The sequence below is a fragment of the Phaseolus vulgaris genome, chromosome 5 (genome assembly GCF_000499845.2).
Source record: "Phaseolus vulgaris cultivar G19833 chromosome 5, P. vulgaris v2.0, whole genome shotgun sequence".
In the NCBI taxonomy this organism is placed as follows: Eukaryota; Viridiplantae; Streptophyta; class Magnoliopsida; order Fabales; family Fabaceae; genus Phaseolus; species Phaseolus vulgaris.
Genome location: NC_023755.2, coordinates 1,548,853 through 1,619,356, shown reverse-complemented (window position 1 = coordinate 1,619,356; position 70,504 = coordinate 1,548,853). Strand labels below are relative to the sequence as shown.

Below are 70,504 nucleotides of genomic sequence, written 5' to 3'. Positions count from 1 at the left end.
TCTCCACTGAATTTGGGACAACACGCGACAAATTTCAGGTCAAACGGGTTAGTATTCACCCACAAAAAAAATCAAACAGTTTCACACACAAACGAACCTTCCTTTCGGCCCTGGCAATGATGAATCAAAAAGTTATTTCCAATCTTCTGGGACGAGTCTGGGGCTCAAATCCTAGCCAAAACTCAGTAGACACAATGACAAACGTCTGGTAAAAATTTCAAACTAAAATACCCAAGGAGTAAGGCGTAGTAACTCCCAGACTAAGAGTGAACAAAACTGGTTTTCCGAAAACAACACGTCTTGGCTTTTCTCACCCGTATCTTCTTTTTGTGATTTGTTTATGGATGTGCCTCCTTACCTGGGTGCAAACAACATATGAAAGTACTTGTCTGAATTTTTTCAGCGCAAAACGGACCCAGAATAAAATTTCAGAAAGTAGGGCGAAACTTCACAAGTTTTGGTAGAGGATAGCCTTGGTTTGCACAAAATTTCTGAAAAATTCTCCCGAAATAGTTTTTTCCTGAAATTCCACGTAAGAATCTCCACTGAATTTGGGACAACACGCGACAAATTTCAGGTCAAACGGGTTAGTATTCACCCACAAAAAAAATCAAACAGTTTCACACAGAAACGAACCTTCCTTTCGGCCCTGACAATGATGAATCAAAAAGTTATTTCCAATCTTGTGGGACGAGTCTGGGGCTCAAATCTTAGCCAAAACTCAGTAGACACAGTGACGAACGTCTGGTAAAAATTTCAAACTAAAATACCCAAGGAGTAAGGCGTAGTAACTCCCAGACCAAGAGTGAACAAAACTGGTTTTCCGAAAACAAAACGTCCTAGCTTTTCTCACCCGTATCTTCTTTTTGTGATTTGTTTATGGACGTGCCTCCTTACCTGGGTGCAAACAACATATAAAAGTACTTGTCTGAATTTTTTCAGCGCAATACGGACCCAAAAATAAAATTTCAGAAACTAGGGTGAAATTTCACAAGTTTTGGTAGAGGATAGCCTTGGTTTACTCAAAATTTCTGAAAAATTCTCCCGAAATAGTTTTTTCCTGAAATTCCACGTAAGAATCTCCAATGAATTTGGGACAAAACACGAAAATTTTTAGTTCAAACGGATGACTATTCACCCACGAAAAAAAATCAAACAGTTTCACACACGAACGAACCTTCCTTTCGGCCCTGGCAGTGATGAATCAAAAATTTATTACCAATCTTTTGGAAGAGTCTGGGGCTCAAATCTCAGCCAAAACTCAGTAGACACAGTGACGAACTTCTGGTAAAAATTTCAGACCTAAATACCCAAGGAGTAAGGCGTAGTAAGTCCCAGACCGAGAGTGAACAAAAATGGTTTTCCAAAAACAAAACGTCCTGGCTTTTCTCCCCCGTATCTTCTTTTTTTTTATTTGTTTATGGACGTGCCTCCTTACCTGGGTGCAAACAATATATGAAAGTACTTGTCTGAATTTTTTCAGCGCAAACGGACCCAGAATAAAATTTCTGGAAAGTAGGGCGAAACTTCACAAGTTTTGATAAAGGATAGCCTTGGTTTGTACAAAATTTCTGAAAAATATCCCGAAATAGTTTTTTCCTGAAATTCCACATAAGAATATCCACTGAATTTGGGACAAAACACGACAAATATCAGCTCAAACGGATGAGTATTCACCCACGAAAAAAATCAAACAGTTTCACACACAAACGAACCTTCCTTTCGGTCCTGGCAGTGATGAATAAAAAATTTATTGGCAATCTTGTGGGACGAGTCTGGGCCTCAAATCTCAGCCAAAACTTAGTAGACACACTGACGAACGTCTGGTAAAAATTTCATACCAAAATACCCAAGGAGTAAGGCGTAGTAAGTCCCAGACCGAGAGTGAACAAAATTGATTTTCCGAAAACAAATTGTCCTGGCTTCTCTCCCTCGTATCTTCTTTTTGTGATTTGTTTATGGACGTGCCTCCTTACCTCGGTGCAAACAACATATGAAAGTACTTGTCTGAATTTTTCCAGCGCAATACGGACCCAAAATAAAATTTCAGAAAGTAGGGCGAAATTTCACAAGTTTCGGTAAAGGATAGCCTTGGTTTGCACAAAATTACTGAAAAATTCTCCCGAAATAGTTTTTTTCTGAAATTCCACGTAAGAATCTCCACTGAATTTGGGAAAAAACGCGACAAATTTCAGGTGAAACGAATGAGTATTCACCCACGAAAAAAATCAAAGAGTTTCACACACAAACGAACCTTCCTTTCGGCCTTGGCAGTGATGAATCAAAAATTTATTGCCATTCTTGTGAGACGAGTCTGGGGCTCAAATCTCAGCCAAAACTCAGTAGATACAGTGACGAACGTCTGGTAAAAATTTCAGACCAAAATACCCAAGGAGTAAGGCGTAGTGATTCCCAGACCGAGTGTGAACAAAACTGGTTTTCCGAAAACAAAACGTCCTGGCTCTTCTTCCCCGTATCTTCTTTTTTTGATTTGCGTATGGATGTTTCTCCTTTGCTTGGTGAAAAAAAATATGAAAGTACTTGTGCAAATTTTTTCAACGCAATACGAACCCATAAAAGAGTTGTAGAAAGTGGGGCGAAATTTCACGAGTTTCGGTAGATAGCCTTTGTTTTCAATAAAATTTCTGAAAAATTCTCCAAAATTAGTTTTTTCATTAAATTTCACGTAAGAATATCGCCTGAATTTGGGACAAAACGCCACAAATTTCGGGTCAAACGGATGAGTATTCACCTAGGAAAAATATCAAACAGTTTCACACAAACGAACCTTCTTTTCGGCATTGGCATGGTGAATAAATAATTTATTGCAAATCCTGTGAGACGAATTTGGGGCTCAAATCTCAGCCAAAACTCAATAGACACAGTGCCGAATGTGTGGTAAAAATTTGAGACCGAAATACCCAAGGAGTAAGGCATAGTAAGTCCCAGACCGAGAATTTAAAAAACTGGTTTTCTGGAAACAACACGTCCTGGCTTTTCTTCGTCGTATCTTCTTTTTGTGATTTGTTTACAGACGTGCCTCCTTACCTGGGTGAAAAAAACATATGAAAGTACTTGTGCGAATTTTTTTCAACGCAATACGGACCCAGAATAAAATTGTAGAAAGTAGGCCGACATTTCACGAGTTTCGGTAGAGGATAGCCTTTGTTTTCAATAAAATTTCTAGAAAATTCTTCCAAAATAGTTTTTTTCTGAAATTCCACGTAAGAATCTCGACTGAATTTGGGACAAAACTCGACAAATTTCAGGTCAAACAAATGTGTATTCACCTAGGAAAAAATTCATACAGTTTAACACACAAACCAACCTTCATTTCAGCCCTAGCAGTGATGAATAAAAAATTTATTGCAAATCCTATGGGACGAATTTGGGGCTCAAATCTCAGCCAAAACTCAATAGACACAGTGACGAATGTGTGGTCAAAATTTGAGACAGAAATACCCAAGGAGTAAGGCGTAGTATGTCCCAGACCGAGAGTTAAAAAAACTGGTTTTCCGAAAGCAACACGTCCTGACTTTTCTTCGCCGTATCTTCTTTTTGTGTTTGTTTACGGATATTCCTTCTTACCTGGGTGAAAACAATATATGAAAGTACTTGTGCGAATTTTTTCAACGCAATACGGACCCAGAATAAAGTTGCAGAAAGTATGGCGAAATTTCACGAGTTTCGGTAGAGGATAGCCTTTGTTTTCAATAAAATTTTTGTTTTCAATAAAATTTCTGAAAAATTCTCTCGAAATAGTTTTTTCCTGAAATTTCACGTAAGAATCTCGACTGAATTTGGGACAAAACGCGACAAATTTCGCGTCAAACGGATGAGTATTCACCTAGGAAAAATATCAAACAATTCAACACACAAACGAACCTTCCTCTCGACCCTGACAGTGATGAATAAAAATTTTATTGTAAATCATGAGGGATGAATTTGGGGCTGAATTCTAAGCCAAAACTCAATAGACACAGTGACGAATGTCTGGTAAATATTTGAGACCAAAATACCTAAAGAGTAAGGCATAGTAAGTCCGAGACTGAGAAAGAAAAAAATTGGTTTTCCAAAAACAAATCGTCCTTGCTTTTCTTCGCCGTATCTTCTTTTTGTTATTTGTTTACGGACATGCCTCCTTACTTGGGTAAAAACAACATATGAAAGTACTTGTGCGAATTTTTTCAACGCAATACGGACAAAGAATAAAATTGCAGAAAGGAGGGCAGAATTTCACGAGTTTCGATTAGCCTTTGTTTTCAATAAAATTTCTGAAAAATTCTCCCGAAATATTTTCTTCCTGAAATTCCACGTAAGAATCTGGACTGAATTTGGGACAAAACTTGAAAAATTTCGGGTCAAACGGATGTGTATTCACCTAGGAAAAAATCAAACAGTTTCACACACAAACGAACCTTCCTTTCGGCCCTGATTGTGATGAATAAAAAATTTATAGCAAATCCTGTGGGAAGAATTTTGGGATCAAATATAAGCCAAAACTCAATAGACACGTTGATAAATGTCTCTTAAACACTTGAGACCGAAATAACCAAGGAGTAAGCCCTAGTAAGTCCCACACCAAGAGTGAACAAAACTGGTTTTGCGAAAACGTCCTAGTTTTTCTTCCTCGTATCTTCTTTATGTTATTTCTTTATGGAAGTTCCCCCTTACCTGGCTGCAAACAACATATGAAAGTACTTGTGCAAATTTTTTCAACGCAATACGGAATCAGAACAAAATTGCAGAAAGTAGGGCGAAATTTCACGAGTTTCGGTAGAAGATAGCATTGGTTTTCAATTAAATTTTTTAAAATTCTCTGAAATAGTTTTTTCCTTATATTTCCCGAAAGAATCTTGATGAATTTGGGACAAAAATCGAAAAATTTCAGGTTAAACGGATGAGTATTCACGTAGGAAAAAAATCAAACAGTTGCACACACAAACGAACCTTCCTTTCAGCCCTAGCAGTAATGAATAAAAAATTTATTGCAAATTCTATGGGACGAATTTTGGGCTCAAATGCAGGCCAAAACTTAATAGACACAGTGACGAATGTCTGGTAAAGATTTGAGACGGAAATACCCAAGGAGTCAGGCATAGTAAGTCCCAGACCGAGATTGAACAAAACTAGTTTTCCGAAAACAAAACATCCTGGCTTTTCTTCCCCGTATCTTCTTTTTGTGTTTTGTTTACGGACGTGCCTCCTTACCTAGTTGCAAAAAACATATGAATGTACTTGTGCAAATTTTTTCAACACAATACGGACCTAGAATAAAATTGCAGAAGGTATGGCGAAATTTCACGAGTTTTGGTAAAGGATAACCTTGGTTTTCAATAAAATTTCTGAAAAATTCTCCCAAAATATTTTTTTCGTGAAATTCCACTTAAGAATCTCAAATGAATTTGGGACAAAACGCGGAAAAAAATTCAGGTCAAACCGATGAGTATTCACGTAGGGAAAAAATAAAACAGTTTCACACACAAACGAACTTTCCTTTCGGCCCTGGTTGTGATGAATAAAAACTTTATAGAAAATCCTGTGGGAAGAATTTTGGGCTCAAGTATAAGCCAAAACTCAATAGACACAGTGACGAATGTCTCGTAAAAATTTGAGATTGAAATACCAAAGGAGTCAGGCGTAGTAAGTCCCAGACCGAGAGTGAACAAAACTGGTTTTCCGAAAACAAAACTTCCTGACTTTTCTTCCTCGTCTCTTCTTTTTGTGATTTGTTTATGGACGTGCCTCCTTACCTGGGTGGAAACAACATATAAATGTACTTGTACGAATTTTTTTAACACAATACGGACCCAGAATAAAATTGCATAAAGTAAAGCGAAATTTCACAAGTTTCGGTAGAGGATAACCTTGGTTTTCAATAAAATTTCTGAAAAATTCTCTCGAAATAGTTTTTTCCTGAAATTCCACATAAGAATCTCAACTAAATTTGGGACAAAACGCGACAAAATTCAAGTCAAACAGATGAGTATTCACGTAGAGAAAAAATCAAACAGTTTCACACACAAACGAACCTTCCTTTCGGCCCTGGTTGTGATGAATAAAAAATTTATAGCAAATCCTATGGGAAGAATTTTGGCACAAGTATAAGCCAAAACTCAATAGACACGGTGACGAATGTCTCGTAAAAACTTGAGACCGAAATACCCAAGGAGTAAGGCCTAGTAAGTCCTAAACCGAGAGTCAATAAAACTAGTTTTGCGAAAACAAAATGTCCTGGCATTTCTTCCCCGTATCTTCTTTTTGTTATTTCTTTATGGACGTTCCTCCTTACCTGGCTGCAAACAACATATGAAAGTATTTGTGCGGATTTTTTCAATGCAATACGGACCTATAATAAAATTGCATAAATTAGGACGAAATTTCACGAGTTTCAATAGAGGTCTAAAACACTTAACTTTTGAGCACAAACAATGCAATACGGACCCAAAATAAAATTGTAGAGAGTATGGCGAAATTTCACGAGTTTCGGTAGAGGATAACCTTTGTTTTTAATAAAATTTCTGAAAAATTCTACAAAAAAATAGTTTTTTCTTGAAATTTCACGTAAGAATCTCGACTGAATTTGGGACAAAACCCGACAAATTTCAGGTCAAACGAATGAGTATTTACTTAAGAAAAAAATCAAACAGTTTAACACACAAACGAACCTTCCTATCGGCTATGACATTGATGAAAAAAAAATTATTGCAAATTCTGTGGGACGAATTTGGGGCTTAAATCTAGGTCAAAACTCAATAGACACAGTGAGGAATGTCTGGTACAAATTTGAGACCGAAATACCCATGGAGTAAGGCGTAGTAAGTCCTAGACCGATAGTGAATAAAACTGGTTTTTCGAAAACAAAACCTCCTGGTTTTTTTTTCCCGTATCTTCTTTTTGTGATTTGTTTATGGACGCGCCTCCTTACCTGGCTGCAAACAACATATGAAAGTACTTGTGCAGATTTTTTCAAATGCAATACGGACTCAGAATAAAATTACAAAAAAATATAACGAAATTTCACGAATTTTTATAAAAGTCTAAAACACTTAACTTTTGAACACAAACAAAGTGATACTCAAGCATGTCCTAGGGGAACGTGGCAAAAAAAGTGAAATGTTAATCGTCAAAGTACCCTAACATCTTGAAAGAGTAAAAATCTATCATTAATATGTATTGAGAATCACACCATTTTCATACAAGTCATCAAGATTAGAAAAGTTGAATAAACTTGATACCATAAGAGGTTGCAAAGTATCAACCTATAGTTGTGATACAATCTTAAACTTAATCTTAACTTGTTATTTCATTATTTCACCTTTATTTCTCACTCATTCATTCCATGTATCTACTCTATTTAACTATTTTTTATGAAGTTTTTCTACATTTTTCGTGATCTATTTTAATTTAACTGTAATTAAGTCACTTTAACAATAAAAATTTGTTATTATGGAATAGTTTTTATTTTTTACATGTGTCAATTTTAATGATTTTTCTAATTAAGAGACGTACTTTATTTTTTTATAAAATATACTTAAATACAATTCTTTTTACAAAAATACTCTTTAGTTCAATTTTCACTTTTTGTTCTTTTCTATTTTAAAACAGTAACATCTTATCGTTTTTGTTTATTTATTTTAATTCTTTTGTATATGCTTTATTTCTTTTATTCTTATTTAATTCAACATAAATTTAACCTATCGATTTAAAGTATCAATTAATATTAATTGACCATGTTCACTTAATATAAAAATAAATGTAATTCAATATAAAAGAAAGAAAGGTACATTTGACTGAAAAAATTATCAAATAGACTATTACAAAACTTAAATTAGAATAATTTGTTTCAAGAGTAGAACTTCAATTTGTAACTACATACTCTTTCATAACTTTAAATTTTAATTTTAATGACAATATAATTAAAAGAAACAAGTCAGTAATTTAATATAACACTTTCTTTTTATTTTTTTATTTTTTTTCTTGAGTCCTTTTCAATTTATTATAATAATCTACACAATCATGCAATTTTTAAGATAAAAATGATTGAAATATTTATCTTATCGCATGAATTATTCATTATTTGTTTATTTTTTTCATAAATTTTCTATGACCTATGGTAAATATCATGCAAAATTATTCTATAATAATAAATTAACATTATAGATTTATCGACTCTCTTATTTATTTCAAGCTGCTGTGCATCTCTTATTAATGAATCTGTATGAGTCTTTTTTTAAAAGGATTAGTAATTAAAATTTTGTATGTTTATGAGTAATTTTAACTATTTTAAGTACGAGTTATTCCAGTATTTTTTAATGAAACATGTTTTAAAATTAAAGGATTGTGCATATCAAAATATTGAACTCAAAAGTAAGTTAATCCTAAACTTTTTATATTAATTAATTCATTAATTTTGAGTTAATTTTTAGATAAAAAAAATTATGGGTGCTTATAAAAATTAGCTTTACTTTATTCACTTATAGCGGTTTTCAATGAAAAGTTAAAAAATGTTTTGATGTAAAATAATTTAACACTATATGTAACAAAGTTAAACTTTTTTTCTCATTAATTTTCTTGAGATCTTTAAAATATTTTTTCTTACTTTGTTCTTATTAAAAAAAAGTATAATTAATTACATTCAAATGAATAAATTACTGCTTTTTTATAATTTTTTTATTTTATTGCAAATTCTTTCAATATAACAATTGGTGAATAACTTATTAGAACGGAATCAGTGTTTACTTAATATAACATATCATAAATTCACAAAATAAAAATAATGATAATAATAAGATGTTTAACGAAAATTAAATTCAACAGTTAAGTATTAAAAATATTTTCACTTTTTATATTTATGGCTAAGGAGTAACTATGTTACTAAATGAATTGTAAAATACATAAATTGTCAAATTCATTATTTTAACTAATTCACATAATTTAGAAGTAACAAAATTTTCAGTAATTTATATTATTGTTCTAAAATTGTTATTATATATTTAAAGTTAAAATAATTAAAAGAGGCTTTGATAAATATTTAGATTCTATTGAAAAAATTTACATGATTCATTTCAAATGTTTAATTAAGAGTATTTAAAAAGTACATTATTCAAATACAATTTTTGAATTCGTTTATAAATATGGTGGGGGAGAAGTAGTTTTCAGAAGTTGATTAATATGAATTTAAAAATGAAGTTAAATTAAGTTTGATTTTGATTTAAAATATGATAATTAATGCAAAGTTTGAATAGTCCATAAGAAAAGCAGAATAGTAGGCAATGCACATGGTTTCCATCTTGATGGTATCAGATGCCACATGGTGCGATGGCAATGAAGCACCAAAATCTTAAAATGAAACCTCGTACTGACACATGTACCAATGAGGATGCTGCTTTTGATGGAGCAATTTGAGCCACAAATGTTTGGGACCAGAACATTCTCAACCACAAACTCATGACCTGTATCATGTTTCTTCTCCTTTGCCTTCTTATTTACACTCTCTGTTGCTTCCTCAATCTCATTTCTAGTACAACAAACCCTTCAAGTTGCAACCTTTTTCTCTCCCTCTCTCTCTCTCTTAGAATGGTTTTCATAGTTTCTCATTAGAATCTCCCAGTGGCACCCTCTGATCATTATCCAGCTACTGTCAACCCAACCTCAAATTGTCTTCATTTTGGTGTCACCATATTCTCTAATTTGTTTTCATCAATTGCAAATTGAGTTTTCTCAATAGGGTATGCTCTTTTCACTCTTTTGGTAGTGTTGGTATTTTGGATCATGATTACTATCTGCCCTCTTCTGTAGTTTTTGAGAATCTGTGGTTTACTGTGTATGAAAGTGGTGTATTGTTGAGTCGGTTTCTTGTTATGATGAGGTTTCATGTTCTTTTCCTTTTTGATTTAATGGATTTAATGTTTTTTCTTCCTTCTCACTCTCCTAATTGGTTTTGAACAGTATAGAATATATGAGGTTATTTTGTGGTGTTTGAAGGAGAAATTGGGAAAGGGGAAATGAAAGTGAAACAGGGAAAAGAAAGAAAATATTGATCTGCTGCATACTTTTCTTTTTGCCTTATTTATGTTTTGTTTGAAAAGATTCTTATGTTGTGTTCCTCTCAGAGGATCTTGACATTGGATGTTGTTGCTTTCTTCCCCTTTGTGACATTTTGACATGCATGTATGATGTAGAATGATGACAGTGGCATGTTGGAATACCACTTTGTATGTTAGCCAAACATGTAGAACAACAAATTATGCATGTATGTGATTTTATACAAGTTAATTTTCATTTTCTTTAAATCTATGTGCAGACACTAGATCATGGATTGGTACTATGAGAAGGGTGTTAATGGTTATGTTATACCCAGAGATCAGGATTTATTGGACAGACATCCTTCACCAGACTATTGGTCAAACTGGGAAATAAGTACAAATGAAGGTTGTAATACACCTAAACAATTTTTTATCATGGATTTCTTTGAAGAAAGATTCAATAATCAAATTGAGCTTGAACCGTCCCTGCATGATAAAGATCAGTTTAGCAGTTCAAGTTTATGTGGAAGATTGCATGAGCAATCTTTTCAACAGACAGCACTTTCATCTGACCAGTCTAATTACCAGCTTCAAGATCTACCCAGATTCGAACTGATGAATCACTCTTTCTTGTACAAACTTAACCTCTGGATTGAGATTCTGAAATAAATTAATTTGCAGATGTACACACACTCAATTGCAGGAAGTTCAGTGCAAATTGAATTGCTCTGTGGTGTTTTAGAACTATGGACTTTTTTTCCATTTTTTGTATGCATGGATCAAAAAGGAGAATAATACTAGCAATGGTTCACACTCTATCATGAACTTGTAGTAACATTGCAAAATTCCAACTTTTCTTTGATGACATGAAAAACTTATATTTTTTTATCTTGCATTACGAATGTAGCACAGCAGAGCCATTCAATTCTCACTACTTTACCCATAAAAACGAGTTAATACAATTGAATAGAATGTCTTCTGATGTTGCATCACCACTTGTGTGTTTCAGGGATTCTGTACCTGAAGATGTGTCATGTTTTGATGTTGAAAACCTAGACAAATCCATCAACGGTTTGTCTGAAAACCAATGCAGCAGTACACCTGGTGACCATTCTTTCATAGACATTACTATATTGTAAACAAATATTTTGAGCATTATTTATGATTTGGGAGCACAGAATATCTCAAAATGCATGCTTTTTTACCATCAGGCACACTGCAGAAAGATACCACAGATTCTATGTATGTTTCAAGCAACTCAGGTCCAAAGGATTGTCCAGATAGAGAGGTGAGAATTGCTTTCTGTCTAACAGTCATCAGCATGTTGTGTACACACATGCTTTGAACCAAAATCTTTTAGGTTCCAAATTCTTTAATTGTCACATATAAGTTCACATAATCACAAAGGGATCTAGGTTATTTGCATACTATTTACTGCAGTAGGTGCAAGGCAAGTTTTTTTTGTGCCTGATCATTGTAGTATTATTTTTTTGAAGCTTTTCTTAAATTTTGTTTGAACTCTCATGTGTTTTTCATGCTTGCATAAACCATTTCTCCCACTAATTTATCTTTTATTTAATCTTCACCGCATGGAAAAAACATTAAGGATATCTTTTATTTATTTTTTTGCTGCAAATAAATCATCTGCTTTCAAAGCTCATAGTGTAATGTAATCTGTTTGTTTTTCTTTAAGGCACCATCTGCTAAGGTTTTAGATCCATTTGAACAATGCAGTATGGATGATGACATGCATGAGCAGTCATCACTTGAAGAATTTGTACTAAATGATCTTGAGATGGCAATTGGACAGGTAAAAAAGTGACTAAACTCAAATTGTTGCATCTGATTCAGTGCTATAAATCATTTTTCCTAATTCTTTTTGTTGCACATTTTTCACATTATAAGTTCACAGAGAGGACCCGTCTTTGCTTCAGAGATTCCCTGTATCGTCTTGCCAGAAATACAGAACAACATCATGAAATGATGCTGGACCAGAATGAAAATCTTAATATCCAAAAATCATTGTCACATACAGATCACAATGAAATAACAAGGAGGTAGGTACATGATTAATGTTTGTTGTCTGCTATGTTATGTTGTCCTTTATCTAACACATATATGTCTAAGTATATATACTTTAGAATTTTATGTAATTCACTTCTAGAACTTAGAAGAAATAGATTATCTTCTGGACAAACATTTGATGTTCATTTGGCTTGATTAGGCCAAAAACTTGGTTATATTTCCTCCATAAACAAAGTTGTATTGCTTTAATTCGAGTTTTCAGCATGAACCATCATATTTCTTTTTCATTCAGATTATTTCCAGTAAAAGCAAGCAGTAATTTACTAAAGATAATATAAGCTTCTTTTCCATTTGTGGCTTCTTAGTTGACAATGTGTTCAAAGCTTTGTTTGCAGTGTCAAAACTAGTGTTAGACACAATTCTTTATAACAATATCATGTTCATATAACATGCTTCTGTGCTTGTTCACTTTGATTCAATCATCAGTATGTTAATTCTAGGTGTCAGGACAAGAAATCAATGGAATTGGCTACCAACAACATTGACAGAATAATTGCAAGTCTCATGTTTAAGAGTATGGAGTTCAATATACATGATCCTCCACTTACTCCATCAACAAACAGTTCAGAATCCTTAAACAGGGAAGAAAAATCTTGCTACTCCTATGCTCAAGAATTGCCAACAGATACACAGATTCCAAGGTTTGAACCAAGTAATCAACTAAGGGACATGAGTTCATATACCACTTCTGAAGACCCTGCAAAAGAATCTTTCATGCTTGGATTTGGTTAAGATGTGTGACAGTGATCCTTGCAGTAGACACTAGTTAAACCAATGAGACAGACAAAAAATCAATTTCTTGTAATTATTCAATACTCAGGTTTTGAAGTGTTCTTACATCTGAATTATTTGTAGTATGTTATTTCATTCAAAAAGTTTCTTCCATACAATAAACTCCATTTCAATTCAAATGTAAATGAGTGAAATGATAATTTGTTGAATCAAGATTAGTTGAAAATATTTTTGCAGTAAATTGATGTTGTTTCTTTTTACTAACTAGTTAATAACTAAGTTTTGAATTAAAACAGATTTTACATAATTCAACCAGATTAAAGCCATTATAACAACATACACTCTCAATGTAAAACTAAAGAAATTTTCAATTCTGTGAGATTAACAATTGTTTCCTTCTGCAAATCTAAGATTAAACTGTCAGCAATGGAAGTAAATGGATTAATTAAATATGAAAATCAAGAAGGAAGAAACAACTTGCAACCATAAAACCAAGAGAAAGGCAGACAAAAAAAAGGAAAAAACCTCTTCTTGATTTCAAAAGAGATTAAAAAAAAGTTAATTTGGTAAAAGGAATGTGTAGTTAATTATTTCTAACCAACTTTGTAAATATTTGTATTCTTCTTCTAGTTTTATTTTTTCATTCAAATTAGGATTAACAAAGAAGATGAATAAAAAAACTATTTTTAAGATTAAAATTGTATTTTATGAATGATTTGTCGTGATTTATTTTGATTACATTTTGTCATACATAGTTTGTTGTAAGATGAACAATTATATCATGTTTGATTGCGTTGTACAGTAAAGAAAATCCATATATTAATAAGAAAATGTGTTTATTTTGCTTAGATCATATAAAAACAATAGATTAAACATATTTATATATTTGTAATAGTTGTTTCTAAAAGAACAATTAAATTATCACATGTTGAAACTAGTTATGTACTTGGAAAAAAAACAAGAAACATTAGCAGCTTATGCTTCCAATTTTCCCCTTTTTGAGTTGGAGAGTAGATGTTTTCCTCTCTCAACTTACATAAGTTATAAAACAATAAAATGTTATTTTCATGGTTTCACACGTAAACGAATATATATAAAATAAAAACACTTAGTAATTATAGAATATTGTGCAACATGGTAGAATAAAATATATTGATGTTAGATATTATTTCCTCTAGATTTATATGATAGTTATATAAATGTGTTTGATGTCGAACATCTTATAAGTTTAGACTCATCTATTTAGTGTCTTTTATTTAGTGTCTTTAATGATTCAGATGACTCGGAATTCATCATGTGAATCGGTAATCCTTAGTATCCTGTTAAATCTCTTATTTTTATCTTATTCTGATTTGTTTTTCTTTTTTGTTTATATATTTTATTTTTATCTTATTTTGTTTTGTCTTTATTTTATATTTTTTATGTTTTTAGTTTTTTTTTTCTCAATCTTTATTTTTTTTTGTTTTTTGTTTTTATTTTTATTGTTGTTGTTGTTTTTATTTTCTATATTTATTTATTTTTGTATTTTTTTTATTCTCATTTTTAAGCATTAAGTGTAATATTTGTATTAGTATTTTTTTTAGGATTTTGCATTTAGGGTAGACACTTATTATCTGTATCCACTACTAATTAATACTAATTGATTTTGTTTTTTTTTTAATTATGTCCTGTATTTTTTACTTGAAATGAACATAATTACATCATCAATAATAATAAAAATAAATACAAATTTTTGTTTATAGATTCAACTTTTATGTTATTGTAGGATTTAATTTTTTATTTTCTTCATTCTTAAAAAAAATTAAACTAAACATTTTTAATTTATTACTTTTTTATTTTTATTTTGTAAAAACTTATTTCTTTATTTATTAATTATATTTTTAACTATTTTAAATATAAAAAATATTTATTTTTTTAATGCATTTAAAATTAAAATTATCATTTTTTTTTAATTTTTTATTTTTTTATTTTTGAAATTGTGTTAAATAGAAAAATAAAAACAAAATGGTGTTAGATAGGAAAATAAAAAGATGAAAGAATAAAAGTGTAAATAGTGTTAAGAAATGATAAAATTTTGACAGTTTTCTGCTAAGAAATGTGATTGAATTTTGGGTTTTTAGAAGAGTTGAGTTTCATATAAGACGTGCCCATTGAACACAACAAAGCAACACAACCTATTTGATGAAAAGGACAATAATATTAGAATCAATCAAACCTAAGTCAAAAGCTTTGTTAACATAACTCATTGGTTGTGTCACTCTTTTAACAAACTCAGAGGATGTTTGTGTTGGGTGCTTCCTCCGCCGCAGCCACCACCGCAGCCACCATCCCCTCTCGCATTCTCTGTGGAACTCTTCACTCTCCTTATTCCCTCACAACCCCCCACAACTTCTCTTCCCATCTCTTATCCACAACTTTGGTATTCCTCTTCTTCTTTTTTCACTGTCTTCAGTTTATTCTTTGATGTTATCTTACTGCTTTTTTTATTTTATTGTTTATCTGCTAATATCTGACTCTGTTGTTGTTCAATGATATTGGTTTTCAATTGGGCATGTTCAGGTGCGGTCATCTTCACTGCACTTCAGGGGTGTTCCCATCAAAGCCATGGCTGAGATTGAGACTCTGGCAGCTTCTAAAACTGCTTCTTCTTCCTCTGCTCCTGGTGCTTTCCCACCACCTCTTTTCTTTGTGTTTTCAATTTTTTTATTCAGGGGTTTTGTTTGTGTACGTTTTCAACCCTCTTTGCCTTTTCACCACTCAAAGGGTAACAAAAAGAATCTTTTTTTTTATCTAATGGGGTGATTTACACAATACCATATCTTTGGCTTCAAGTGGAGTGGATTGAATTCGTGTCTTTGTTATTCTAATCTCAAAGGGTGGTTATATTTCTCTCTTAATGTTGTTTTGGTTTTTTATTGCTTGAGCTTGTGTGATTAATCCGCACTGATTTTTGCCGAGATTTTGGGCTTACTAATGTTTCTGGTCCTTTTTCTATCACACATAAGCTATTCATTATTTCCAGGAGTAGTATGCAGAATCATTGATTCTGTGTGGATGTTTTGCTGATGATTATTTGGTAACTTTATGTTGCGTGCATCCTAAATGTTATTCCAAACATGCAAAGACTCCCCTTGTTCATATCCACTGTTATGAGTTGGTTGGTAATGCATTAGCAACTATTTGTTTTGCAACTTTTGTTTGTGTCTTCAAATTAGCATTTACAGAGCTATCTTCAAATGTCTGAGCCTTTTGACTTCTAAGGATCACTTGTAAGTTTGAGTGCAAGACATAATTGCATAAATAATAACTGCTTTTGAGACAATTGTGAATAAATAAATTCAGTGTTTTACTATATTAAATACATCCGCAGCAGTTGTATCTTGTATGTTTGGCGTACAGTAAGTCCTCCTAATTTAAGATACAAACCAGTCCCAATCTATTAAGGTTTGGTGATTTGCGCCACAAAAATGTTTTGAATAACTTTCCTTACCTCTGTTCCATTCAAACCAGTTAATTTTAATTATGAGTGAATTTGTATTTATTCTGTGATTTCAGTTTAGACAATACATCTTTACTGTTAATTTTTTAAGTGTCAAAATATACCCATATTTTACCCTTTGGTGATGTTTTGTATATTTAAAATGTAAGAATAACTGTTTCTGGCATACGGTGTTTTGCTGTGAAACAGGGAGCAAGCAAGCCTTGATATCATTGTCAGATAAGAAAGATCTTGCATTTGTTGGCAATGGGCTCCAGGAATTAGGGTAAATAAATTATTTCAATCAATGAGCTCATTTTCTAACATGTTAGAATACTTGTGTTTCTTATACTCCTTTATTTTTTTATTCTATTTATCCATACTTGCCTTTTTTATATGGTTTATGGAATCTCAAGAAGCTTCAGTTGCTATAGTGAACTATTGACAGTTCCTCTATTAAATTGTAGATACACTATTGTTTCAACTGGAGGAACAGCTTCTTCTTTGGAGAGCGCTGGAGTAGCTGTTACTAAAGTAGAACAGCTTACTCAGTTCCCTGAAATGGTGTGTGCGCTTTGCTGCTTGAGTTCTCCTCTCTAAACTCATGAACAATTCTAGTGCTGGAACTTCTGATCATACGTCTATGAATTATCATGTGATCAAGCCCTGTTTGGATAAACATTTTTATGAGAACTTCTAGAAAAAGAAAATAAGGATGTAAAATGAATTAAGTTTCTCCATATTTAATTAAAAAACTTTTGCACTTTAACTATTATAGAAGTTCTCTAATCTAGTGGCCCTCTCCGAAAACTGACGTGTATGAGTTGATTTTAACTTGTAAACAGAAACTTAATCAATTTTACCTTATTTTCATCTACTATGTGTATATTGAAGAAAAAGCTTATTTAAGCAGGGTCTTAATCGTGTTTTCTAATTGCTTTGTCATGCTGCTTTTAATGTTTTTTATTGGATTACAAGACTTTAGTTTTCTGCTGATATTTTCCTGCAGAACTTTAGCTGTTATGATGTTTCTTTTAAGTAACTTTAATGGTTTCCAATATGTTAATCTTATAAACGTTGACACCCTCATAACAGAGTGAATATATCATAAATTTAGGCCCATAGCCAACCATTCCCCTAGTTACAGCTTTTACCGTTGTGTCTGGGTTTGGTCTCAATATGGACTTACTATCAGAAGGCTCACTAACTCCTTTGAAGTTTGCTTAAACATGTGCAAGCTTATGACAAGAATGCATTGGGTTTTTTCACAGCTTGATGGCCGCGTCAAAACTTTGCACCCTAACGTACATGGGGGTATCCTGGCTAGAAGGGACCTAAAACATCACATTGAAGCTCTTAATACACATGGAATTGGTAAGATATGTTATCGACAGCTATAAGTTCATGGTGCTAGTTTTCTGTTCAATTTAGGTTGTGCTCGTTTAGCCTTTGTGATTTAAAATTTTCCCTTTTAGGTACTTTTGATGTTGTGGTGGTGAACTTGTACCCATTTTACGATAAAGTCACATCAGCTGGTGGCATTGAATTTGAGGATGGAATTGAAAATATTGACATTGGTGGTCCAGCCATGATTAGAGCTGCTGCAAAGGTGGTTTGTTTGACTGAATATGCCAAACCTCTAATAAATTTGATCTCTTGGCTCCATTCATAAAGCTATATCTTGTCATGAAAACTTAAAAGGTTTCTAGAATGGCTCAGAAAATATCCTGTATACCACTGAACTACTTCTGTGGAAAGTACAAGAACTCCTGTTCATCGCATACTGACTTTGACCTGAATTTTTTATTTTTTCTATTGAAATATTTTGAATATATGGTGATAAATTCTTTTTTGAGCAGAATCACAAGGATGTTTTAGTAGTGGTTGATACAGAAGATTACCCTGCTCTTCTGGAATTTCTTAAAGGAAACCAGGATGATCAAAAGTTCAGACTAAAACTTGCATGGAAAGCTTTTCAACATGTTGCTTCCTATGATTCTGCGGTATCTGAGTGGTTGTGGAAGCAGAGTGTGGGAGGTACTTCAAGTTTGTGAGGAATTAATTATTGATTCACACTCAACTGTTGTTACTTCATTTACTTGTGAGATGGAAACGTTGATTACAAGAAAATGATAATAATTCATAAATATAATCCCATAATGTTAAAGCTTATTCTACACCTAGCAGATGAATTGGTGTACTAATATTCATGTATCTCATATATTTTCTAATTTTGAAGTTTTTGAAATCATGAACAAATTTGAAATCATATATTTAATTCTGAAAATAGTTTACAGTATCAAGAACAGAACTGTCTGTATATTGTTATGCGAGGTACATCATGCTATATATAATATGTATTTAATTTAAATATTTCAAGTGCTATTGTTAGTTTTTATGTGCTCAATACATTTACTTATTCTCTACTTGATGACAGATAAATTCCCTCCTAGCTTAACAGTGCCTCTTTCACTCAAAAGCTCTCTCCGTTATGGTGAAAATCCCCATCAAAAAGCTGCATTCTATGTCGACAAAAAACTTTCTGAGGTTAATGCTGGTGGAATTGCTACAGCCATCCAACACCATGGAAAGGTGGGAGTCAACCCACTAATATCTTTCATCTGATCATCTAAATTTACTGCCAAATGTATCTCATATTTCAAGAGTTTTTTATTGAAATTTTGTACAGTTTCTATAAATCATTATGCAATTCCCCTAACATTACAACCTTAAAATTATCATGCAGGAGATGTCATATAATAACTACTTGGATGCTGATGCAGCTTGGAACTGTGTATGTGAGTTTAAGAACCCCACCTGTGTAGTAGTGAAGCATACCAATCCATGTGGGGTAGCATCTCGTGATGATATTCTTGAAGCCTACAGACTGGCTGTTAAAGCCGATCCCGTGAGTGCATTTGGTGGAATTGTAGCCTTCAACACGGAAATTGATGAGGTAAATATTCTATTTGAATTTAATCTGAGTCGGATAATGCTTGATTTTTACTGTTGTTTTTGGTTTCTTATCTATATCAAATATATTTTTTCTTCTTTTCAAGTGATGCAAGGTGACCCAGTTCGTGGTTTTGCATTTTAAGCCAAGGAGGAACAATGATATATACTTAGTGTTTCTAATATTTTCATATATTTTAGGCACTTGCTAGAGAAATCCGAGAATTCAGAAGCCCCACAGACGGTCAGACAAGGATGTTTTATGAAATAGTAGTTGCACCTAGCTATTCAGAGAAGGGACTTGAGATTCTGCGTGGGAAGTCCAAGACTCTAAGGATTCTTGAAGCAAAAAAGAATGAAGCGGGAAAGCTTTCACTCAGACAGGTTGGTGGAGGTTGGTTAGCTCAGGATTCAGATGACTTAACCCCTCAAGACATCAAGTTCAACGTCGTCTCGGGGAAGGCTCCACAAGCTGATGAACTGCGTGATGCGGAGTTTGCATGGTTGTGTGTGAAGCATGTCAAAAGCAATGCTATTGTGATAGCCAAGGTTGTAATCTCTCATACCATACCATGAAACTTTTCTCTACCTTGTTTAAGTTCAAGAAACTGATCCTTTTGTTATAATCTTTTGCAGAACAATTGTATGTTAGGTATGGGAAGTGGGCAACCAAACCGTGTGGAGAGCTTGAGAATAGCAATGAGAAAAGCTGGAGATGAAGTTAAAGGAGCAGCCTTGGCCAGTGATGCCTTCTTTCCATTTGGTAAGTGTTATTGTCATATAAAATGTTTGCAATACCGGAGTTCACTGTGTTTTGTTTGTGTTATGAACAACACATTTAGTGGTGTATTAGGAATTCTTTCTGATGCATACATTCTTTGGAGACAAATAAAACCAAGACAATATTAGGCACTGAAACTAAAGTCTATACCAAATTGAATAGCTATGTTGTGATAGTTGCTTTTTCATTTTGATCATTTTGTTAACATGGATACATCTCTCAATCTCTGAACAGCTTGGAAAGATGCTGTGGAAGAAGCATGTGAAAGTGGAATTGGTGTTATTGCAGAACCAGGTGGGAGCATGAGGGACCAGGATGCCATAGATTGTTGTAACAAATATGGTGTTTCACTACTCTTTACCAATGTGAGGCACTTTAGGCACTGAACTGAATTATTTTAGCTTGCGGTTTCACTACAACTTTCTGTTTCTGTTATCCAACCGGTGTTGTTCAAACTTGTGCTTCCAGCAGGTAGCACTGAAACCTGGTTTTGAAATCAAGTGAATGTATGAGTAAGAATTTATATAGAAAAAATAAAGTGATATTCTCCTACATTCTAATATCTAGTACATTAGAATAATCTGATATGATAATCTTCTGCAATGAACAGAATCAAATTATACATTATTCTGAAACCTGGTTTTGAAATCAAGTGAATGTACGAGTAAGAATTTATATAGACAAAATAAATTGATATTCTCCTACATTCTAATATCTAGTACATCAGAATAATCTGATATGATAATCTTCTGCAATGAAGAGAATCAAATTATATATTATTAGTGCAAATTATTCAATTGATTCTGTTTAGTTGGAAGAAACATTGGAAAAGACAATATAATAAAATAAATTTTAGCTTATGTGTTTTCCTCGTGCGAAGCACGTGATTGGGATAATTACAATTCCTTGAGTTTAGTAAAGATATTTTTTCCTTTCACTTACGTTGTGCTTGGATTGAGGAGGGAATTTGTAGGAATGGAGAGGGGATTTGTATTTGTGGGGAGAGAATGTTGTTTAGATTGAAGGATGTTAGAGTGAATTTGTTAAGATGATTTATGAAGTTTGTGAGTGATGTGATGACCGAAAAACAATTTAATTTGTATAAAATGTAAACTTTTAAACTTCCTCATGTTATATTAAATAATAAATTAATATTTTTTTAAATTTGGGTTAATTAAATTGTTGTAAATAATTATTTTCAGAAAAAATAATAGTCAGAATTTGAAGTTCCACTAATCATTTGCGGAAAATGGGTGGTACTCACATGCTTCACTGACATAATATTCATTTGTCTAAAACAGGTTATATATGTAAAAATTGGATATTGTTAAATTTTGAAATAAATATGAAATTGGATATTGTTACATAAAAATAAATAATTATTGAAATATTCAAAAATTTAAATAAAAAAATCTTAATTTTTTATGTCATATTTAAATAAAAAATATGAAATATATAATATTCTTAAAATATTCAAAATATTAAATAAATACAAATTCTAAATGTCCTATTTAAATACAAATATGAATTATATAAAAATCTTAAAATATTCAAAATATTAAATAAATAAATAAATACTAATCCTAAATATTTAAAGTTTTATTTAAATAAAAATTTGAAATATATAAAATTCTTAAAATATTCAAAATCTTAAATAAATACGAATTATGAATATTTAATGTTTTATTTAAATAAAAATATGAAATATATAAAATTTATAAATTATTTAAAATCTTAAATAAATAAAATTCTTAATATTTAATGTCCTATTTAAATAAAAAATATGAAATATATAAAAATTTTAAAATATTCAAAATTTTAAATAAATACAAATCCTAAGTATTTAATGTTCTATTTAAATAAAAAATATATAAAATTTCTAAAATATTCAGAATTTTAAATAAATACAAATACAAATTCAAAATATTTAAAGTTCTATTTAAATAAAAAATTTAAAATATATAAAATTTCTAAATATTCAGATTTTTAAATTAATGCAAATACAAATCCTAAATATTTAAAGTCCTATTTAAATAAAAAAAAATAAATATATAAAATTCCTAAAATATTCAAAATCTTAAATAAATATAAATTGTGAATATTTAAAGTCCTAATTAAATAAAAATCAATTTGGCATTCTATACAACAAGCATGAAAATCGATTATCATGTTTTCAGGATAAATAGATAAACAAGAATCGATTATCTCATAAGTACAAAGTTTGCAAAAATTGATTTTCATGACTAAAGCTAAACAAGAATCGATTATCCCTTCAATACAAAGTCTCCAAAATCGACGATTTTCCTGAACATTTTTTGTATGACAAAATATTGGATGATAATCGATTTTACCTTGATTTTACCTTTTTCAAAATGCTTTCTCTGCATTGATTCCTCGCACAATGTCCAGTTTGAGAAAATTGTGATGCAGCAAAGTATCAACGTAAAATGATATATTCCTACATGTAATCTTCTCAAATTCGCATATTTGTGTGAAGATGTCAATTTACTACTCACGTGCTTCTCCATCCGCACAAGCAACTCAAAAATAATAGAAACAAACAACGAATCCTTACTCCAACCTCATTCCAACCTCATTCCCAGAAGACATTAATTAAAATCTTAATACATATGTACTCACCTATTTAATATGATAAATTGGTTATGATCTTATACAATTGGAAATCAAGTCACTTTATTTATTATATAATATAAGGTGAAATAACACACTCATATATGGTGAAATAACACACTCACATGTCATTAATATATTGAGGAGTTCTTTAACAACTTATCTCTGAAAAATTGTATCCTGTATATAACGTTATATTCATAATACATAGATTCACTTAAATTTAATAAGTATTTTTCATAATTATCTGTATTATATAAGTATTTTTCATAATTCTCTGAATTATATATAACTAAATGGCGAGGGTATATTTTGTATGTGGATTAATATGAAGAGTTAACCAAATATATTTTAAAACATGTCATCATCTTCTTCATCTTTATCATATAATTTTGTAATCATCACCGATATTATCGTTAGCATCATTAGATATATATTCATAATCAAAATCATTTTCATCTTTATTGTGTACTACTTCCTCATTTAACATAAATTTAGTATTTGAAAGGCCATCTTGGTATGCAACCTCCAGTATATATTGTATATAGATTATCAGCCATGCTTCTTGCTTATGTTTCAATGATAACCAAACAATCTATTTTATTCTTTATTTTTTAAGGATAATGCATATAATATACACTAGTGCAAAAATCATTAAGCACTTACAAGAGAGAAACATTATACATTTTTATCCTATCAGTTTTTTTAAAAACATGGTTAATCACTCACAAAAAATCAAATCTCATAACAGAACTAACAATGGAAAATTAATCCATCCTATGATTACATAATATATTATTTGACATTGTTAGCAAAAACTTATTCATACTGGTTTAATTTATTTTCTGCATATTAAACGATAATGGGAGAAGTGACCAGTGCTACAGAAATTAAAGAGATCATAATGGCAAATGCATGGTTACTCCTTAAAGACTGAAAGCAACAACATCATAAACATTAAGCACGTCCAATAAGTAGAAAGACAAGTCTAAAATCAAAAATTTGCGCATAATCTGTTATCCTCACATCTCTCTAACACATCTGTTATCCTCACATCACAGCAGACTAGACTTTATAGGCAGTTTAAAGATCAAGGTGCAACCACAATGCGTCCCGCAACTTGATCAAGATCCCGCCGGCCACTGGGAGTGATTCTCCTGCCACTGAGATAAAAGGGTGGATCAATGTTATCACATGAATAAAGATTATCACATTCTGATGCAGAAGGACAAACAATTGCCAAAGACAAGCTATGCAGCACAACTCAATAATTGCCAAAGACAAGCTATAGCTATAATCCTTAACATTGTAGAATAGATAAAATAAACTGTAGGAGACTACCCAATTAGAGAGCTTACCCCTTGGTATCTAGTTCAATGATGTTCATGGTTTGCAACTGCTGAAGAATGTCACGGGCAATGGAACCACTGCTCTTGCAGAAATGAGGTGGACGGCTACCGTTCCTCTTGCTCCCGCCATAAATCCTCTGAAATGCACCAACACCAAGTCCTCCTCTCAAGTAGATCTTTCTTGCCATGGAAGCTGAAATTGTTCAAGATTTGAATTAAACACAGCACATCTCACCACCATATCATTGAAATTTTCAACAAATTGAACAGAAATTGCATTACAAAAGCACAGTCAAAAAGAAACTCACCAGCCCTAACATAGTACCAGTCAGGATCATAGGGAGCCAACTCCTTAAATTTTGCTGTTTTAACAATATCAGTCCACTCAGGCAGCTCCATCTGCTTAGAACCAAAAGTAAAAATTAAATAGACATATCAATAACAAGATATTTTTAAAAGACATCACCCATATAGTGAAAATAACCAATTAAAACTGACAAAAAGTTCCCCACTGTTCAGAGAATTAGTCACAATTACACAACCCAGAACATAAAGAACCTGTTTAAAACATACAAAATCGCAACCAAATGAAAGATCTTCCTAAAGCTAGGTCAACACACTACTAAAAGAAAGAGACTAATCCCAAATTACAAACAAATGCTTCCTTCTGAATCACCTATACAATAGGTCATCTATTTCCTATGCAGATGCTAATAAACTTCCTTTATCATGCTCATTTATGATCAAACTCAACACAGAAAGCTCACTCGCATCAAAGAAGATCAAGTTGCAAACTTGAACACAACCCAATTGAAAACACTCAACTTTATACAGAAACACAGATGAACATAACCACTGAACAAAAACATCATAAAAACAATAGAGAAAATGAACAACATTCCTTGAAGCCAAAATAGAAACAAGAGAAGGAATGACCTTGCCAGATCGCTTAAGGTGAGAAGAGTAGGCCTTGACGAACTCATGGGGAGAAACGTCCTTGACAGTCCTTGCAGTGGCCATGGCGGCTTCTGGTTCGGCTTCTGGCTGTGGTTGATGCACACACACAGAGAAGAAAGGTTATGCCGCGTTCTCTATCTATCGGAGATTCTCACAACACCAAAAAATAGGGTTTGTGACTCAGATATTAGGGTTTTGGTAGAAACCTATGATGCGGCCCAATACATACTTGGGCTTGGACTCTTCTCCAGAAGTTTAAAGTCCATAGTATATTACCTTATTGGTTATTTCTTTCTGCATCCATATAGTTCAATGTACAAACATATGGGATTAAAATACAAAACTACCCTCCTTGTTGTTCTCCTGCGTGCACTTTATCAAAAATTTTATTTTTCTTGCACCCATCAATTTCTAAAAATCATTATTTTATTCTTTGTTTTTAATGATTTCTGAATTATTTTCGTTAAAGTTTTCTAAATATAATTTTTAGAATTCATATATTTCATAAACGTTGTCTGAAATCAGATGATGCATTTGATCAATTCACCTACTTGATGGGGTGCATAAAGAACTTTATGAAGTACAAGAAGAAATACCCTCAAGAAAATAAGTGTTTAGGTTCATATTGAAGTTTTTTTTATGAAAAAATCTATTCATATTGTGCAACTTTAAAAAAAAAAATATGTAAAAAATATAATTTTTAAATTATAATTTGAAAGTCAAAAAAATTTCCTATTACTTAATTTAAAAATATTTTTTTATGAAAAAAATAAAATATAAATTTTGAAAGTCATTTTTTTAATAAATTACAAGGACAAATAGGAATTTTCATAGTTACGGAAAATTATAAAGATGCAACAGAAAATAATTAATAATAATCTGACAGGAACAGATTTAAGTACACTTGTAAAGGTAAAAGAATGATAGTTTAACTTTTGTGGGATGAGAACAGATTGTGTTAATTAAGAAGTAAACTGCATAAAATATAATTTAGATATTGTGAATAGAACTAAAGAAAGTTTTTTCTTTGCTTTATTATTTTTATCATAATTATTTTATATTATTATTATAATTAAAAAATCAAATTTGAGAATTTTGAAAGAGAAAAAAATATTTTAATAACAAGTAATATTTTACATTCAAATATTGATGTGAAATATAAGAAAAATATTTAATTAATGAAATGAAAACTTTTTTATAAACAATATTATTTCAAATCTTGAATTGAAGTTTTCAAGTATATTAACGTTCATAACAATCAAATAACATTTTTAAAATTATTGAAAAAGAGGAAAATATATTTATAATGATTTATAAATAATTTATTTATTTTTTAAATAGTTGGTTGATAAAATTGAAATGTAACTAATAACGATGGTATTCTAAAATTTCTTCCTATAATTTTTTTGTGTGTAGAGATTTCTTAATCAGAGTGAATATTATATATATTTATATATATTAGTTACTCTCTACAGAATTTTTCTTGTGGTAAATTAGTTCTGTGATATTTTGAATGAAAAATAAATGATTATGTTTATTATTATATTTGGTTTTTAAAAATAATTAAGTATATTATATGTTTGATTCTATTGTATTTTAAAGAAAATAAAGTTTTTTTTAATGTCTATTAGATATAAGTTTTATATTTACTTTATTTAATTGTTTTGTTGGTTTTGTTTTATTATTTTTATTGTTTTAATGAAACTAAAGTGTTGATGGTGTAATATTGTTGTTAATATAAATTAATACTGTTAGTCTAATTTAATTTTACTTTTTTGTTTATTATTTTAAAAAAATTATTTATAAATAATATTGTAATATATAAAATTTGGACAAATTTTTTGAATAAAATTAATATAAAACTATTTGGTGTGAAGCAGTTTTAGTTTACTGATTTTGATGATCTGTCTCATAATTGGATTAATCCAAATTAAACCAAGAGTAGAGATCAATCATCAATATGTCTGCATTTGATCACTTTTATAACTATGCATCTTATTAAGAACTCTCTCTATCATGTCTGAAATGAAATTATGAATTGGAAAAGTATACACATTGTGTCGTCTTCTGATTAATTTACACAAGTAAACATAATTGACTTGAGTATGCGAATAGAATCAATAGATTATTTTGCATCATTCATATAACATGAAATCATATATATTATAAAGATCAAATGTTTGGTACAAGAAAAAAATCCTTATTTTCAAGAGGATCTTAGGATCTCGGTTAAGCTATTTCGCCAATGACGGAGTCTCTTTATCTTTATTAGCTTTCTTGATTTTGTAGTTAGTTTTTTTAACTTTGTAGTTTATCACTATTAAACCCCTTTTTATTCAAGGATGTTGAGAGAAGTGAGAGTGGGGGTGAGAGCCAAAGTGAGAGATGAGGAGAGAGCCAAAGCCTTTTTATCTTTGTTAGTTGTGTTAGATTTATAGATTGCCTCCATTAAAATTCTTTTACTAATCACCCTTCTGCTACTCGTTTGCAACATCCTTGAAGTTAAAGCAAAAGTCTTTTTTTTTTATCTTTGATAGCTTTGTATATTGCCTCCATTAAAACCCTTTTATTAATCACCATTTTTTACGAATCTTCTGGAATATCCTTGAAACCCTTTTATTAATCACCCTTTTACGAATCCTCCGCAACCTCCTTGAAGGAGAAGCGGGAGCCAAGAAAGTCTCTTTATCTTTGTTAGCTTTGTAGATTGCCTCCATTAAAACTCTTTTATTAATCACCCTTTTCTGAATCCTCTGTAACATCCTTGAAGCGGAAGAGGGTGCCGAAGGGGAAGTCTCTTTATCTATGTTAGCTTTGTAGATTGCCTCCATTAAAACCCTTTTATTGATCACCCTTTTACAAATCCTCTGCAACATCCTTGAAGCAAAAGCAGGAGCCGAAGGGGAAGTTTTCAGAAAATCAGTTTGACTCAACTTAAAATCAGTTTTCACACAAATAGTAGAAATCAACTGGTTGTTTTTGCGAAACAATCGGTTTTTTATAGCAGTAGTTATAATTCAACCAAAAACAGATTTAAAGAGATGAGGGATAGAGAAATTCACACAATAAATTTATACTGGTTCACTCTTAACCAAGAGCTACATTCAGTCCCTAGAAAACCTCTGAGATTTCCACTATGCAATCAAAACACCTTGATTGCAACACAAACCAAAGTGGTGATTTTGAACCCTTCAAGAACACACACCACCTTTGACAAACATGACACAGAATTCAGAACACCCTCTGAATATGCACACCAACAATTATTACAGAATTACAATTGTCAAGAGAAAGTGAATGATCACACCTGATACAATTACAGATTGAAAAGAAGAAAATACAGTGCAATCTTATTCCACTCTTAGAAAGAATCCAAAGCCTTAAGCAATCTTGAAAAAAACTTGATTTGAAAGCAATTTTATGAATCTCTAACAACTAGGAGCGTAAAACAAATTATATATACTTCAATCAGTTGTTAAAAACATTTAATGCAAGAGTCAAATCAATTTTAAATCAATTAAAACAGATTGAACTAACTTAACATAATTCGGTTAAGAAAATTCAAAAAACAATCGGTTGATTTTTTGAAACAACCGATTGAAATGGTTTGACAACAAAGTCAACCAAAGTCAAACAGTTTCAAATCCTTCTCAAAAACCTCTAAGTGTAAAACAACTGGTTAACAATTCAACAAATTGATTTTCCACTTCTCTTTGAAAACACATTTTTCTCAAAAAGGATTAAAAACAAATAGCTTTGAATCAAATCTATGAGTGCATTACAAATTCAAACTACTCAAAACTCACACACACAAGCAACAACAAAGTCTTCAACCAATCTCCATGGATTTGGAGACATCAAAGACTATCTTCAACACACCTTATTCGCATGGGTTCAGTCTTCAATGTGTTTTGCAGGTCTACCAGAGTTTGGTTTGGAAGTTGTAAGACCAAAAGCAACTTCATACACGTCTAATAGAGTATACACGAGTTCTTGTCAGTGTTAGAAGTTTTGACCAGTGAAAACTTCAATTTTCTAAACATCCAGAAACAATTTCGCAAAATAATATGCGCTACAACAACACTGTTTGAATTCTCTGGTGTAACGTTGATGTTGATATCCATGTTGTTAGTCATAAGTCCTTAAGATTATAGTAAAGGTTGGCCAGAAACACAAAAAAGATTGAATTCCAAAGACATGAATGATCACTGCCCTTAATGATCTGTCAACAAGTCAATTTGAACTGACATTTTATTCATTATTCATAACACATGACATTATGGTAGTGTCATTATGGTAATGTCATTACCATCAATTTAACATAAGAGAATATATTGACTTATTTCTTAAAAAAAATAATCAAATTAAAGAACATTCAAAATAATAGTGAGACAAACCCTAACCCTAAAAAGTCTAACCAAAAAACTATTAAACCAAAAGATTAAATGTCTTACTCCCTTTTTTATCTGTAATGGTGTGTTAAGGCTTTTAAGCCTCCCTAATTGAGAATAATCAATAGTAAAAGGTCATTTTGTTGCCTTCTTTGTATTATTTAACTGATAAATACTTGAATACCAAATTTGGATTGATTCTAACTTACTCAACCAACGAGCTAATTGAATACTGAACCATTGAATTTAACTCGAGTATCCATAATAATCATAATAATGCACTTCAAGTTTAAGTATCTCTGAAGTGGGTAGGTAGAGTTAACAAAGAATATTTCATTCTACTAAATATGGTGATGATCTAAATTATCTGATAAAGAAAAGTGATGGAGAAAATATGAATTGGAGAAATCATGGAGGATGATGACTCTTGAAGAAATATGATTCCAAGTTCTGAATTGGTAAGGGAAGGACCACTCTAAAAGGAATCTTCCAGATATGATGGAGTCTTCCATATATAATATGTTCATAACTTTGTACAATGAGATATACCAAGTGAGATAAAGATTGCAGTGTAGATTTTGGTGATGATGAGGCACATCATAGACCATCTATTTTTTCATCAGAAAGATTCCTTGAATCCAGTATAATCTTCAACCAATGATCATGGCTACCCCCATTACCATTCATTCTGTGGCCAGGATCCAGTGACCATGACTGATGCAACTTCACAGCTAAGTGTGTATAGTCTAAATACATTCTCTGCATTCACTTCAAAATCTTTGGAACTTCCATGCTGCAACAAATTTATCTATCTCTACATTCTTCAACACTTGGTGGTATCTTCCATTATAATGACACAACAAGATATTTGGTTCCTAAGGCTATATATGCTGTGTGGACACAAACAAGGTCTTTGTGCCTTTACTATTCAGCACACTTCTTTATATTTCTTCTCTGTGGGTAGATGTAAATGCTTCATTTTTCAATTTTTATATAAATTCCACCAAGATTTCTATCAGTATGTTTGGAAGAGTTTTTTCATGAACTAAAATTATCTTATGAGTACAAATTTAGAGAAATTATGTGAAAGAGTTTGTACAAATTAATTTGTATATGAACCAATCTTTACTTAAAAAAGTTGTTTTCTTCCTATTTGAAAGAGGTTTATCCAAGTATACTTTTGATATTGACCAATTTTGAATTTTATCAACATATCTATTTAATCCTTTTTAACATTTAAAACCATGATGAACCCTTTGAGCAAAGATGCTGCATTTTAAAGCTGGAGATAAAATCCTTTTGTACCAAAATGCATGGAGTGTATAAAGTAAAAAAAAGATCACTTTTTTCCAAAAAAATCACTTTTTTTTTCAAAAAAAACTTGTCTAATAAATTAAGATTAACGTATATGTATATAGACTTTTTGAAGAAATTAAATTCATCTGGCTTTCTAAAATGTTGATTTTATTTATATAAACTGATTTTAATTTATAAAGATTCTTTTCCCATTCCCCTTTCAATTATTTATGAAAAAGGCTATTCAATTGTACCATCGCCCAGCAAAGTTTTGTGGTTGAAGTTACAGGGACTTATATTGAATAAGTAATACTACAAAGTAGTGTAAGTGTCTTATTTCTTTGAACTATAGTGCTTAGATTCAAACATGCATTATTGGCTCTTGAAATTTCAGAAGTGATTTCTACCATATAAATTTGGTATGCCATAGAGTTTCTGCACCTAAACAATGAGACTGATCCAACATGGCATCAACTTGAATGTACACATTATTTAAAATGGAAAATTTTCACTCTCACTACCAAATTAACTTTTTCATCACATCTATTTTGTGAACATGTTTGATACAGCCCTACAATTTTAGTACTTTGGAATTGCAAAATATCATGAAGCATTGGTTTGGGCTGGTTCATAAGAATATACTATACTGAAGCCTAATTGCTAGATATTAGAAAAAACAATAGTTCCATAAGGGGTGGTGGCAATCAAAATCTGAAACAAGTTGCCAGCATCACTGCACTGATACAGAAATATGCTGTTGTATGCTTTATCCGTATTCCAAAATGGATTCAGATATTTAGCCATTCCCTACAATTTAATCATAATTTTACATTTATATTTGATACACATAACTAGTGAGAAACATGTTCATACTTGCAGCTCTGCCCCCATTGCATGAATGGCACACAACAGATAATGATCTTAAATGTTCTAAAGTCATAGTTTAGACTTTTGGTTAGCATAATAAGGTATTGGTCAACCAGATCAATAACTAAGCTTTCAGAGTATTGATGTTCTTAACAAAGGATCTTTTCATATATAAGGATCTGAGATTGAAGTTCTGATCACATGTTTAAAAGACAGTGTTATCATATTTTAGTCTAGATACATTAAAAGCAAAATTATATTTTGTACATGACAGCATCAGTAGTTGGACTGTCAAAATGAAAATTGAAAATAGAGCATTAGAAAAAAGAAAATGAAAGACATGAAATTGTAGATCAGCAATATATTGTTGCTCAGATGAAGTAAAAGTAATTTGCCATAAGGCTATTTGCAAAAACTAGCAAAATCTAGTTTGTAACTCTAAAATAAACATTAAATGCTTGAGGCTTGTTTGCAACTTAACTAAGATATGAAAGATCTTGCAAGATGAGGCTAACACTATATTCTGTTTTCTGCATCTCTAATGCCAAAATTTAAAGCCTCTCTTTAGGTTCTTTTCTCTGACTCACTAACACTCAGAAGAAGGGTCATTTGTAATAACTAAGTGGTCCAAAAAGACCTGAAAAAGTTTATTGTGTCCTGCATCGAAGTATACCAATAAATAAGCCTTTTGAAGAACAAAAGTTATGGCCTAATCATTCATTACTGTTTTTGGAAAAAAGTGTTAGTGAAAGTCTCTTTCACTTGCTCATGAACAAACAGACATATATGACTAAAATTTACTTTAATTGTTGTGGAATTTGTGGAGCTATCTAGGCTCAGCCCTCAACCCACGTGTGTACTGTTGCCAAAGGCTCGAACTCCTCATTTGTAGTTATTTGGTCTATTCTCTTAAACTAATCAGGACACTAGAATAATTAATAATTGTCATCATTAATTCACATATGAAACTGGTTTTTTTTCATTAAAACAACCTCAATTTAGGTAGGTTACATACAAAAGATCTAAAAAATATCTTTAAGTCTAACTCAATCTTATAAAACCAGTGAAATTTGCACTCACTTATGTACTATGAAATACTTTAATATCTAGTCGATGTGAGAACTCTAACGATACTAAAAACACTGTGTAAATTGATATTCCAATGTGTTTCCCACATTAATAATGGCTATTCTTCAAGGTTATGTCTCTCACAAACTGATAAGACATTGTTTAATCTAAACAGCAACTAATGTTGTTACTGTCACTGATGGATGAGAGGACACATTGGCCTCAGTATACAAGACACTTCTGGGCCCTCCAAGTAAAGATCATCAAACACAAAATAAGAGAAGAAAATACAAATACAAAACAAATTTAGAGTTTACCTTTCTTGCAAGTTAAACTCAACTTATGCATTCATTTAGAGTTATAAAAGAAGTTGAATTCATTTTATCTGTCAAATTTTTTCTTCAGCAAGTGTTTGTGAAAAAAGTTAGCCAAAAAAACTTGATGAGAAACCTAGTAGTGAGGGGGTGAGGGGGGCTCCACAGCTGAAAAAAGTGTATTAGGTAATCTATATAACCTATTCTTCTGATTTAGAACAAACAATAATCATTGTACGGGTGCAACTGGCCAGCTAGAGTGTTGGAATGTTGTTCAGGACAAACTACATTCACAATTAAGATCACCTGAATTGATGGAAAACCAAAGAGGGGATTTTTCTTTGCAAGTGTACTATTCTGAACAAGATATTGTGGTGTGTGATGCATTCGTGAAAGCTCTGGTACCTGCTGCAGATTGGACCCACTTAAAACCATGCAAGAAAGAGAATAAAATAAAGGTAGCCATTAGCTGACCTAGTTGAGGGGTCTCTCACATACGTTTTTAGTATCTGAACCACAACTGAAAATTCACTGTTTCATACTAAGAAGTTAGTTGGTCGTGTCCATTTGCTCAACCACGTGATATCTCTAAGGTGCTAAACACATTCAGATCATCAACTTGAGAAGTGTCTCAACTCAACTGTTTCTACTATTGATGTGTGGAGTTTCACCACCCTGAGACATAACAAAGTACAATTTTAACTTGATGTGATTTGTGTGTGTGTATGTGTGTATCAAGAAAAAAGTAAATGGAGGAAGCCAAAGAGAGGTTAAAGCAAACTCACTCATTTTTACTGTTTGAAGATACTGATTCTCCCATAATGCTGCTCAACTTCTTGGTCTGCTCTATTCTGTGGTTCCTGAGGAGACAAATCATTCAAATTCTACTTCATTTTGGCAAGATTTGCATTCCAACTGGCTTCTACCCTACTTTAAACTCTCCACCTCTGGTTATAAAAGGAGCACACATTGTTTCCTCTCTTCAATATCAGTTCAACTTCCAATTCCTTGGTGTCTTATTCTATTGACTCAATCTTTTATACTTTTTCTTAACACCCTTTGAGTTAGACCATTTCTATTGCCTTGTACAAATGGCATCAAGCTCAATGTCTTCCACTGGCTCATGGAGTGCCAAGGACAACAAAGCCTTTGAAAGGGCTCTAGCTGTTTATGACAAGGACACTCCTGACCGTTGGTACAATGTTGCTAAGGCTGTTGGTGGAGGGAAGACTCCAGAGGAAGTGAAGAGGCACTATGAACTCCTCCTCAGGGATGTTAGGCACATTGAATCAGGACAAGTGCCTTTCCCAAATTACAAGCAAAGTGGAGGGTCTGAAGAGGAGAAAAGGTACTGCATTCTTTGTCTTCTATCAGTAGGTAAAATCAATTTATACTGAATAACTTTTACAAAACTTCTTTTTTCATTTTTCCCACCTACAACTGTTTACACCAAAGATTATAACAAAAATACCTTTCTCTTGCAATGCTTTTGAGTAAAACACCTTAATCATAAACACATCAACTAAGTGTAAATAAAAAACATAGAGAATAGTTAGAGATTCACATCAACTCAACTAGAGTACCACTAGAGTACAAGTGAGTGCAAACCTCATCTTATTAGTTAGTTTTATAAGATTGAATTAGACTTAAAACATCATTTTAATAGTCAGTTTTATAAGATTGAATTAGACTTAAAATCTATTTATAATTAAAAGTTATTCATATGTTTGACCCCTAAAGCATACTGGTGTAAATAAGCTCTGCATGAGTTTTTCCAAATGATCACTAAGTATGTGCATGTACTATGCAAAACATCCATAAACTTCTAGAAAGAATGATATTTGGATCTCACAGCACAAGTTGTTACAGCAGTAGTTAATCATATGAACTAATTTATCAAGTAACAACCCTGAAAATACCTTTCTATTCGGTTATCTTATCATGAACTTGGTTTCTTGATGGTGTCTTGTTCTTAACTTGCAGGCTGAGAAACATGAAGCTCCAGTGAGCAGTTGGCATGAAGAACAAAGAATATTCTGATTTTCAGCATCTAGCAATTTTTCTAGAATGCTAGTGTTACGCAATAAGTAATGCCAGTGACGTAGTAGAATTGGACATAAGAATCGTGTCGTGTCCCATGATTCCATGTTGTATTGTCGTTGAAGCTGGCTTCAAGAATCAACCACTCTGTTTTACTTCCCATCATTAATAAAACTTCAATTTCACCAATATCTTTGTCATTTACTCAAGTGTGTGACACATGAATTCTTGCACAAAACGTTGGATTGGATCTAATAACATTCATATACTTCTATGGATTTTCTTATCATAATTCTCTCTTATAATTTGATATGAAATTAACTGTAAAGTGAAATTTATACTTACTTATATTTTTAAAAAAATAAGATTAATGTGTTTATTTGTTATTCATGTATGTATAATCATATTCTAATAAAATTAGATGAAAAAAAAATCCATAAAATTTACCTATTTAATCTAAAGGATAAATAGTAACGGATGTTTAAAATAATATTTAACGAAATAATAATTTTTTAAAGTTTTTTGAAAAATATACTATTTTTTATGATAATAAAAATATACTTAAAGTTTTAGATATCATAACAATTGTTAAAATGAAATATAACTATTAGAAAAAGAATTATAAATACACATTTTTTTATAATACTATATTCACACAATACACAATGATAATTACTATTTATTGTAGGTGGTTTTCATAAATAATAAAATCAATAAATAAATTGTATGAATGAGGATAAAATTAGTAACAAAATATGTATACTAAACAATAGTTGTGTAAGAAATTTTTTTTTCTTAATAGTTACAATAAATATAACTTCGGAACAATAATATACTGACAAATTTATTATTTTAAACCAATTTAATATATATGTATATTATTTCAAAATAATCTTATAAATAAAGATTGGGATAAAAAAAAATTATAATAAAAGATGTTAATTAATTAAAATATTTAAAAAATAAAAATTAATACATTGTTAAAAAATTGTAAAAATGATATTGTAAAACAAGAAGAATGGTAGGTTTTTGAAGATAATAATACCTTATTATATATTTATGTTGAAATTAAAATTGAATCGATAATGGATTGTCTTTTCAGAAATTGATGAAGAAATATTTATTGTTTTTGTTTGTCTTGAAAACGCATTATCAATCCCTATCTTCTGTTGTCTCTTGTGGCGGCTATGCGACATCGTTCCGTACCATTTATTATCACTGCCCTTACGCTTTTAAGCTAAGTACTTTTTCTTTTCTCCACACATTAATGGAAACAATAAGTATACCTACAAAAAATGTTAACCTACTTTCTATAACATTCTTTAAATAATTGCTTTCATAACTTTTTCTTTTACTATTACAATAATTTTTTAATTTCATTCCACTGTTTTATGATATTAATTTAGTTTTTTTTTTAAATATTGATGATAAAACATTGCCAAAATTATTTTAAAGCTGATATATTAAAAAAGACATGGTTATCTGAAAGATATTAATTTTATTATCTAGTATATTAGTTTATTCTAGCTGATATATTAAAAAAGACATGGTTATCTTAAAGATATTAATTTTATTATCTAGTATATTAGTTTATTCTTGCATAGTTTAGAAGTCGATATTAAAAATAATTTATAAACTTTTTTTTTCTCAATTTTTCGAGTCATCTTTTAAAAACAAAATTGTGACCTAATACCAACCTCTAAAACGGACAATACTTTGAATGCAGTGATTGATCGTAATAATGTTGTTTTTTGGCTTGAGGTCGAAACATTAACACTGTATGTGGAAACGAAAATGTTTCTTAGCCCTTCAACTAGGGAAAATCATTCTCCTTAGATCTCGATTGGAATTGTTCCGGTACCGTCAATATAATCTCACATCGCTTAAGAGTTGAGGTCAATAACAGTTTAAATACACTTTTCTCTCTTAACTACCTAGACAACTTTTAGTTGTAGTGGTAAAAGTTATGCGTTTTTTTATACGGGTCTATTTTAATATTAAAAAATCTCAAAATAAAAACTTATAATTTCTATAAAAAGAATAATTAATGATAAACATTAAAATAAAAGTGTTGCTAACACAATTCAAACAACTGGTAGCTACAGAACAAAATAGGTAAGGACAGAATGAATGGACCATGAGAAACAAAGCAGAAGGGGATATTTTTTCTACCTATTCCCTGCAAAAGTTATTATTCTGCAACTCATTTTCTTTTAATGTTTTCAAAAAATTTAAGCTAAACTAATGCAAATGCATAGTTTTTTTTTTCATTTGCTTTTCTTCTAAATCAGTAATAATATTTTAAATGTGTTAGAAAGAGGTATTTCAGAACTTCACATGAATAATGTTTATTATGTAATAAATCAAAACATAAATACTAAAGAGTTATTAAGGAACATTTTATAAATAGGTATTGTTAATTCAGAATATATATATATATATATAGTAAAATATTAATGATATTAAGAACAATTAGAAAATATGTGATCTGTAACAAATAGTGAAGAATATTTTGAAAATGATGTAAGTTGAATTTTATAAATCAAATGAGTAAAAGGTCCAAGTCCATTGAAATTTCAGAAGGTGGGTTTCATGAACAAACCATGTTCAGACACGTGCCCTGTTGGTGTTCTTGATGAAATCGTAGTCAACATTTAATGACAAGTGGTCATGAATTTGAACACAAAAAATAGATCCAATTGGGGTAAAAAAATAATCTCTTGGATCTTCTGTCTAAACTTCAGTGAAATTGCTACTGCAAAAAACATTAATTTGATTCAACCTTTGTTCAGTTTGTAGTAAGAATAGTTACCCAAAAATATTAACATTGCACTCTCTTTATCATATTATTTATCATTGGATAATTATCCACAAGTAAACTAAGATGCTACATTACTTAACAGAACCAACATGTAATTTACCTACTAATAATATATATATATATATATATATATATATATATATATATATTCTCTAAGCCCAGACTCATTCCACAGAATTTTGGGCCTTTTGTCCCAATGAAGTTTACCATAAGGGCCTCAACTTTTAGCACCTCATCATTATTTTGGGCTCTCCATTCTGCACCCCCTATAGGATTTGTGAAAAGATCATTGTCCTAATCGGCTGTTCTAGGCAATATTCATGTTTTGAGGATACAAGTAAATGGTTGATCTGTCTCCCTAATCATTTGAAGGAGGTGTAGTTGTTGTTATTGGAAATTAATAGTTGCATTTTGTCAACTATCTCAACATATGCAGTCAGATACATGTACTAGTTCATAACAGTATCACATCCTTACATGTTTACTTAAGCGGACGAAGATCAATTGTATGTATTGTCACGTCATCCATATAGTTTGGATGATGGCCAAATACGATCAACATCATAATAGGAGCATGTTTGTTCGGTGAATTATTTATATTGTTCTTGGTCTATTATTATTTTACCATGATCTTTTGTTTTAATATTTTAAATGTCTAATGTAATTTCAATGAATGCATGATATATTTAAGAGGGATGTTGACATTCTCCAAAATATGATCAATTGTGAACAGAGTCGTCGTTTACACTAGACGCTCACATGTTGTACAAGAGAGACAAATTTTCTAATATACTTAAGTTTTTTATTTTAAATTTAACAATTATATTGTACCAAAAAAATTAATCATTTAGAATCCATAATACACAATCCAAAATACATCTTTTTGTATTTTGGAATGTATAATAAAAAAGCTACACTTTTTGCATTCCAAATTGTATATTTAGGAATACAAATTAGAAAGGGACAAAATTGGATTATGGGATTACTTTTTAAATTATGAAGTTGCAAAACGTAAAGGCCTATTATCTTTTGTCACTTCCCATTCATTTTAGAAAGTAAAATACCATTCCAAATTAATTAAATAAGGGGGTGATACTCAATAAATTATTAGGTTGGGAAAGAAACACCATACCATAAGCATGTGTGTTCTTCAGAGCATCGTCATTTGCTTACATAAACATTGTACTCAAGATTTGGTGCAATGGCAAACAAGACATTTACCTTAACTTGAAAATAAATGTCTTCAAGTTTTGGTGCAAAATATTTCCAACTCAGCTACACAATTCAACAGTGAAAAAAACTAACATCACCTTCCTATTCGTTCGAGTTTATTATTAGAAATCACAATTTTTTCGTTGCTTTCACTTTTTATTTAACAAGTAATTATGAACAAATTTTACAAGTAATCAACAATATGTGTTAGAAAAAATGTACTACGAATACCAAATCTTGTTTCAAACAGTTTTGAAATCCTAATACAACTAAGTATAGGGGTTGTATCATAAGTTAAAATATAGTGGTTCATAAACAAGAAATCTAGTCTTGTAGAGTTGTCCGAAGAGCTAGAGAACTTTCTACTTCTTTGGAAGCATTGGACTGCCCTTCTGTAACAGCCTTTGACAAACCAAACATCTGAAATTGATACAAAACCACTCTTTATCAGCAAATGAGAAAGGTGAGGGAAATGATTTTTCTCAATAAATTTCAGGTACCAACCTTGTGAATTGTTTTCTTAAAGCAACTTTTGTGGTCATCCACAGAAGCACTTATAAACTCGTCAATGTGTTCCTTCAAATCTTCCAAGAAAGCAGCTTCTTCATTCTTTTTCTTTCGACATGATACAACCGGAGCAGTTGCGGCGGAAGAAGACCCCTTTTCTGGTTGGCTTTTCTGAGTGTCCATGCTCTCCAAGATGATAAGCTGAAACAATTTACACACTAACACAATCATCACCAGAAAATTTAGTAAATCATTATTATCACACACATACACTGTGTTATCATCATCATCAACCAAAATATTAAAATGCAATAATAGATTAGATTTGACTCATTCTAGTGAGGGGCCTTAAATTTATTGAGAACTAATAGGCAATGGTACACAATTTGAAATTCTATGCATAATACTCTAGAAAACTTAAGAGAGAATGTAATCTCTAAGCCATTTAGAATGACTGCAAGTCATTGCTGCAGGAAAAGAGAACAACCAGATAAAACCAAACACAAACTCATGAAATAAAGCTTTTATCAACGACTTATTGAATTTGAAGCAAACACTACAACCAAGTGGTCAAAAGTTGGATCCTTGATACCACCCCTGCCCCAGTTTACAGCCACAGGAAAATAACCAATCCCTTACCTCCATAGAAGTCTTACACACATATCCCTTTTTTGCACCCTAGCTAACTAACTGTGACTGTTTGCCCTCCTCGTCGCCAGCATTAATCTTCCTACCCTTTCTAATTTATACTTTCAAATCTTAGGTCCATAATTGCTTTGTACCACATCACATGTCCTCACGATTTTGGTTGGCCATTTAAACTCTTTGGCCCTATTGGCAAGTTAGGTACAAATCATTCTTGAACTTCACCTAAAAATTTAATCTTTAAGAGGAGGCAGTTATTGACAGGAACGAGTTTGGCTTGCAAAAATGAATATTTCACAGGAATTTGATGCAAAGGGAAACTGAAAACCACATCACTGTTTGGAAAATATTAGCACATTTCTAAATTTTAATTAAAGAAAATATGCTTAGTGCAGATTGGTTTCAAAATTATTTGCAAAAAAGCAATGAACAATGATAAAAGATAAAGCAAGAAACAAAGAACATCATCACAATTTTCAAACAGCCTCTTGCAGAAAACACCAAATATAGACAATAGAAGAGAAAAAGTTTCATACCAAGACAGATCACAACATCAAAAGAAGAAATAAAGAACTCTAAGCTAGCAGTTAAATTACCCAAAAAGCAGTAATAACATTACGTAATGTTAGAAACAGATCAAATACAAAACCAGACCAAGAGTTTTGAATAAAACTGACTTTAAATTTAAAGGAGCCAAAATCCTAAAATTTCCATGCTTAAAATCCCTATGTTAGCTTTCTGAAGAAATAAACTGTGCATGATTCTATTAGCACATCAAGTGATGGTAAAAACTAAAATTTGAATTATGTAGAACAGGTCAGAATAACCCCATTGAAGTAAGACATGCACTAAGTAAAAATTAAAAAATAAAAAGCCTTGTGTTGTTTGTTTGATTTCCAATCAAGGTAAAATATGCAGGTACTGAATGTTGATCTTTTCCCATCTGGATCTAAGGCTAATCCGCATCACATAGTGGGTGAATATCTATGTTTTTTTGGGATCATACATTGGAAGTATCCAAGAATCTTCCAAACCATTTTCCAATGTACTGAGAGAGGGAAAGTCCATTTTCCGTAGTTGATCACAAAATTTATTTCCCTTGAGATAAGAGGACGAAACCAGTACAGAGATATTTAATTCAAATTCTTAATAAGTAATCCAAGTTACCCAATTGTTTAAGGGCTAACTAAAATTGGGACAATTTAAAAATATCTTCACTTTTAAAGTAAGAATTTTCATTTGTTCATCCAGATTCATAATTACATATCAAAATTCATAAATATACTTCTCCATTCAAAAGTACGCAAATGAGTGGTGATTTTCAGAGTGCAGTATATTTCTGTGACACATTATATCGAAAGAGAGAGTTGCGCGAAACGAAAGATAAGAAGAAAAAAACCAAACCTATGAATCAATCAGATACTGAGATCACGGCGGAGTCCACGGAGGTCCGACGAGATGCAGCGCTCAAGATTTGGGGAAGGGTTCCAAGAGAGAGGCATGCAAGAAATAATTTTTTATAATCAAACTTTATTTTATCTATAATTTATAACGGTTAATAAAATAACTATTTTTTTATATACAAATTTTGTTACTGGTTTTAATATCTTATTTTGTTAATTTATTATTTATAATAAATAATTATAATTTTCAAATATTTTTAAATTATAATTATACCCATAAATTCGTACATAGTGGAGTCGGACAAAATCAGATTCGTTAAATCCAAAAAAAATAAGCAGTTTCTTCTTGCACCTCTACATTTTTCTTCCTCCACCTCCATAATATTGTATAAAGATAAAATCGTCCCTATATAAAAATTATATAAAAATTGTACATTTTTTTTTTCATTCCAGATTACAAAATCCGATAAATTTTCAGATTGACATTTCTGGTAAAATTTCGGATTGACGCATCCGGTAACCTCTTGAATTGATGCTTCCGGTAGTACATGAATGTCAGTGTTAATCCAAACTAAAAAAATGCAGAGCATCCATAACTAAAAACCATTTTGGATCCGCCAAACCATAATTCAAAATATGCATTCCGGATTCAGAAATCCATAATTAAAAAAAATCATTCCAGATCTATCAATCCGTAATAGAAATTAGACTTTCGGATTCAGAAATCCAAAAATCAACAATTTTTTAAAACTTTATTTTCGAAACACCTCCTCATCTAGAAAGTAACATGATTTACTTTTGGATTGATGAATCCGTAGTACACTCCCAGATCTCAGTTTTAAATAAAAGTTGAAGGTTAGTTTTGAGATTTAAAAAGTTGTGGGGTGCAGGAAGAAAATATAGTGGTGCAAGAATAAACTGCTAAAAAATTAACGACCAGATTCATTAACCCAAAAAAAAATTAACAACTAAATTCATTAAACCCAAAAGAAAATTAACGAACAGATTCATATAAATAATCACAAATTATTTTGAGAATAAATTACTTGGTCATCACTATAATTAAAATATTAATAAGTTATTCTTCTTCTAATTATATATTTTCATAAAACCTGCCATGCCGTACTATCTAATAACAAAATACATAATTCTATAATCAACTTTTGTATTGAATTATACTTTTCAAAAAATTATATATATATATATATATATATTGCTAGAAATTAATAGTATAAAGTTTATTTTCTTAACATATTTGAGACGTGAATAATTTATCTTATATGAATTTATTTGACTTTAACATGACAAGAATAAATTCTAAAAAAGTGTTAATTAGTTAAAAGAGTGTTAAAGAGTGTTATAAATAAGGATACAAGGAGTATTTGTAACCTATAAAAACATTGAGTTTACAACTTATAAATTTTTTTTATATTATTGTAATTTTTTTAATGTATTTATCAATTATTTTTAATTTTCTAAAATAAATATTAATAATTGTAAATATTAATGCATATTCAAACTATATATTTACAAATATCTTCTAAAGACTAATAACTTTATAAATATATTTTCATGTACATATAACTTAAATATAAACACAACTTTTTGTAAGAAATACTTACGTATGAATATTTGCGTATACACATTTTTCTTTTATAGGAAACTTAAATAATGTAAGGTCTTTAATTTGAATTTAGTATAAATTTAAATAATAATATATGTGTTTGTATTATCAAATAATTTTAAAATTTAATTATTTTTGTTGTCAATTTCGATGTTGAAATTATGAAATTTAAATTGATTATAGTTACATTAATGTAATTATGTATTTTTCTCGATTGAATTTAAAAAGATATATTATATGAAGGAAGAAATGGTTTGAGATGCAATTGCTTAAAATAAATTTGACAAGAATTCTTTATTTTTTAATTTTCTATAAATTTGAATTAATAGCATTACTAATTATTCCAAACCATGATTTATAATAATTAAAATTATAAAAAAAAAATATCAATTTAGTTTATAACATAATAATGTTTATTTCACCTTATGTAAAACCACTCTTTTAATCATATTGTATATTTTGACAATAGTTGAGCTACTTACTTCTATTTGTCCAATCCATAAAAAAATGGACAAAAAGTTTAGCTATATGATATTTTCCAATGCATTTTGTTCTTTAGCATGTAATGAACATATGTCTAAGAGTGAACAAATGAATAAGGATCTTAAAAATGCCTCCAAAAACCTTAGGAACCAACAAATTAGTACAAAAAATTTCTAATTTGGTTTTCATATTTTGAGGAATATATAAAACTGAAACTATATCATCATCACTTTCCCAAGCAAAGGATAAACACACTCAGTTGGAAACACTAGCATATCAAGAAGGATGTTTAACAAAAAAACATTTGCATCCATTGATCTTTAGAGTTATATGTATACACTGGCCCATAATACTATTGACACAAAATAAATTCATTGATGTGTCTCTAGCAAAAGTGGCAACCATATGATGCACCTACGATTCAATGTTCACATCTGATGTCTCAGGCTGGATTTGAGCTTCAGCCTGAACCTGGGAAAGGTCGGCGGCCGAGGCGGTCTCGGCCGCCGGTAGTTCTGCCTCGCTAGGCACGAACACTTCAGTAATCTCCGGTGGCTTGAACTTGTTGATGTAGTAAGTAAGTGATGGCCCTGTGTATTCAGTTGGCTGGATCTGAGGAGGAGAATTCTTACCAACTTGTAGAAGTATTGAGGATGCTGCAGCAACTGAAATCAGGGCAAGGCCTGCAATAATTGCTGCAGTGTTCTCGGCTCCATCAGAAGAAGAGCCAGCAGTTCCTGAACTTATAGCACTTTCTGCCACATAAACTGCTGGCTGAAAAGATCATAAGGTGTTAGACAAATGGTGGCATCATATTTCTCTTTCTCTTTGTTTTCAAGTTCAGAAACAAGCAAATTTTTGCAAGCATATGTTAGAGATCTCACATGAACTAATGATCTGGTTAAAAATGTCTTGTACAATACAAATCAAGATAGTAAAACACATAACAGTCCAAAGCAAGTTGGCCGAAATCGAGTCGGTCCACTCGAAGGCTTCCCCTTCACTCAAATAACTCTAAACCTAAATCATTCTTATAAACCATTAGATAAACTCACATTAGCAGGATTGGGTTTATAATACAACTACTAATGAGAATAATTACCTTTATAAGTATTTAAGTGTTGGGAAAGCCTTTCACTAGGTCAAGTACATCTTGGCCTACTCACTTTGGAATCTTGAAGGGTATTCTACCATATAATCTGTAGAAGTATGTATAAATGAAGGGTATTCTACCATATCATCTGTAGAAGAATGTATAACTGGAGACAATTCTCACTTTATAAGTTAGTTTTTGAGGCTGAGTTTGACTTGAACTCAAATTCTAAGAACATGAATTCTTCAATTTGGCACAAGCTGCCCATGCCAACAACTAGCCTCAGAATTCATATATAACACTAACAATGTATGCATGATTGCCCAAATAATAGTCCCTTATCAGTTATCATGCTACCAAGGTTTGCTACTTGTTTCCATGCTTACAAAATGAACATTAAACTTCAACAAATCAAAGAACAATACCACATAAAAAAATCCAAGGCAACATGGTAAACCATTGCATACCTTTAATGAGTTTGAAAAAGATAAAAACTAACCTCAACTGAATAAATGTTTGTCTGCCCAGCAGTGTCCTTCTCAACATATCCAGTCCAACCCGGCTTACGACGTGGTGGGAAAGTACCGACTACCTTCGTCTTCTCCCCGGCTAACCATTCCACACTGACCTTTCCAACCTAAGTCACCACCAACAGAGGATTGATTAGCTTCCTTTGTCTCTGATGCATGCAGAAGCTAAACACAGATGGATGATAATGATGTAGTACTCATCTTTTGTTAATGCATGAATGTATATAGAACATTTCGATTAGAAAGCCATGCCGAAGATAATATGGTATAATGATTGCAAACACACCAAAGATTAGGTGAAACTGAAATGATGCAAATTTCACTAACAAACAATGACACAAAGTGGATTCTCTAAATTATCCTCAGTATTATTGCATACATAATGTCTTTCAATTCTGCTAATTGCCCTGAAACAGTAGTTTTTGAGACACAGCTTTTATAAAATACCTAATTCACACCCTCATTTTTTTCATAGAATTTGCATTGAGCACAAAAACAAAATTCTTCTAACTAAAGAACGAACTATTGGGAACTATGTAGTAACATACAAAAAGGGGTAAGAACACAAAATCCAGGTTGTAAGCTATATAATACAGATTGCACAAAACAGAAATATGCATATGAAAAACTTTAAAGCCAACTTAACTTACTTGCATAGATCTAATGATAATGATCCTTTTCCGAATCATTCCAGTCACAACAACAAATTATGATAACATTTCACAAATACTACCTTAGATTGACCAAAATTCCTCCTCAAAACCATTATAATATATTACACTAGCAGTAGAGATTTTTTCAGATTACACACAACAAGCTTCCTTTTTCCATTATATACTAACCTCTTCAATTGTTTGGTTCTTCAAGGGAAGATACAAAGAGATGACCAAAGAATAGTGAACAAATCCATATAAGAAACAAGACATCATCTTCAATCCAAAACATTGAGGTAATGGATTTGTGTTTTCCTTATAGTTCATCTTACTCGTGTGTATCCAATATTGAACTTCCAAATCACTTGAATTCCTGACAATCATGACCCTTAAATTGACCAAAACTAATAAGCACAGGTAAAATCCTTCCTCTCCCACAATGCACCAATACAACATGTAAATGTAATTATAATACTAAAAAAACTTAATTTTTCATTGTTCATTCCCAAGTTTTTCATGTATCATATTTCCCCTCAGTCACCAAAAGGGAAAAAGAACACAAAACTGATTAAGAAAACTGGAATACTCACTTCCTTATCTGGGGCACATTCTTCCTCATTGCAGTCAGAGTCATCAGAGTCAGCTCTAACAGTGAACAAAGCAAACCTTCTCTTACTGGTCTTTGGGTGCTTCAAGGAGAATCTCCTGGAAGAAAAGGCACAGCTGTTGGCTGCTAAAGTTGCATGAAATGCACAAGCCATTGTTGGGGTCCAAAATTGAAGTTTAAACCAAAATGGTCTCAAGAGAAAAACAAAAACAACTCAAGGGTTCCAAGAAATTTAGGATTTTGAAGGAGATCTTGGAGTTATGGTTTAGTGGGTGAAAGTGAAGAGAATTTTGTGTGTTGAGGATTGGTGTTTCGTGGTTGAGTTTAAGCCTTGAAGGCACACAAGTTGATTGCGATATCTCATGTGTGGACACATGGAAAGTACTTGTGTTGTTGAGAAAATATGTTCTTGTTAAAAAAATAGTAAAAAAAGTATTTATTTTTAAGTCATTTTTACATAAACAAAAAATAATATATATTTGTTTATGGTAAAATAAATGTATATTTTTAATTAATTTGTCGCTTTTTTTTATCAAAATCAACTTAAATTTACTTTTAAAAAATAGAAACTTTTATGTATGAGTTATTAAATAAACTAATAAATTTATTATAATATGTTATTTGCTCGAGTAATAAATAAGAACTGTTTAGTATCTATATGACATATATAAGTTAAAATATATAAATATATCTATAATTTTTTAAATTTGAATATTCATTTTGTCATTGTGAATACTATGTTTACATGTATTAGACTTTGGTGTGTTTATAATTAATAATTTCTAATTTATATTTATTATAAAAAATCAATTTTATGTTTTAAACTTTAATTTTCATTTCATTTTAAATTTATTGATCTATTGTTTCTTAAAATAAATGTTTATTCAGAAAGATTATTATATCTTCCAAAATCTATGTCTTATCAAAATTTATAACAATATTTTAACCATTATATGTATTATTTATTTACAATAACTATAACTTATACGTGTTATTGTTTTTTTTAATAATGTTACCTATTGTATTTCATATATTATTGTTTCTAGTTTTTCCAAATAGAATTTTAAAAGGTAAGAATATTATTAGTAACTATGTGTGTTGTTATGTGGTGTTTCCGTATTTTTTAAATATTTTTAAAAGTTTGTTATGTTTTCTTTTATTATAAATATTGTATTATAAATTTATAATTATTATAATTTTATTGAATTAATATATAAAGTAAAATTATAAATTTTAGTATGTGATTTTATTACACATCTTCTATCAAAGAAAAAACAAAACATTAACATTTGTGTAGGAAGATAACAATGAATTAGAGATAACGACTTTCAATAAAATATAATATATGAATTATTATATGTAAATTTAAACATTCATTTATTTTTTTAAAATGCAAATTATATATATATATATATATATATATATATATATATATATATATATTACTTATTTATCTTTTCACATCGATTTTTTTTTTAAATTTGTTTAGTTTTATATTTCAGACCAATTGATTTTGTTAATTTTAAATTTAAAATTATTTTCAAGATACTGGTAAATAGGCTTGCATTTTTTTAAATTTGTTTAGTTTTATATTTTAGACCAATTGATGTTGTTAATTTTAAATTTAAAATTATTTTCAAGATCCTGGTAGATAGGCTTACACTTGTTACTACTAAAATCATTTCTCTTTATCACTATTTAAATTCTCAAAAAAAATATAAATATAATATAATGAATAAAGAGGTGTATTGATCTGTTTTATTTTGTTTGATCATCATTATTTTATACTATGACCATCGTTGTCATAAAAATAAAAAGTTAATAATTGAAATTTGATTCTAACTAATATAGAAAGATGATATATTATTTTTTTAACAAGCAAATTGATACATCATAATCATTTGATTTAAATTTTTTGTCGTTTCCATGTTCTTATAATAAAAATAATTTGTTCCCGTTACACTGATTCATTTTTCATAATAAATTTGTCATTTGTTTGTGTTGTCAGGATAGAGATAAGGACTGTAATTTTTTGTTTTCAAGTTCTACAGAAAACCCATTTCAAAAGTACTTATATTTTATCATGTTTAACATTGATTTGATGTATAAAAGTCACTGAAATTTGATTCAGTTGAATTCTTTACTTGTGATTAAGGTGAATAATGTACACTATTGTAAATTTAGTATTGTAAATTTATGAATATTTAAATTTTCAAAAAATATAATATAATGAATAGAGAAGTGTATCATAATCACATTTTATCTTGTACAATTTATAAATAAAAATAAAAAGTTAATAATTGAAATTTGATGATAAGTCATATATAAAGATGATATAATATTTTTTTGATAATAAGCAAATTGATACATTTTTCATAAATTAGTTTTTTCATTTATTTATATTGCAGATTGCAAATGAATTAGTTAAAAATGGAATCAGAAAAGAATGCATTAATATTATCACTCCAAATTGAATAAAAAGAGAACACTAATGGGTGTTCCAACCCTTTTACGAAAAAATATACTAAATAACTTTTCTAAGAACCCTATCATGAATGTTATCCTGCATAGATAAGCATTTGAAACATATCTGACTCTCAAGTCATATAAAATCAACTATTTGTTACCATGTTAATATAAGTATTTATACATTGGACACAATTCAAGAAAGAGAAAAACATAATTGAAATCTTGTTTAACTTTATATAAACCATATATTAAGAGCCAGTAAAATAATATTTTTATAAATTAAAAAATATAAATGTTGAGAAATTATATGATTTTTTTTTTCAAATTAAATAAAGTATTTCATCTTATGAAGAAATTAATTTGTTTTTTCTTTAAATTTTTTCATAATATGAGTTTTTATGGAAAAAAATTGTCTACAAAAACTATGTTATTACAAGTATGAAAAAAAATTCAAAAAAAAAATAGAAGTTCATATTTTTTAGTTAAACCGAAATTCATATTTAAACCAAATAAATGTTAAAAAAATAGATATTTATTTGTTCAATTTAAAATTCAAAATGTGATTTTGACTATCTTGCCCCTCTCATTCTGAATAATACCTGGTTCAAACGCGTATCATTCTGAGTAGTTGACCCGAATTCTATCTTTTGGCGCCAATTATTTTCAGTTCGTTTTTGCTTTGTCACCGAAACATGGGAGAACCTTCTTCCATGGAAACCCTAGCTTTTCGTCCTCCTCACTTCTCCGAGGTTGTTTTCTTTTCTTCGCTTTCGATCCTTTTGTTATTTTACTTGTTTGTTTTTATTTTCATTTGTATGATACGCGAGAAAAAAAAAATCGATAACTTCAAAGAGGCTGTGAAAATTTAAATCGGACTTGAAGTGCTATGTCGGAGCTAGGCTGAGAAATTTGTTTCTTCGATTTTGTGTGGTTGTTTCTTTTTCATGGGCTTTTATTTAATTTTTTTTGTTGGTAATATTAGGGATCTTGTTTTTACTTGTTGATGATGATACACTGATTTATATTATTAATTCCAAATTTCTGCAAATATGGGGTTTGGGATTCTTAGGAAATTTGTACGCGTCTGCAAATGAAGTATGGATATTTTGAAATTGTAGTTATAGTTTGCAATTGGTGCTCACTGCAGTAATTGTGGATTGGGAGGTCTTTCCATTCACATCGTGGTTGCAATTGTAGCTGCATTAGCCACATTTGCTGAAAAACTGATCATAGTGATTATAATTGTTGTGTGTGTATGTGTATGTATTTATGTGTGTTCATCCTACTAACCGATTTTGGTCTTTGTTTACGGTGTTGCATGTAAGATAGGTTCTATGATTATTATGCTTTATATATATATATATTCAATTTGTAATTTTGTGGCAAATGAACATATTGCAGGAAGTAGCTTGGCTTCCATGCTGGTTGCAGAGTCTTGGAACAAATGGGTCTATTGAATTTGTTAAGGAATCTCAGGCCCCTTCATACCAAGAAGCAAAGGTTGGAATTTCTCGTTCTGAGATTATCCTTTTTTTTTCATTTTCTTTTTGTGTGGGTACAATTGCTATTGTAATCAAGTACTCTTCACAGATGTTCAATATGTACCGATCGCAAAATGAATATCACAAGATACATCATGATACCATTCAACCAGTTGCTTCATTTAAACCAGTTGAAGATCAAATCATAGAAATAAAAGTTTCTAACATCTAGTATATGAATGATTGATGATTGGTTCTGTATGTATAAGTTCTAGTGATGCCTTAGTAAATAGTCCATCTTTACATGGATAGTGGATAGTTAGCTGTACAAAGCTATTTTTTTTGTTTAAAATTTTAAAGTCACAAATACTGTTTTATATTTAATTCAATTTCCCCTCACTTTATCAATGTTTGTTCTTCAATTTGAAAGTTTATGGGAATGTTAGATTGGTCAATTTTGTTGTTGATGCATTCTCTTCTTTGGAATGAACAGGATCCAGGACCTTCTCAAGAAACTGGTAACGCTGGAGAAGATTTCAATGCAATATCAAGGGAAGAAGGTCGATATAGAAGTTGTCATTTATTCTTATCTGGAGATGATAGTTCACCTATTAGTGTTGCTTCGTCTCCTGAAAATGTGAGTTTATTTTTCTTTTTAATCGATCAAATTTTAAAGAATGGTGCATCTATTACATTGGGTTTCCTTCTAAATACTACAAACAACAAACTAACTCAACACGTCAATTGTCCTTTACATGTTTTGTAACACCACGTATATAACATCACAACAGTTACATACATCCATAACTTCGTAAAGACATATAGATACCACTCAGATAATAATAATTTAGATCCATCCTAAAGAGTGAGAACATATTTATCTGTTTATTCCCCTCAATTCTTATTTGCCAAAACATCTTTGTGTTTTGTTTACTTATATACTACAGAAATTTCAGCTAGTTTTCAAATATTTTTCTTCTGGCGGTTAAACTGACTCAGTGACAAATTGTTGTCCATTAATTTGTCACTTATAAATTGTAGCAGCAAGCATGGACTCAGAAGTTTGAAGGAACTGGCAAAGAACTACTTTTAGATGATCAGTCCTTTGCTTATAGTCCATTTCTCTCAGTTAATTAGATGTCACTGTTTTCAACAATATACACTAGCACACTTATGTGCTAAAATCTATTCTTGTGAAACGTGTCTGTAAATTTTATTTCTCACCTACTTGAGAAATTACTTAAACTGTTAATTCTATTAAGACTAAGTTCCTTGATGTATTCATATTTCATTGAAGCAGGTGTTTCACTTTAGTTTGCGTCTTTCTTCAGATATTGGTTCAGTCTTTTGCCCGACCCAAGATTTGAATGAATCTCAAGATGTAGTTGCACCAAGTACTGTTTTGTCATTGCAACCTATTCAACCTTCTATTGATTTTAGAGAAAACTTGCATTCGATTATGGATCCTCTTACCAGTGAATCAGATTTGCCAGCTGCTTTCATCCCTGAAATTGTGGAAAAGGATGCTTCAAAATCTCTCATTGATACAACTGATTCTGTTAAAGGTGTTGATGTCAGTAATGCAGTTGAACTTTCTATTGCGGCATCTGAGGCATTGGTCATACATGATTTAGTGAAGTTGGACTCAGTTTTAGAAACAATACGTACAGAAGCTGTTCTTGAAGTTGCACTTCATGTGAAGCAGGCACGTCTTGATGGGTTGGAAGTTGACTTCCAATCCTCAAATGAGGAATCTGACTACTGTGATTCTCTTTCTGATTTGAATGATTTCATTATGGAAGATGCCTATGAAGATATAGGGCTACCTATTGATGTTCCTGTTGAGAATATTCTTTGCAGTTCAACTATATTTGAAGCAAAAGGTGTCTCCAATGTTGAAAAGGATAGTGGATGCAATGACAAAAATAGTGATATCGAGCATACTTCTCAGTTTCACAATTTTGATGATAAATCTAAACAAAAGCAATTAGATGTTAACGCGGAGAAGGAAATGCCGCAAAATACATACTCACCACATCATTCTTTACGTTGTGAGGAGATGCATTCTGATGATCCTGCTTTGGGTGAAAACACTCTCAAACCTTTTGAAAATAGTCCTCCTATTTTTAATCAATGCAATAGTACTGATGTCTTGGCCCCCAACCAGGTAAAGTATCTTCTTTTCCTTTCACTTTCAATCCATCTGTCTACAAAACATTCAAAATTTAGCTTCTCTTGAACCAACTATCACAAAAGCTTAGGCTATTACGTGAAGGAATATTGTTGTCTTTTACTTTATATCTTTACCATACCCCCTCATGAAAGAGTTCTTTGGGCTTTAAGCGTGCATAGTTCCACCAACCTTACATTGAAATTTAACATCTTATTGGGTGCTTGGTTGTTGGTAGTAACTGAAAGACTACTTGGTTGTAGAAGCCACTATATCAACCATATCAAAGCTTAAGGGTGATGGTGAAGATACGAGTGGTTTTTATTGAAAAGAATGATTTAATGAATAAGAGAAAAAATAAGAGTCTCACTTTTGGGTATTGTTTGTCTCAGTTGTTTCTGGGCAGCATTATGTTTCCACTCCACTATTAAATGATTTTTCTATAAAGTCATTGATGCTACATTGATTTCCATTTTCCAGACAGTTGGGTTGACTATGGTTGACTTTACTTCTATCAAGCCACCAAACAGTGTCAATTCGTCACTTGTTGAGAATTCTGGAAATTTCAGTGAGTTTTAATATCTTACTCATCATTTTCATCTGCTTTCTTTATCAAGTATTTAAAGCTTATCTATTTTCCTTTGTTAAACGTTTCAGACAAGGAGAAATGGACAACATATCGAGCTCCAGAAAGATTTAGAAGTCGCTGGTTAGGGGGGTGGACATTTAAGGTGTGGTGCTTCTTCTCTTTCCTTCACCTACCATTTCTTTTAGTCAAACAAATTGTCATTTTCTTTTGATTTTCTAGTTGGCACAAGTGTCTTGAGTTTAGACTGACCCTCAAATTCATCTTCGAGTCTTGTTGAAATTAAAGGGCTATTGTCTATTTTAGAGAAGAGGGAAGGTCTGATGCGAGGATATCACTTCTACATGTTTCCTAATTTCCTTTAGACTTTATAATTATTAATGTAGTTCATGTAGCACGTTTTAATGTCTGTATGATTTGATTACGATTAGCATTTATTGGGAATATTTTTGTTGTCAATATAAACATGTGTGTGTGGTCGACATTTGACACACACACACACCAAACCTAATAATAATAATACTTTGTTCTTTTGTATTTAACAGCTCATAGTATGATGTGAAGAAACAAGTAACATTGTAGTAAAGTTGAGGTTATTGTAATCTTTATGGCAATTTATTGCTGCAACCACCTGACAAAACCAATATATTCATAATAACTGAAGTCTATTGTTGATATATTAATGATTCTAAATATGATGAGTCTTATAACTGTTTCTTTAGAAAAAGCTCACTGTTAATTTCTTTTCAGAGAAGAAGTATGATAGACAAGTACTCTTTATATTGAGATTTTACTTTGCCTAAAATCATCAAGTTGGGTGGCACAGTTTTTTATTCTGAGATATTTTGCTAATTATTAGGGATAGTAGATATCTGATGGAAAAGAGAGATTGTTCATACAATTTCGATGTTTGAATGGAACATTCTGCAAGTTCTTGCTGAACAGTAGGGTTTGGCTAGCTATCTATTCATAGCTGTTGGTTGCATTCCCCCTTCAAGAATGTGTCAGCACTTTATTGTTGCCATCATTGTACAGATGCTATTTAACGAACACTTGTCTGATGGAACAAAAAGAATCTAAGCATACCTGATTTTCTACATATTTTGATTTTCATTCATGTTGATGGCATAGAAACCACTGTTTCCATATCAGTTGCTTGTTTGGTTGTGTGGAATTCTAAATTGTCATCAATGGAAGGGGAACTTCTGTTATGATTGGAGGCAAATTTCCTCCAGATTATATTCTTTCTTTTACTAAGTGTCTGCCCTTTTGTTCCTTTTTTACTTCTGTACATATCCCTACAATTTATGTTCATTTAAAAATTTGCATTCCTTTCCTCGGATTATTTATATTGTATTTATTTATATTCATTCATGGATTTAGGCATCTTATTTTTCATGTATTTTTACTCTGTTTCCCTTTTGGAAGGAATTAGATTCATCTTCATTGAATCGAAACAATGCAGAATGGATTCCGAATTTTCTTGTTAGAGAGACAAGCTTTCTTACAGAATCCGTAGATATTGTTCCAGATGAGAATTCTTGTGTGCTGAAACATGATCCCAACTGTGCCATTGGTTCTCAGCTTAGTATGCCTTCTGAAGACTCACACAAGAAACCTAATGAGAGCATATTGCAGTCTCAAGATGTGACCAAATGTTCTAGTCCATCATTGACTGATCCTCTCTGTTCGTTTGTTCCGTGTAGCCTTTCCTTAGAGCATGCTAATTACAATGCTCATATTGACAAAAAAAGTGATTCTGAGGATTTTGTTCCATCCGTCTCTGAATTTGAGGTGGAGAAATTTCAAAGGATCTTGGAAAAGAATGCTAATTTTGACCGTAGTGATGAGAGAATTATGATTGTGCTAGATGATAAAGATCTTCCAATCACTGAAGCAAGGATGGATGAACAGGTCACTCGGAAGTTAACAAGGGTTGAACATATTGCTCTTAAGACTTATAGCACAATTTTACCAAACCAAGATCTCAACCTAAACTATAATTTGACAGAACTTCCAATTGACCTGAGTATGGATAGCGCAACATCTTTGGGCACGAAGATTTCAGGGAGCCTATCTGCTTCAGAGCATGCAGGTGGAAACAAAAATGAAGAAGATAATCAGCATTCGGTTGATCATAAGTCAATTATTGAAATAACAAATGACAAATGTGGTAATGAGTTAAAAACAGCTGATGAAAATGGCATTTCAGCAGAACCAACACAAGATACGAAATCACCTCTTATTCTAAACCATCGGATACGCCAGCGCTTGCTGGGCCCTATGAATGTTGCAAATGATGTCACAGAGAAAATTATTAAGCAGCATGTAGTGCCAGAAACTGTCGTTCAAAGTCAACAGAACAATAATCTTAATAAACTGCAGTTTGAGAGCAATAAATTCCACAGTGGACATGTTAGAGCCAGAAAGAAAGTACATTTCTCAGAAAAAGTGGAGGAGCTTCATCCAAAAAGGAAATTATCAAAGTTAGAATCCTCACATAAAAGATGTAAGTCTTTTGTTCAGTTTGTCTAATTGCTAAGAGCCCAATTAACTATCCCATAATCTTAATCTGTTAGGTGAAAACATATATGAATGGTTTATATTTCATGGCTAGCATGTTCCCTCATCCACGAGTTCTTTGGGAGATCACTTGGTCATAAGGACTCTAATATGATATCATGAACCAACTATCCCATAAATCTCAGTTGTTAAAACACGTGAATGGTTTTATATTACATCTCTATTCTCTAGTAGGAATGTATCTTTCGGTGGGGTTTTACTTACTTTTTTCTAAATGTAGGTTCTTCTGTCAGAGCAAAAAGGCAGCGAGTTTCAAAGTCATTGACCAATTCTGTGCCAAGTATGAAACATTCCTCGACAAATTATTGCAGAAACAAAGTGAATGAATTTATATTCCAAGGTGTAGAGTTCCTTCTAACCGGATTATCTTGTGAGAAGGAAAGGGACATGGAAGCACTAATAAGGAGTTCTGGTGGAGTGGTTCTTTATGATATTCCCTCTCAAAATTCTGGGGACAAGAGACATTCAACTTTATCTCATTTACCCATTGTTCTATGTATGAGAAAGGTTTGTTTATAATGATCAATATAATCTGTCACAACTGTGCTGCTCATTATGTATTTAGGAAGCTTTGTATTTTATCCTTGCTATAATTTTATTCTTTATTACAAGTGTATCTTGCTATTAGTACTAGGATTATGTATTTAAGAACAATTCCACAATTCCACGGATTTGTTTCCTTAGAATTAGCTCCATCTTTTCTAAAATAACCAGTAGACTTGTGTATTTATAGGTCCAATAACCCCTTTGTTGAAATATAGAAGAAATATATATTATTTTTTCTAAATTTGAGATGGTATCAAAACTCCTTCTACCCTAAAAAAACGCAGCCTTCTTCATTCCTGCACCACCTTGAAGCAGGTTACAACCTCCATTGTTGCTTGCTCCTCTCTGATCCCTATTGCAACCTTTGTTGCTACATGATCCTCCTATATGGTTGAGTTCGTGAATTTTGGAATGGAAATTGGGGATAGATCCCAGACTGTTGCAGAATGTCCATTCTGCTTATAAATTAAATGAAAAATTATCTCAAATGGTCTCCACTCATTAAGACCATTCCAAAAGGAAAAGGCAAGGTCAGTCACTTGACTGATAATATACTTAATAAAAATAATGTCAAGTTCAAATCCTGGAATGAAGAAGATTCCAATGATCATGAAATGACTGTGAAATTCAACGGTTCTAAAGATCAGTGATACCTGCATGTTCCTTAGATTTGTAAAGGAAATTTGGGAGGCAGTAGAACAAACCTATTCTAAGGCCAAGGATGCTACCCAAATTTATGATGTAAAGGTGAAAACTGTGGCTATGGATGGAGTTATAGAATTAGTTATAGTATTAGTTATAGAATATGCCAATCAACTTAAGTTCCTATGGATGGAGTTATAAAAGCAAAGTATTAAAAGGACTCAACAATCCTAAAAGAGTATATTGAACAAGATAGAGTCTATGACTTTTTGGTAGGATTGAATCTTGAAAATGCTCATGTTCGAGTCCAAATTTTGGGAAAAGAGAAGGTTCTAAGGATTAATGATGTGGTAGCCATTATCCGGAGTGAAGAAAGCAGGAGAGGACTGATGCTGAGACTCCAACTACTGAAAACTCAGCAATGATAGATGAAGGAGGAACAACAATGATTTCTAACCAAAGAAAAAGCGGGGTTCCAAATATGGAGAAATAATTTGAGGAGGTTTGGTGCACCTATTGCAACAACCGAGAGTGGGAGATGTAGAAAACCCTTAAGCTGAGAATGGGGGCAGAAAGGAGGCAACAACCGAGAATGGGGGCAAAAAGGAGGCCAAAACAGAGAATGAGAGCATAAAGGAGGCCCTAAAAGAAGGGGAGGGCAAGCACACATTGTTAATAGACTAGGTGGAGAACGTGTCTCTGTCCACCTGAATCATGAAGAAATAAAGGTAAGATTCTTCCTTAGTAAATTGGTGGACTGATGAGACCATTGAAGGTTATAAGGCAAGGTTAGTGGCCAAAGGATCCACTCAAACCTATGGAGTGGATTATCTGGAGACATTTGCCCTGGTTGCTAAGATGAACACGGTCAAAGTGATATTGTCACTCACTAGTAGCAAATCATGATTGGGATTTGCAACATTCCTACATAGAGACTTTGATGAAGAAATATACATGGAGTTGCCCCACGCTATGAAGGATAGGTTGCTACTGGAATGTTTGCAACATGATAGAACTAAACATATTAAGGTGGACAAACTAGACAATGGCTTGATTTGCACCCATATATGTTCACTCAAAATCAACTTGCAGACATACTCACCAAAGGGTTATACTGCATTAACTTTAACAGAATTATATCCAAGTTGGGAATGGAAAACACGTACTCATTAGCTTATTTTAGGAAGTTTTTTTATTTTAGTCATGTTACAGTTTTATTCTTTATTACATGTGTATCTTGCTATTAATACTAGGATTATGTATTTAAAAACAATCCCATATTTACATGGATTTGTTTCCTTAGAATTAGCTCTCTATATTTCCTAAAATAACCAGCATACTCACATTTATTTATAGGTCCAATAGCCTCCTTATTGGAGTATAGAAGAAATATATTATTCTTTTTAAATTTGAGATTATCTTTAGTCTTGTACAACATTAATTATTATGTTTTTGTCATATAATGATTGCATTGTTTACCTGAATATGATGGAGTCTTTGTTGTTTGTCTCAGCTGCAAACCACCAAATTCTTATATGGTTGTGCTGTTGGTGCTTCAATACTGAAAGTTGATTGGCTTATTGATTGCGTTGCATCTGGAACTATTTTGAAACCTGAAAAGTAAGTTGTATCATCACCGAGTAATTGACTTTGTGCTTCTCTTAAATTTTATGTACCTTGTTATGGGATCAGTTGTCATTATTAATCTATGCTGATGTTATCGAATCAGTAATGGGTGTCCTGGCTGGTCTAGACAGTCCAAGATCTTCAAATCCTCTCCATTGTTTAATGATTTTGGTTTCATTTTATTAGATACATGATTCTTCCAAATCGAAATGACATGAAGTGGTCCAGTATTGGGACGGCAATTCATCAAAGAAACCGGAAACATATTTTTGAAAGAGTACGGATTCTGCTTCATGGGAAGCCTAGTTTCTGCACCAAATTGGCATGCATAATCAAGGTAAGATCCTTCTTTTACCTTTTTCTTTTTCTTCAATTATCTTAAGTTGCCCCTTGACATGTCCTATTTTTATGGTGTAAAATTTCCACTTTTTACTAATTTTTATTTGTGTTCATGTTGTATTTTATTATAAAAAGAAGTGAGTTTTTCTTTTGATTCAGTTGACTGCAACTTTAGTTTTAATGGTTGTTTCTAAAACTAATAGGTAGCTTTTTGTTAATTTACATATATTTGATGACTTTCAAACGTAATGAAATCTGATGTAACTGATATATCTTCTGTGCATTCAAGAATTCCTACAAATATCAACGCCATACATGTCTAATCTGAAGCTATCCAAATTTACTACTTTAATGTAACAATGAAGGTGTAACAGTGCAATGTACGTCTGTAGGTAACTGATACAGATTATAATAATAGTCCTTTGATGCAATATCTCAACATTTTTAAAAATGTTCATGCCTATGTTCGTTTTGCAGCATGGAGGTGGACATGTGTTCAAAACTCTTCAAGGGTTAGTACGGACCATTGATGAGGAAAGGACTTTGGTTGCAGCTATTGTAATTGAAGATAAAGCTGCAATATCACGTCACCTGAAGCATTGTGCCAAAGAGCGGAATATTCCAATGATGGTGAGTGGTAATTCCGTATTTCAGATTTGAACATTATTTACGGTGCTCTATTTTGTAAAATGAAGTTGCTGGTTGTGTCAACATGCTCAAGAATTTTGCCATTTTTTATCTCTCTATATATAGTGATCACATGACCTCTTATAAAAGTTAAATGACAATGTTTTAATCTTATCCTTCAATGATTTTTTATGGTTTAAGATATAATAATAATCACATAACCAATTAAAAAGTACATTACTTTAATTTAATTTTAATAATCGATATGTGGTTTAGATTTCCTCTTCTCACCCTCGTACAAACCCTCACATACATGGTTTGTCATGTGAAAATTCTTGACATTTCAATCTTTCTTGGATTTTTATGATTAATCCCTCTTACTTATCATGTTCTATTTTATATAGTTGATGTATATTTCTGTTAGGTGTGAGTGTTTCTGAATTTTCTGTTGACTTCTAATGCAGCCGTTTAGCTGGATCATTAAGAGCTTATATTCTGGAAAGTTACTTCCTTTCACCGAAGAAAAGACCATGCATCCTTTGCCATTTGTTAAAGTCTCTGAACTTCCTAGTTCTTCAGATATGAGTCAAGAAATATAATTTTTTTTTCTTTCAGCAACTATATATTAACCCGTCCATGGTGACCAGGGCAGATATTTATGAAGATTTACGGAAGGGCTAGCACAATGGCGGATTCAGAAATTTGAAAGGAAACAAAATTAATGTATATTAATTTGTGGCAATATATATATATATATATTTATATTATTGTATTGATGTTTTGAAGTCAATCTGTAAATATACATATGCATTGTATTATTGATTTTTTCAAATTTTGTGAGGTAAGCTTCCCTGATTTCATGCCATGGTTTAATGGGAGTACGTCGAATAAATGGTAAATTATAGCATGGGCAAGTTAATCAGGGTTGGGCGTCTTGTTAACCATTCTCTGCCTTTACATTTTACGTTTCTGTATCAGTATGGTAATATAGATGAGTATATCATTTATATCTTTTTCTCTCTTCATGCCTTCTACACATTCTCTTTTCGTGTCTTTCACTCATTCTAGCCAGTTTTTTTACTCATGATTTTGCCTCCTTCCTCTTCTTCTGTTGTTATTCTCTCCTCTTTCTTCACAATGACCTGTGTTCACCAATTTACAACTCCCATAAGCCTCAAACTTGATGAAGATAATTTCATTATTTGGTGTCATCGGGTTCTTGTCACTAACACTGGCCTTAAACTCTTGAAGTTTTTTTTTAGGAAATCAAATTCTTTCTTAGTCTCATTCACCTCCTTTTAGGCTTTGTTTGGATTGGGGAGTGGAAAGTTGAGGGTGTGGGAGAGTGAGAGTGTGAGAAGAAAGTGTGAAAAAAGTGAGTGTCTTTAAGGTATGTTAGAGTGGATGTGTGAAGAAAATTTATTGAGATACATGACTGATGTGATGGTGGTAAGAGTATTTTAAATTATTTTTTAATAGTATAAATTGTAAGATTACAAATTTATCCTTATATATAAAAAAAGAATAAATAATTATTAATTTTGTGCATATTTTAGTTAATTAAAATAATTTAAAGTTTCATTTATAAATAAAAAAATGTAAAATTCAAAGAAATAATTAAATATAATTTTAAATGTAAGTATAATTTTATTATTTTTCATTTTATTAATTTAAATTAATTTTGTTACTTAAGTTAATTTATTTAGATAATTTTAATATTATTTATGATTCTTTAAATTATGTTATGTTATATATATACAATTCTTATTAATAATAATTTCCATTATTAATATTATTGTATGAGAAAGTAAGGGTATCATGGTCTTTTCATCTCATTTCACTCTCCTTATTATGAGAGGATCCTAAATACCCTCAACTTTCCATTCATTCTCACCCTCAACCTCCCCCTCTCATAGAAGTAAACAAGGGTGACACCCATTCACCCTCACCCTCAACCTCCATCACCCCCAAAAGCAAACACACACTTAGTCTCAACCTTTAGATATTTTTTAACAACAAAATCAACTTATCATAGCTTGACTTCATGTTTCAATGACAACACAAATTCTTACAAAAGTTGTGGATTTAGATACTTTAGCGCAAATTTTGAAATGTCTTAAAGATCGATATGCATTTCATACTCATGCTAAAATTCAAAAGATGAAGTTGTTGCTAAAGACTCCCAAGAATTACAAAATGATTTATGCCTATCCTCATGATATTGAGAAGACCGTCAACATGCTTGCTGCAATTGGTGCCCCATTGACTACGAAAGATCACAGTGAGAGTATTCTTGAAAGGTATAAGAAGATTACAATGTGTTTATTGTTGTTGTCACATCCCGAACTGATCTTTACTCTATTAATGAAATCAAATCTCTCCTACTTGTCTAAGAAAAACGTTTTCAGAGATGTAAACTTTATAACCCAACCTTGTTTCAAGCTAATGCTACTTTTGCTCGATGTCAGTATGATCAAACCACACATTTTCGTTTCTCTTTCAATCAATACTCCTGTGGTGCTCGTTTTGCTTAGCCTTTATTGTTTTACCTTTTTTTCAATTTGAGTGTTTTTCTCTTAGTTTTATCCATGTTATTTTTCTTTTATAGGATGTGCATTTGAAAATTATTTTTCTTGATTTAAAACCAATTTAAAACAAAAAAATTGAGAGCAACTACACTTTGAGTGACCATTCTTCTTAAAAACTAACCAAAATCTTTCTTTATTTTAGTTTTGTTTTCTAATAAATTTGTCTTGGAAAATGGTTAGACATAATACATCACCAAACATTTATGATATATATGCCAAAATGGATTAACTTAATAAACAACTTGTATAACTCAACAACTTTACAAAAACATGAAGCAAGGAATGCGAGATCTCCTTCCTATTAAAGTGAGCCAATGATTAGATTATTTTCTGATGTATATTGAAAAGCAATATGAAAAATCCTAATTTTTTTATCATAATAATCCTAAATTGTATTTTGACGAGAAATCCAAAGTAAACTAAAATTTTAATGTGTATAATTTATTATTTTACAAAAATGGATTTTTTTTTAATTTTGAACAATATGCTTTATTATTATGAAAACAAATGAAAAAAATATAATAAATGGTAAACATTTCACCATTGCTACAAGTCAATTTGGTCAAATATACTCGTGTATATTTAAAAGAACAATGTTACTTAATTATCTCTGTCTAGTTTTTTGTATTTTTTTGTTTTTTAAATAGTTATCGCAACATTAAACTCCTTTTCATTTGAAAATTAAAATTAAACGAATTAGATGGTGCTTGTACGAGTTTTTTTTAAATAATTAATAAGTATTCATCGTAAATTAAAATTAATTTATAAATAAGTTAGAAGTAAAAAATATAAGTTTTGAGAAAATTATATTTTTGTGTGGAAATGAACTTAAATTAAATTAAATTTATATAAATCCAATTTTATTATTTCCTTTGTTCAATCAAAAGTTCTTGGTTGAAACTTACATCTGTCAATCATTCCAATCCAATAAAAATGATAAGCTGTGATATAATATAGGAACACAGAGAGACATGAAACATTTATATTTTATTAAGAACTAAGAATACATATGAAAAAGAAGTTGATGAATTGCATCCGAAGAAGGAGATGACTCAGTTTGAGTATGGTGGTACTGGTGGATTTGCTTGGTGTGGTGGTGGTGATGCTTGGTGTGGTGGTGGTCCTTGGGGTGGTGCTTGGTGTGGTGGTGGTGCTTGGGGTGGTGAGTGGTGTGGTGGTGGTGTTTGGTGTGGTGGGGGGTAGTTTGGTGATGGTGTTTGGTGTGGTGATGGTGTTTGGGGTGGTGGTGGGTGGTGTGGTGATGGTGTTTGGGGTGGTGGGTGGTGTGGTGATGGTGCTTGGGGTGGTGGTGGGTGGTGTGGTGATGGTGCTTGGGGTGGTGGTGGGTGGTGTGGTGATGGTGCTTGGGGTGGTGGTGGGTGGTGTGGTGATGGTGTTTGGGGTGGTGGTGGTGTTTGGGGTGGTGGTGGGTGGTGTGGTGATGGTGCTTGGTGTGGTGGTGGGTGGTGTGGTGATGGTGAGTGGTGTGGTGATGAGTGGTGTGAGTGGTGTGAGTGGTGTGGGTGGTGTGGTGCTGGGTGGTGTGGTGATGGGTGGTGTGGTGATGGTGATGGTGCTTGATGTGGTGGTGGATGGTGTGGTGATGGTACTTGGTGTGGTGGTGGGTGGTGTGGTGATGGTGCTTGGGGTGGTGGTGGGTGGTGTGGTGATGGTGTTTGGGGTGGTGGTGGGTGGTGTGGTGATGGTGCTTGGTGTGGTGGTGGGTGGTGTGGTGATGGTGAGTGGTGTGGTGATGAGTGGTGTGAGTGGTGTGGTGCTGGGTGGTGTGGTGATGGGTGGTGTGGTGATGGTGATGGTGCTTGATGTGGTGGTGGATGGTGTGGTGATGGTACTTGGTGTGGTGGTGGGTGGTGTGGTGATGGTGCTTGGTGTGGTGGTGGATGGTGTGGTGGTACTTGGTGTGGTGATGGTGCTTGGTGTGGTGGTACTTGGTGTGGTGGTGGATGAGGTGGTGATGGTGCTTGGTGAGGTGGTTGATGGTGGTGTGGGGGTGGTGCTTGGTGTGGTGGGTGTGGTTGGAGAGTAAGAGTGTGGGTTGAAGTTAGATGAGGACACTGACAAACATGATCAATGCAGACAGAAGCACAACCACAGTTAGGATTATGGCACCCAACTTTGCAATCTTTATCGCTATCACATGGCCATCGATAAATGGGTCCTCTTGCTTCTGTCTTCACCATGCACAAATCTGCATCACAACCATCTAATTAATCAACAATGCCAACACAAATTTCATATAAAATATTAACTATAAAGAGACAAAGAGAGTGAAATGAACCTAAAGTGATGATGAAAAGGGCTAACAAGAATGTCACATTCACAATGGAATATCTTGAAGACCCCATCTTCTTCTTCATAGAACATGTTCTTCCATCACAACTATTCATCCATATATATACCCAAATGGTGGAAGCACTTTCACCAAAAGACAAAAGAAATAAATAATATTTATTAATTAGTAATTGATTAAACTCATGCATTAAATGTATTATTATTATGATAATTATGAGTTTTTTTTTTAAGTCTTGACTGTATCCCTTCTATTATTGAGAAAATCATTCAAAAAGAAATATTTTTTATCGATAAAAAATAATTAGTTAGTATATTAACTAAATTAGATAGTATTTTATACATCAAGTATATAATTTAGTTTCCATTATTAATAAAAAAAATTAAATTAATTTTTAAATTGATATCTAATTAACTAACAATATTTTAATTTAATTAAGATTTGTTTTCCTCAAATAACACTATTTACACTTTTATTTCTCCATCTAACACTCTTTTGTTTTTATTTCATTATCTATTAACTGACATTTTTCCTATAATACTATTTCCACTCATGCATTAAATGTATTTTTATTATGATAACTATGACTTTTTATTTAACTCTTAACTCTTATCCCTTTTATTATTGAGAAAATCATTCAAAAAGAAATATTTTTTATCGATAAAAAATAATTAGTTAGTATATTAACTAAATTAGATAGTATTTTTTACATTAAGTATATAAATTAGTTTCCATTATTAATAAAAAAAATTTAAATCAATTTTTAAATTGATATCTAATTAACTAACAATATTTTAATTTAATTAAGATTTGTTTTCTTCAAATAACACTATTTACACTTTTATTTCTCCATCTAACACTTTTTTTGTTTTTATTTCATTATCTAGTAACTGACCTTTTTCCTATAATACTATTTTCACTCATGCATTAAATGTATTTTTATTATGATAACTATGACTTTTTATTTAACTCTTAACTCGTATCCCTTTTATTATTGAGAAAATCATTAAAAAAGAAATATTTTTTATCGATAAAAAATAATTAGTTAGTATATTAACTAAATTAGATAGTATTTTTTACATTAAGTATATAAATTAGTTTGCATTATTAATAAAAAAATTTAAATCAATTTTTAAATTGATATCTAATTAACTAACAATATTTTAATTTAATTAAGATTTGTTTTCTTCAAATAACACTATTTACACTTTTATTTCTCCATCTAACACTCTTTTGGTTTTATTTCATTATCTAGTAACTGACCTATTTCCAATAATACTATTTTCACTCATGCATTAAATGTATTTTTATTATGATAACTATGACTTTTTATTTAACTCTTAACTCGTATCCCTTTTATTATTGAGAAAATCATTCAAAAAGAAATATTTTTTATCGATAAAAAATAATTAGTTAGTATATTAACTAAATTAGATAGTATTTTTTACATTAAGTATATAAATTAGTTTCCATTATTAATAAAAAAAATTAAATTAATTTTTAAATTGATATCTAATTAACTAACAATATTTTAATTTAATTAAGATTTGTTTTCTTCAAATAACACTATTTACACTTTTATTTCTCCATATAACACTTTTTTTTTGTTTTTATTTCATTATCTAGTAACTGACCTTTTTCCTATAATACTATTTCCACTCATGCATTAAATGTATTTTTATTATGATAACTATGACTTTTTATTTAACTCTTAACTCATATCCCTTGTATTATTGAGAAAATCATTCAAAAAGAAATATTTTTTATTGATAAAAAATAATTAGTTAGTATATTAAATAAATTAGATAGTATTTTTTTACATTAAGTATATAAATTAGTTTCCATTATTAATAAAAAAATTTAAATCAATTTTTAAATTGATATCTAATTAACTAACAATATTTTAATTTAATTAAGATTTGTTTTCTTCAAATAACACTATTTACACTTTTATTTATCCATCTAACACTTTTTTTGTTTTTATTTCATTATCTAGTAACTGATCTTTTTCCTATAATACTATTTCCACTCATGCATTAAATGTATTTTTATTATGATAACTATGACTTTTTATTTAACTCTTAACTCGTATCCCTTTTATTATTGAGAAAATCATTCAAAAAGAAATATTTTTTATCGATAAAAAATAATTAGTTAGTATATTAACTAAATTAGATAATATTTTTTACATTAAGTATATAAATTAGTTTCCATTATTAATAAAAAAATTTAAATCAATTTTTAAATTGATATCTAATTAACTAACAATATTTTAATTTAATTAAGATTTGTTTTCCTCAAATAACACTATTTACACTTTTATTTCCCCCATCTAACACTCTTTTGTTTTTATTTCATTATCTAGCACCTGACCTTTTTCCTATAATACTATTTTCACTTTTAAATATTTATAAAGTTATAGTGAATTTAAATATTAATAAAATTGAAATAGAAGAAAAATTGAAAATTATAAATTAAATATATAAATATTTATGAAGAAATATCAATACAAAGAGAATGAAATAGAAAATTTTATAAATATTTTGATGTAAGTAAATATTATAAGTAAAATAAATGTAAACCCTAAACTCTAAATCCTAAGTCTCATGCTAAATTCTAAATCCTAAGAAATTATAAAAAATATTATATAATCATATTTGTTATTATAATTTATGAGATATTTATATATAACTCATTATTTACCTAATCTTTCAATTTAAATATAATTTTTTTCTTAATTTTTATTTTAAAATTATAATGTATACATTTATTTATTTTATTAAACCTAATAATAAATTTATTCACTTAATTTTTTTTATTAATACATACTATTAATGAATAACTTAATTTTATTTATAATTTTTTAAACCATTCAGTTAATAATTTTTTTATAAAATTTTCAAACAATTTTATTTAATTTTTACTGTTACTTATTTTGATACTTTTTAACAAACAAAAAAATACCAACATTATAATTTATTAAAAAAAATTCATCCAAAATTTACTATTAAAATATATTTAAAAATGCATTATAATTTATTCTCCACAATTCAAATTTACTATAAAAATATAAAAAAAAAGAAAAATAATGTTACAATTTGTATTTTGAAAAGCATAATAATATTTTATCCTTTGATTGATGTTGATGCCATATAAAATTTATTTATATAAATTTCTTGTATATAAAATTATTAAGAGAGTCTCATACGAATTTTTACATACGGATTAAATTCCGTATGTAAAGTGAATAGGATTCAAAATCAGGTTCCTTTAGTAACCAAGGAAAATTTAACCACTACACTAAGCAAATTCTTTAGTATTATTATGATTTTTATTATACTTATTATTATTAATAATATTAACAATATTAACAATATTAAAAGTATTAACAATATTAATATTAATAATATGAATATAATATTAATAATAAAATAAATAATATTAATAATATGAATATAATTTATTTTATTATTATTATTTTTAATTATATTAATATGTATAAATTATATTAATGATAATAAGTATAATAAAAATGATAATATGACGAAAGAATTTGTATGGTCTAGTGATTAATGTTTCCTTGGTCACTGAAAGAACTTTGAATTGATTTTTGGATGCCTTGTAGTTTCCTTTCAATATTAATTGGGGGCTTGGGTTCGAGTCCTATCCAGTGCACATAACTTCCAACATTAATAAATAATATAAATAGGCATAAATAATAATTAGTAATAATGGAATTTTTCTTGTGGTGAATAAAACGACAATACCAATAATCAATCAGGAACATAATATTATATTTAAATATCACTTAAAGACATAAGAGTTTGAACAAATAACTCTGAATCCCAAAAGATATAATTAGTCTTAAGTATCTGTATTTTAATATGAAATACTGAAATATGACACTAATCAAATATGATGTATTTTTTTTATTAATTATACATTAAATATAAATATAACTTTCTTATACTCTTAACGTATCTTTATTTCATATTTTACACTCTAATTAATATTTTATTTAATTGTTGAGAGAAATATACATAAAAATATTTTCTTAATTTTTAATTACCATGAAAATTATATTTTCTTAATTATAAAATAGATATATTATTTTCAACAAAAAAAATATTTATCATTACTTCCCTCATTTAATCTAAATATTATATTAACTAAAATTAAATAAAAATTAAGAATATTAAAATTTTAAAATACAATAAATTAATATTTTTTTATAAAAAATTGAATATACAATTATTATATATTTAAAAATATCATAAAAATGATTTCACTACTGAATTATAAATTCTCTTATAAAATATAAACAAATAAATTCGAGAAGAAGCCAATTTTCTACTATATTTTTTGCTTGAGTACAAATATTAGACCATATCTTCACTTTAGCAAAAATAATTTTGATTAAGCGAGTGACTCAAATGATACATCCGCTTAAGAGATTATGATTTTGCTGAGCAAGAACATCAAATGATACACTCGATTGAGCGAGTCATACGACACCTTCGCATAAGAAATTGTAATTTCGCTGAGTGAGAGCATAAGATAATACATTCACTTGAGTGACTCAAAATATATCTCCTCTAAGGCGATTTTGATTTGGTTGAGTGAAATCATCATATTATGGATGCCTCAAATGATACCTTAGTTTCAGCGATGCTGATTTGGTTGAGTGAAATCATCATATCATACACTAACTTGGGCGCCTCAAATGATACCTTAGTTTAAGCGATTTTGATTTGGTTGAGTGAAATAATCATATCATACACTAATTTGGGCGCGTCAAATGACAACTTAACTTAAGCAATTTTGATTTTGCTGAGCGAGAGTATCAAATGATACACTTACTTCAAAGAATCAAACAATAACTCCATTTCAGTGTTTGTGACTTCTTAAGTGAGAGCATTAGATGATACACTCACTTAAGTGACACACATGATACCTTCAGTTAAGAAAATCTAATTTCACTAAGTTAGAACATCAAATGATACACTCACTACAGGTACTTAGATGGTATCTTTGTCTGAATGAAAAATGATTGCACTTGAGTGGAAAAATCAAACGATACGCTCATGCAGCTTAAATGATACACTCTTGTGATGCTTTAGTGATGAACGGTCAAATATAGAGAGGATATTTAAGTGAGGAAGATAACGAATTATACTCTTTAAGAGTTGTTTTATTCAAGTGGTGTATGATAGCTTAAGAGAGGAAGTCTTCCTCAAATTTAGAGGAACTTAAGGGCTTTTATATAAATTAAATTGTGTGTACCATTTTTTTCCAAATAATTAAACAAACATTCATCATAAATTAAAATTAATTTATAAATAAGTTGGAAGTAAAAACTTAAAGTTTTTAAGAAAATTATATTTTATTGGAAGTTAACTTAATTAAATTAAATTTATATAAATCCAATCTTATTATTTCTTTTCTTCAAAAGTTCTTGGTTGAAGCTTATCTCTATCATTCATTCTAATATAAGAAACATGATAAGCTATGATATAATATAGGGACACTCAGTGAGACAAGAAAGGATTATATTTTATTAAGAACTAAGAATATATGAAGAAGAAGTGATGAACTGCATCCGAAAAAGAAGATGACTCAGTAGTAGGGTGGTGGTGGTGGTGTTGTGACTTTGGGTGGTGGTGGTGTTGCTTTGGGTGGTGGTGGTGGTGTTGTGGCTTTGGGTGGTGGTGTTGTTGCTTTGGGTGGTGGTGGTGTTGTTGCTTTGGGTGGTGGTGGTGGTGTTTTGGGTGGTGATGGTGGTGGAGTTTGTTGGGGTGGTGGTGGTGAGCGGTGAGGGTGGCGTGGGTGGTGTGGTGGTTGGGCATGGTGGTGTGGTGGTTGAGCATGGTGGTGTGGTTCCTGTGATTGAAGAGTTGGATCTGGACACTGGCAAAACTGATTCATGCACACTGCTGAACAACCACACTTTGGATTATGACATCCTTCTTGGCACTCTTTATCGTTATTA

The 70,504-nt window shown here is 30.8% G+C and overlaps 9 protein-coding genes and 1 long non-coding RNA gene across 11 annotated transcripts in view; 4 read left to right on the top strand and 6 right to left on the bottom strand.

The window, feature by feature from the left end:
* The first annotated feature begins 9,478 nt into the window (after positions 1-9,478).
* On the top strand, positions 9,479-13,086 carry LOC137834727 (protein LNK3-like). The gene is made up of 7 exons (XM_068642885.1): positions 9,479-9,731; positions 10,307-10,660; positions 11,038-11,132; positions 11,240-11,316; positions 11,722-11,838; positions 11,934-12,085; positions 12,554-13,086. Exons 2-7 carry the CDS (start codon positions 10,317-10,319, stop codon positions 12,843-12,845), a joined length of 1,077 nt encoding a protein of 358 aa, XP_068498986.1. The 5' UTR covers positions 9,479-9,731; positions 10,307-10,316; the 3' UTR covers positions 12,846-13,086.
* Positions 13,087-15,016: 1,930 nt separating this feature from the next.
* Positions 15,017-20,608, top strand: LOC137834726 (uncharacterized). The gene is made up of 12 exons (XM_068642884.1): positions 15,017-15,264; positions 15,405-15,507; positions 16,534-16,609; positions 16,791-16,887; positions 17,595-17,697; positions 17,799-17,932; positions 18,183-18,360; positions 18,761-18,915; positions 19,070-19,279; positions 19,477-19,824; positions 19,912-20,038; positions 20,291-20,608. The coding sequence occupies exons 1-12, from the start codon at positions 15,124-15,126 to the stop codon at positions 20,440-20,442; spliced, it is 1,824 nt and encodes a 607-aa protein (XP_068498985.1). The 5' UTR covers positions 15,017-15,123; the 3' UTR covers positions 20,443-20,608.
* A 3,013-nt stretch (positions 20,609-23,621) lies between these two features.
* Positions 23,622-25,216, bottom strand: LOC137834728 (small ribosomal subunit protein eS19z-like). Its single transcript, XM_068642887.1, has 4 exons — positions 24,973-25,216; positions 24,345-24,435; positions 24,046-24,229; positions 23,622-23,850 (listed from the first exon to the last, which is right to left on the bottom strand). The coding sequence occupies exons 1-4, from the start codon at positions 25,054-25,056 to the stop codon at positions 23,778-23,780; spliced, it is 432 nt and encodes a 143-aa protein (XP_068498988.1). The 5' UTR covers positions 25,057-25,216; the 3' UTR covers positions 23,622-23,777.
* A 7,717-nt stretch (positions 25,217-32,933) lies between these two features.
* Positions 32,934-34,974, bottom strand: LOC137834725 (uncharacterized). The gene is made up of 3 exons (XR_011084946.1): positions 34,849-34,974; positions 33,715-33,789; positions 32,934-33,604 (listed from the first exon to the last, which is right to left on the bottom strand). It is a non-coding gene; the product is annotated as an uncharacterized lncRNA (long non-coding RNA).
* On the top strand, positions 33,900-35,158 carry LOC137834723 (protein RADIALIS-like 1). The gene is made up of 2 exons (XM_068642883.1): positions 33,900-34,277; positions 34,913-35,158. Exons 1-2 carry the CDS (start codon positions 34,021-34,023, stop codon positions 34,935-34,937), a joined length of 282 nt encoding a protein of 93 aa, XP_068498984.1. The 5' UTR covers positions 33,900-34,020; the 3' UTR covers positions 34,938-35,158.
* Positions 35,159-39,205: 4,047 nt separating this feature from the next.
* LOC137834721 (uncharacterized) lies at positions 39,206-41,697 on the bottom strand. The gene is made up of 3 exons (XM_068642881.1): positions 41,559-41,697; positions 39,507-39,710; positions 39,206-39,422 (listed from the first exon to the last, which is right to left on the bottom strand). Exons 2-3 carry the CDS (start codon positions 39,690-39,692, stop codon positions 39,327-39,329), a joined length of 282 nt encoding a protein of 93 aa, XP_068498982.1. The 5' UTR covers positions 39,693-39,710; positions 41,559-41,697; the 3' UTR covers positions 39,206-39,326.
* Positions 41,698-43,952: 2,255 nt separating this feature from the next.
* LOC137834722 (protein MAINTENANCE OF PSII UNDER HIGH LIGHT 1) lies at positions 43,953-46,934 on the bottom strand. The gene is made up of 3 exons (XM_068642882.1): positions 46,531-46,934; positions 45,257-45,394; positions 43,953-44,438 (listed from the first exon to the last, which is right to left on the bottom strand). The coding sequence occupies exons 1-3, from the start codon at positions 46,699-46,701 to the stop codon at positions 44,079-44,081; spliced, it is 669 nt and encodes a 222-aa protein (XP_068498983.1). The 5' UTR covers positions 46,702-46,934; the 3' UTR covers positions 43,953-44,078.
* A 2,643-nt stretch (positions 46,935-49,577) lies between these two features.
* Positions 49,578-60,639, top strand: LOC137834720 (uncharacterized). Of its 2 annotated transcripts, none has more exons than XR_011084945.1 (12): positions 49,578-49,765; positions 50,418-50,516; positions 50,991-51,134; positions 51,798-52,664; positions 53,148-53,235; positions 53,325-53,398; positions 54,682-55,762; positions 56,057-56,343; positions 58,538-58,644; positions 58,837-58,987; positions 59,279-59,381; positions 59,467-59,605. XR_011084945.1 is itself a non-coding variant. In XM_068642880.1 (12 exons), the coding sequence occupies exons 1-12, from the start codon at positions 49,709-49,711 to the stop codon at positions 60,213-60,215; spliced, it is 3,243 nt and encodes a 1,080-aa protein (XP_068498981.1). In that variant the 5' UTR covers positions 49,578-49,708; the 3' UTR covers positions 60,216-60,639. The 2 variants fall into 2 exon arrangements, 1 of the variants encoding a protein (XP_068498981.1); XM_068642880.1 differs by lacking the exon at positions 59,279-59,381 and adding an exon at positions 60,081-60,639 and having other exon boundaries at positions 59,467-59,619.
* A 2,533-nt stretch (positions 60,640-63,172) lies between these two features.
* Positions 63,173-64,603, bottom strand: LOC137834719 (early nodulin-75-like). Its single transcript, XM_068642879.1, has 2 exons — positions 64,504-64,603; positions 63,173-64,413 (listed from the first exon to the last, which is right to left on the bottom strand). The coding sequence occupies exons 1-2, from the start codon at positions 64,580-64,582 to the stop codon at positions 63,257-63,259; spliced, it is 1,236 nt and encodes a 411-aa protein (XP_068498980.1). The 5' UTR covers positions 64,583-64,603; the 3' UTR covers positions 63,173-63,256.
* A 5,444-nt stretch (positions 64,604-70,047) lies between these two features.
* The window catches only part of LOC137836199 (pollen-specific leucine-rich repeat extensin-like protein 3), an 881-nt gene continuing 424 nt past the window's right edge, over positions 70,048-70,504 (bottom strand). Inside the window, exon 2 of the mRNA XM_068645048.1 lies at positions 70,048-70,504. This exon is cut by the window's right edge and continues 52 nt beyond it. Within this exon, the coding sequence (XP_068501149.1) occupies positions 70,132-70,504 (373 nt within the window). The 3' untranslated portion in view covers positions 70,048-70,131.

What these genes read in the sequence shown, in the direction of transcription:
- LOC137834727 (XM_068642885.1), top strand. Translation starts at nt 10,317, where the DNA reads ATGGATTGGTACTATGAGAAGGGTGTTAATGGTTATGTTATACCCAGA. An exon ending in AGGATTGTCCAGATAGAGAG is followed by an intron (nt 11,317 to 11,721) that starts GTGAGAATTGCT and finishes TTTTTCTTTAAG; the next exon opens with GCACCATCTGCTAAGGTTTT. An exon ending in CACAATGAAATAACAAGGAG is followed by an intron (nt 12,086 to 12,553) that starts GTAGGTACATGA and finishes TGTTAATTCTAG; the next exon opens with GTGTCAGGACAAGAAATCAA.
- LOC137834726 (XM_068642884.1), top strand. Translation starts at nt 15,124, where the DNA reads ATGTTTGTGTTGGGTGCTTCCTCCGCCGCAGCCACCACCGCAGCCACC. An exon ending in AATGGGCTCCAGGAATTAGG is followed by an intron (nt 16,610 to 16,790) that starts GTAAATAAATTA and finishes ATTAAATTGTAG; the next exon opens with ATACACTATTGTTTCAACTG. An exon ending in CCATCCAACACCATGGAAAG is followed by an intron (nt 18,916 to 19,069) that starts GTGGGAGTCAAC and finishes ATTATCATGCAG; the next exon opens with GAGATGTCATATAATAACTA.
- LOC137834728 (XM_068642887.1), bottom strand. Translation starts at nt 25,056, where the DNA reads ATGGCCACTGCAAGGACTGTCAAGGACGTTTCTCCCCATGAGTTCGTC. An exon ending in CTGGTACTATGTTAGGGCTG is followed by an intron (nt 24,230 to 24,344) that starts GTGAGTTTCTTT and finishes GAACAATTTCAG; the next exon opens with CTTCCATGGCAAGAAAGATC. An exon ending in ATTGAACTAGATACCAAGGG is followed by an intron (nt 23,851 to 24,045) that starts GTAAGCTCTCTA and finishes CTTTTATCTCAG; the next exon opens with TGGCAGGAGAATCACTCCCA.
- LOC137834723 (XM_068642883.1), top strand. Translation starts at nt 34,021, where the DNA reads ATGGCATCAAGCTCAATGTCTTCCACTGGCTCATGGAGTGCCAAGGAC. An exon ending in GGGTCTGAAGAGGAGAAAAG is followed by an intron (nt 34,278 to 34,912) that starts GTACTGCATTCT and finishes CTTAACTTGCAG; the next exon opens with GCTGAGAAACATGAAGCTCC.
- LOC137834721 (XM_068642881.1), bottom strand. Translation starts at nt 39,692, where the DNA reads ATGGACACTCAGAAAAGCCAACCAGAAAAGGGGTCTTCTTCCGCCGCA. An exon ending in TTAAGAAAACAATTCACAAG is followed by an intron (nt 39,423 to 39,506) that starts GTTGGTACCTGA and finishes TATCAATTTCAG; the next exon opens with ATGTTTGGTTTGTCAAAGGC.
- LOC137834722 (XM_068642882.1), bottom strand. Translation starts at nt 46,701, where the DNA reads ATGGCTTGTGCATTTCATGCAACTTTAGCAGCCAACAGCTGTGCCTTT. An exon ending in AATGTGCCCCAGATAAGGAA is followed by an intron (nt 45,395 to 46,530) that starts GTGAGTATTCCA and finishes GTGGTGACTTAG; the next exon opens with GTTGGAAAGGTCAGTGTGGA. An exon ending in CAAACATTTATTCAGTTGAG is followed by an intron (nt 44,439 to 45,256) that starts GTTAGTTTTTAT and finishes TGATCTTTTCAG; the next exon opens with CCAGCAGTTTATGTGGCAGA.
- LOC137834720 (XM_068642880.1), top strand. Translation starts at nt 49,709, where the DNA reads ATGGGAGAACCTTCTTCCATGGAAACCCTAGCTTTTCGTCCTCCTCAC. An exon ending in TGAGAATTCTGGAAATTTCA is followed by an intron (nt 53,236 to 53,324) that starts GTGAGTTTTAAT and finishes TAAACGTTTCAG; the next exon opens with ACAAGGAGAAATGGACAACA. An exon ending in AGAATCCTCACATAAAAGAT is followed by an intron (nt 55,763 to 56,056) that starts GTAAGTCTTTTG and finishes TTCTAAATGTAG; the next exon opens with GTTCTTCTGTCAGAGCAAAA.
- LOC137834719 (XM_068642879.1), bottom strand. Translation starts at nt 64,582, where the DNA reads ATGAAGAAGAAGATGGGGTCTTCAAGATATTCCATTGTGAATGTGACA. An exon ending in CCTTTTCATCATCACTTTAG is followed by an intron (nt 64,414 to 64,503) that starts GTTCATTTCACT and finishes GTTGTGATGCAG; the next exon opens with ATTTGTGCATGGTGAAGACA.